At 37.4% G+C, this 72089-nt stretch overlaps 4 protein-coding genes across 4 annotated transcripts; 2 read left to right on the forward strand and 2 right to left on the reverse strand.

Moving 5' to 3' along the window:
• Window positions 1-733: 733 nt before the first annotated feature.
• Window positions 734-5860, reverse strand: LOC147759182 (uncharacterized). The gene is made up of 6 exons (XM_086998539.1): window positions 5294-5860; window positions 4357-4483; window positions 3067-3591; window positions 2560-2613; window positions 2089-2310; window positions 734-1462 (listed from the first exon to the last, which is right to left on the reverse strand). Exons 1-6 carry the CDS (start codon window positions 5349-5351, stop codon window positions 1201-1203), a joined length of 1248 nt encoding a protein of 415 aa, XP_086854665.1. The 5' UTR covers window positions 5352-5860; the 3' UTR covers window positions 734-1200.
• Window positions 5861-8376: 2516 nt separating this feature from the next.
• On the forward strand, window positions 8377-11880 carry LOC147759183 (uncharacterized). The gene is made up of 4 exons (XM_086998662.1): window positions 8377-8819; window positions 9186-9248; window positions 10183-10404; window positions 11299-11880. The coding sequence occupies exons 1-4, from the start codon at window positions 8377-8379 to the stop codon at window positions 11570-11572; spliced, it is 1002 nt and encodes a 333-aa protein (XP_086854788.1). The 3' UTR covers window positions 11573-11880.
• An 18055-nt stretch (window positions 11881-29935) lies between these two features.
• LOC147759184 (uncharacterized) lies at window positions 29936-36459 on the forward strand. The gene is made up of 5 exons (XM_086998656.1): window positions 29936-30181; window positions 33559-34036; window positions 34400-34462; window positions 35119-35340; window positions 36043-36459. Exons 1-5 carry the CDS (start codon window positions 30148-30150, stop codon window positions 36308-36310), a joined length of 1065 nt encoding a protein of 354 aa, XP_086854782.1. The 5' UTR covers window positions 29936-30147; the 3' UTR covers window positions 36311-36459.
• A 373-nt stretch (window positions 36460-36832) lies between these two features.
• On the reverse strand, window positions 36833-39905 carry LOC147759185 (uncharacterized). The gene is made up of 5 exons (XM_086998655.1): window positions 39698-39905; window positions 39141-39408; window positions 38758-38981; window positions 38386-38512; window positions 36833-38001 (listed from the first exon to the last, which is right to left on the reverse strand). The coding sequence occupies exons 1-5, from the start codon at window positions 39818-39820 to the stop codon at window positions 37655-37657; spliced, it is 1089 nt and encodes a 362-aa protein (XP_086854781.1). The 5' UTR covers window positions 39821-39905; the 3' UTR covers window positions 36833-37654.
• Window positions 39906-72089: the final 32184 nt, after the last annotated feature.

The following is a 72089-nucleotide window of genomic DNA, read 5'->3' on the forward strand; positions in this document are numbered from 1 at the left end:
TGTCCCGTGCCTTTCATACGATTATGGATACACGATTTCCCACTCAAAAATGTCAAATGCTTTCTCACAAGTTTTATCCGCAACTTATCCGACATATACCAAGGAGTATTTTTTGGAAAACTATCTCATGTTATCTCTGTATTACACGGAGTTGAATTATCAGCTAATAGAACAGCAGGTCGGATACGAGGGACTGGCTCTTTTCGATAGCAATGGGGATGGACATTTTGTATCAGAAATAAAGATTTTCTGTAAGAAATGAAGAGCTTTGTGATAACACTAGGGGTGAAGATTCTGTGTCAGAACTAATGGGCTCTGTGATGGCACTGAAGATGAAGACTTTGTGTCGTAAATAATGGATTTTGTGATAACCTTGGGAATGAAGATCTTGAGCCAGAAATAAGTGACAGTGTGTTTGCCACAGTACAGTACAGTACAGTACAGTATTTTATCCACTGGAGAAAAATTATATAAGCTTCACGTACATGTAGATCCAAAGCATTAGGCCCTATACAGTAGGTCTACCAGTAGGCTACATGGAGAGGTCTCTTATTATATACGTCAGCTACCCAGAAAACACATACAATATCATAACGTTAATGTTACAAAACGTTCTGTTCTTCTGCTGGGAAGTAAACACACTTACATGTAACTGTATGACTCGAATTTATGAAATGGGAACAATAACTGTTTTATAAAGCTGCTTACTTAGAATAGTTAAGAGAATTAAAAATCCTTTTACTATAAGATGTATTTCGGCACACTAGTATAGGTCTGTACAATACGTGAATGCATTAGCAAATGGCATAGGCCAACGTAGTTCTTAATCCATCTGTATGTATATCGGATACGGTAAAATTAAATCAAATCCCTCTCTCTTTTCAAGACCCGGATGTACATGCATGTGTGCTAGTTTCCAGTAGTTCATTTCCCAACAGCTAATTTCCACTGAGCTTACACACTATCAGTATAAAATAAATTTGTGCACTGTAGTTATGTGTCTTTAAATATTGTAAAATTTACGAGTTATATTCCTCTTGTAAAATGATAATGTTAATTTTATGAGTGCAGCCGCTAAACGTGCTTTCACAAAATATAATTAGCCCTTCTTGTGATGGGGCCTCCAGCTGGATAGCGTAATGCAAAGTTAATATTTAATTGTGAATTATTACACTTAAATTACGAAGATATACAGTTGGGCTAGCAGAAGTGAACGTAGTCCCCGTTCGGTAAAACAGATGGCAGTTTATACCTGGGGTTGGTCAAGAGAAAGTAAAGTTCAGGGAGTTTGGTCCTCACCAGCTTCTTTGTACACAATTCCCACTCGTCGGAAATGGTCTTGCATCTTTTCCTCTGTGCTCCAAGGATGGACGTGAGGCCCCAGTAAAAGAATTCCGTAAGAAGACATTCAAAATCACAGGTTGGATCTCCAAAGTGATACAGGCCAGTGCAGTTTGGATATCTGAAAATTGTGTTGAGAACAAAATCATCGAAATTATCAAAACGATGTTTTGTGAGAATTTATTTAAATCAGGAATTGTGAATATCGTAGTGTTCTGTTTGATTGTGTCGCCATGGGTAAATTGTACTTTTTTAATTAAAATGTGTCACGGTTGATTAGCTTTTCGTTTTTCTCTTATTTTTCTAACCTAAGCTTTTGAGAGTGTCATGAATAAACGCATGAGTTTTCATGTCAATGGGACCTACAGCACCTGTTTCGTCACGGGATTATGCTTTAAGTACCTCATGAAGGTTAAAAATAATAAAAAAAATAATAAACTTATTCTTCCAAAATATGTTTTTGATGTAGTTTGTGCATAGAAGTAATTTGCTTGTCGGTATTCAAATGTTGTGATCAAGTATATGGCCGCTTTCCCAACAGCGGACTAACAAGTCCGCGGATCAAAGTTTGCCGACCCAGTTGAATGCTTGTTGCGTAATCTCCGCTGGGAATATACATGTATTCAGTGTTTGCGGTATTAGGGGACTTGTATTCATTTTACAGCGCACAGCGGACGACTCGTGTTGTAGGGCCTACCTAGTACAAGTACCAAAATATGAAACCTGATTTGAGGGAAAATCATTTACCTGAATGTATGATTGAATGCAAAGCCACAGTCCTTTATAGCCTTGAGCATAGCCTTGCCCAGAAGAGATGTGTCATTCTGTGCAAACTGTTCAGGGAAAGCATATGTTATGCCAATATCTTGGATGAGGTGGAGAATCTCTTCAAGAGATTCGTCGAACTCAGAACTATGTTCCTCTGGTGGATGGATTTCATTGGCCTCCAGGTCTTGGAACATGTATTTCCTGAGAGAAAATAAAAAGTTAAATCAAAGCGAAAAGTACCACTGACTTGTTGACATTTGATAAATAACTTTAAGGAATTCATTAGACTTGCTATAAATCCGCTATGATTATTCTCCTATTTCATAGCGGGACTTCTATTGTATTTTAATGTGTATTTTAAGAGATATCTTGGGACATAAGATTAATCCATAGGTCAAAGCACATCAGTGCTTGAAAAATTATTTGTAGTGTGTTTTCGCATCCACATACCCTTCCGTTGCTTTCTCGACTTGTTCAATCTTGGCGTTCATTTCCGCTTGGTCTCTGAAACAGCGACAGTATTTAATTAATTGCTTGCGTCGCTACCTCGTATACATGTAGCACAATACACAATGTGTATGGGCCTGTAGAGCCGTATGCTAATCAACTGAATACCAATCCACAACGAAGAGCAATATCCCCTTGAACACTGGCAACTTACATGAATGCGGTATATTTGTTGTCTCTTAATCCGAATATAAGGCAATATTCATACTCTAAATAACACGTACAAGAGAGCTCCGGGGGGCAGGTTGTATATATACAGTGTCATTAAACGATGCTTGTTGGAATAATAATAATAATACTTTTATTAGGTCAATCTTATTTTTCAACCATGTTTTTAACCTACAGAGACAGGAATACCCTTTTTATCAACATTAACGACCTAGTACAGGTACTTTAGTATTATCATAACGCTGAAATTTATTCTTCATTTACAATGACAAAAATATCAACCTGAACATGATCAACGTAGCCCTTCGTTTCACCATGTTCTTGATCACAGCTGGACTATCCACAAGACCGTCACCATTGTTATCCAGGTACTGGGCCATCACTCCAGCAGCATGGATCATCTTAACATCCGGGAATCCAGCAGTTGCGACAATATACACGCCAAATACGTTGAGATATTTCGCAAAGAACGGTTTCAGTTCGGGAACAGTGCTTGGCAAACGAGAGATTGTTTTGTTGACGCAAGGGATGCTGGGATACTTTATAGTGTTTTGGTTCTGCTTTTGGGCCTTGTGCTGGAACAAAAAGAGAGAAGAGGGAGGGATGGGGGAGGGGGAGGAGGAAAGGGAGGAGGGAGAGGAGTGTAGGGCCACTGAAGAAGAGGACCTCGAGTCAAATAAGGGCCTGAATACACTGAAAGAGAAGTAAGAGAAGGGATGGTTGATTTTGTCGCCTGCAGGTGTGCTGCACTCATAATCGATCTTTCCTGTCGCTGCGCCTGCGCACACTGCCTTTATGTACTGACACCTGTGTCAAAGTAGACAAATAAATATATAAATAAACAATAAACAAAATAAAATAAATCAACGATAAGTTAAAAGAATTACATGTACCATAGATACTGTAAACGTTCGTGTCTATGATTGGAAATGAAAACAAACTGCTTGTAATTAAAAATGAATAAATAAATGAATAAATAAAAATAAATAAATAAATAAAACTTGTTTTTATTAAAGCTCTTGCAGACAGGCTGAGCTACGCTTTAACCATTTTTTCTAATAATTCTAACACGTGTCCTCCATTGACCAGTGGCCACGTTCAGTAAAGGGATGTGGATTTTTAAGTAGGCATGACGTCATAACTCTGCTGACCTCCTGTAGAAGGCATCGGTCGACCAAGTTACAGGCAGTTCCCATGTTGTTTTCATCACAGCTCAATAAAACACATTCACGATAATATCAGTCAACTTGAACTTACTGACTCTGACGCTGTGTAAATAATACTAGGCAGGTGCAGTTGCAACCCGGCCGTTTCTCATTTCCGTATCAGATACAAAATTTGAAAATTCTTTGGAGTGCCGTTTGTTTTTCTCGATCTGGAGGTTTGGTATGGGTATTGGGGGGGGGGGGAGGGCTTGGATTGTTGTTTAGTTATCCCTCTTTTCAAATCTTGAGATTCTTGCAAATGTAAAAAAAAATAATAATAAAAAATTAAAAAAAGAACAATCCTAACGAGTGAATATTATGTTTAAATTAGTTTAATATATTGATTAAAAATATGGCAAACTCTTACATGTTGTCGTACTTCTTCCCATTGTTGTCACACAGTGGCGTGTCACCTTTGAAATATGAATTCACGCTGCATATGGTGTTCTCATTGTATCTTGTACAAAAAGGCAGCACTGGGATGGCAAGAGTAGCTGTAAGAAACGTTGAAAACAAACGTTTACGATCTAATCTTGTTTAGGTCCCCTTTACACTGGACGGCGTTCTTTCTGCGTCCAGCAGTAAGGACCCATTTGAGAGTTAAAAAATTATAATACTTTACGTGTCGACAACTGGCCGATCATTGAGCATTCATTCTGATACAAAATCAATGCTCCTGTCTCCTTATTAAGACCACAGCGATGCTAAATTTCATGGTCGCAGAAAGGACGCAGAAAGGACGCCGTCCAGTGTAAAGGGGGTATTATGAACAGATACGATGACACACATCTGGATTGGAGGCGATTTTTAGCCCTATGGCACTGAATGAGGTGACCGGTGTATCCTGGCTCTGTCCATAGAAATGTCTTAGGCTTCGTTCACATGCAATGTCTATTTTCTAATTTCTATTTTCTATTTTCGCTATCTTATGATCACGGTCTGTGCCCTGAATATCCCGCCGCGTAATTACTGGCAGCGCGAGCCAGTTACTTATAGTAACTTATAGTAACTGGCTCGCGCTGCCAGTAATTACGCCGCGGGATATTCAGGCCACAGACCGTGATCATAAGACATACCGCAAATAGAAAATAGAATTTAGAAAATAGACATTGCATGTGAACGAAGCCTAAGTGTGAGACCTGAACGTCGGCTTGACTTTAATATTACAAGAAAAATGATTTGCCTATAATCTTTAAAGAGTTAATTGAGATGCTTTTGAAAAGTATACTGCACTATTTTGAGGCGAATCAAGGAATATCGATAGGAATAGAGTAAACCAACTTTTTAAACCTCGTGATACTCACCATCAAACAACAGCAGTGATAGTACTGAACACTTCCAAATTTTCAAATTCCCCGACATCTTGTGAGAACCCTGTCTGCCAGTGTTAAGCACAGAGCGTGTGTACTTGCTTATTATAACTGTTGGCTTTCAAAATTGTTTTCCTCTTGATGATTGTTATAATGACAACTTGCGTACACTACTCTGTCTGCACTAAATGGCAGCTGGGAACAAAACATCTTAAATCCACCAACGTGCTTCTTGATTAAAAACCTTCCGCGCGAGGTCAACGAGACCCTGTTAAAGTGCACGTTATTGGTAGAGATTATGTTATGTTTCCCTTCTGTATCAGCAGGCTCGCAGGAAGGATTGCAGTAATCTTGTATGGAAAGGAAGTCACGTCAGAAATTCCTTTTTATGCAGGGTATTATACTCATACGGTTTATTTAAACATTTGGCATCATACCCTTAATATCCGTTTTCTGGTTTGAACTTTACTGAAGCTGTGTTGGCCGCGTTTCTCAAGTATGAAGAACGTGGATAAATGCAATCGTTGATAAAGTCCGTCTCTCTGGGTTTGACCTTGACTCATTTATTTATAAAAGCACGGTTTAGATAATATTTATGGCATATGGTGACTAGCACACATAAAACCCTATTGAATGGTTCGCTGAATGGTAATACCAATAAATCATAACACGCCACATGATGTGGGTTTAAAAAAGGAGTGGGTAAGCAACAATATTTAGGAGGAAAGGAAGAAGCCCGTTAAATCTATTATAGTACATTTAAGGGGGGTATTAGGTGAGTAGCTATAGCTGACATCCGATGTATTTTAAATGCACAGTAAAATGGGGGTGGGTATTATATGGCCCAGTAAATGGATTATATGTAATAAACCTTATTTTCAAATTTGAGATGAGGAGAGCTGAGATATGCAGTTCCACATTGCAAATATTATTTTGTGTGAAACAATTGTGTTTGCATGCTAAGAGGAACAAAATGGCAATTAAGCTTCACCTTCATGTACCTTCTCACTCAACATACTTCCGGTTTTGAAGTTCATCGCCAACGGGAGGGGGGGGACTCTGGAAAAAGAGTATGTACTACATTAGAATTACAAAAGTGTTGTTGCCTGCAAATTCGCTGCATCCACTTACGCTCAAACTCCTGTATATTATTTTAAAATAAGTTAACACTACATCATGTCCACGAGCATTTGACTTGGTTAACTACAATAACATCTATCCAGATATTTACGGTTCTTACCTTTTTAAATATTAATAAATATTGGTGTTCCTCTGCATATTTCTATTTCCAATAAATTCCAATAAACAAATATCATGCTTTCCTATTCTCACAAGTCTAAAAATCTTCCCAGCCGTACACAGGAATAAGGGCAATCGTCTTATCAGTATGGTCTATCTAATCAATGGGACACACGACTGGCACAGATGTGTCACGAAAAAGAAATGGAAATTTCGTCTAACGCACTCGGTTAGAAAAAATATAATTGCCAAAGTTCTCACCTCATATAGGGCATTCGACGCAAAAGGCCTAGTTCATCTCAGAAAAAGTAAGTAAATTACAAGTACTGGAAAGTCCCGTTCTTATTTTAGTCTTAGTGTAAAAGCTAATAGAAATGATTTATTTTAATAATCATATCTGTTGATATTGATTTGTAAATATGTCCAATGTCTACGAAAAATGTTTAGGAACAAATATATGTATCATCCTGGTTTAAGTCAGATAAAGCACTCGACGCGAAGCTTTATGCGAAATGGAGCAGATAATTGTTCCGAACTCATTTCGCTCGTACTTTGAGATAATCTCCGCGATTCATCTATAATCCGTGCATGTTGTGACCTTGTGCGCGAAATGATAAAACCGAACAGATAGTTCCACCAAAATTCACTGGGGATTTTTGATGCCAACGGCTGTATATATATAACCTAAAATGAACAATGAAAATTATCAGCGCCGAGGAAGGGAATAAAGTGGTTTCGAAAAGGCTTAGCTTTGAGACAATAACGCCAGCGACCATCAATTATATTGCGTTATTTTTTGCTGTAGAGATGATGTTAACACATTTATTTCATTGGAAGGGTGTAGTGATGGTACTCTGTTTGGTCCATGGTGAGTACTGACTATTTGCAGAAGGTATTCTCGCTTAAAAGACAGATTATTTAGATTGCCTGTATTGCATCTGCATTTTTGGGGTAAATCCTTTTTTATAGGTGTTTCAAAAATTGGTTTTGTAAACGTCGACATAATATTTTCTTTTTTACAATATTCCGCATTTTTACTGAACCACTTCTTGGCTACAAAGTCAAGTCATCACCTGGGGTATCATACCATTCTACAAAAAGACATGACTAAAATGGCATAACGATTATATTTTTCTTCAGCTTGAAATTTATTACTGTCTGGTAGAAAACATATCAATCCAAGTGTATATCAAAAATATTATAAATACAGCATTTAGTTGACATACCACTAGTGTATTTCTAAATTATGCATTTTTCTTTTAAATTTCAAACTTTAACTAAAATTTTCATGGAATTCCAATGGTATTCCCATGCAGGCATAATGCGAGCAATGAAAAAACCTATGGCAACTTTCTAGCGACTGGGATTGCTTAAAGGTTGCTAAAAGGTTGTAAGCGCAGTGTGACCAAAGCTTCTGATAAATAAATATGCGTTCCTGCTCGTGCCCCTGCAGCCGTATCCATGTACGGTCGAGTTCCAGTGTAATGCTAGCTTTCAGTACCTCATACGACAACAGGGCTCCGTATCTCGAAAGGTTCGCTATGTTGCGCACGTGCGCAAGCGTCTCGATTCCATAACAGATTCTATTTCGAGATACGGGGATATGGAATCGAGACACGTGCGCAACATAGCGACCCTTTCGAGATACGGAGCCCAGGGCTGTATCCTCTTCAGGGGGTTTAGTTAGGAACGTCTTCAACCAGTTTGAATCAGAGCCAAAATATGCCAGGAATATTATAAACGAAGTGTTGCTCAGTATTAAAAAAGAAGACTTAACATTGCTGTTCTTCCATTTCCAACAATCAGCAAGGGCAGCTGAGAAGACGGCGGCGACATCCATGGTAAAAGCAGAGGAACACAATTTCCCTACTTTGTCCCCCGATCCCGTTCGTTTCCTGTGGCCACTCAGAACCCTTTTCTTCCCAACCAAACACAAATCAAAGAAGAAGAATAAATATTGTCTTAACACTAGAGACCCCATCTCACCAAAAACCTTGTTGTCTTTAATCAAAAGAAAACCAAAAAAGAAGAACAAAAAGTGCCTGGACAAGACAATATCGCCTGTACCAGATACCTTACCAGAGCTGAAGACGTTCTTCGTGAAATACCTCAACGTATTTGGCGTGAATATAGTCGCCACTGCCGGTGTCCCGGATGTTAAGATGATCCATGCTGCCGGAGTGATGGCCCAGTACCTGGATAACGATGGTGACGGTTGTGTGGATAGTCCAGCTGTGATCAAGAACATGGTGGAGCGTAGATCTACTATGATCATGTTTAGGTTTGTGTTTTCTGTTATTTCTTTTATATTGGGGGCGTTCATATCCAACTTTTAAAACAGGGTGAATCGAATCGATTAATGGTCATGTGCATACGATTATTTTCGTCTTTTTCGTATTATTTCCTATTTTACTATAATTTATATGAATAATAGTTCAAATAACACGTGATGTCTCTTTTTTTCTTCTTTCCTTTTTTTTTGGTTTACTGCATTCAAGCTCAAAACTTTGGTGTGTTTTTTTGTTTGAAATGGAAAACAAAAACCGTGTTGTTTAGCTATTTTAGATGTAAATAATTTTATAGAAATTTCAATTAAGTGAATCCTTTTTGAAGAATTTTCAAAATTTTCATGTTTGTTTTTATGTAGAGACGAGGCTGAGTTGGAAGAGCGTGCCGACGAGATTGATGAACTTCTTGACGAGATAATTGGGTAAATATTTAAACATTTAATCCATATAAAATTGTCTTGTTTCTGATTATCCTCATGTACCCTTGAGCATTAGGGTTTTAATGTTTTTAATTCGACTCTTTGTTAGGACTAGAAAAGCACTCCGAGAGCGCAGACCTCCGCCAAGGCAGCAACTTGTAATTATTATTGATAATTGATTGATTATTGATCCGGATCACCACCGAAAACCTATCATCTCTTCCTTGGCCCACTTCTGACAGTTCCTAAAAATTTCATCAAAATCGGTCCATAGCGTATTGAGTTGCGTTGGTGACGGCAAACAGACAAACAAACAGACAAACAGGGGTGAAAACATAACCGCCTTGGCGGAGGTAGTAATTGCCATGCCATCTCGTACAAGGACGGGCGGGGAGGGGGATGGCGAAGGAGTTGGGGAGGGGAGAAGAATGGGTTCAGGCGGGAAGGAGGGCGACGAGTGGGAATTCAGTCATAAGTAGATCCCAGGTTAATAAACTGAGGCTCTGTGCTACATCGAACCCACCCTCATTAGGTTCTAGCGACGATTTCGCTGCAAAATAATTGTCCTCATTCTAGATTTTGATCCACTTACGTCGCTTGTCTGTTTCATAGGGAGATTTCCCTGGTAATAGATCTCTATCACGGGGAGATTTCCCTGGTAACGACTTTGTATCACAGGGAGCTCCCCTGGTAACAACTTTGTATCACAGGAAGCTCCCCCTGGTAACAACTTTAATTTGCATCACAGGGAGCTCTCCTGGTAACAACTTTGCATCACAGGTGCCCTGGCTTCACCTGTTCACGATTCCAACTCAGTTACGTCACGCTAACCCTTATTTATTTGAATTGAGGGCGGATTCGATGTTACACCTTGTTATAATGCATATAGAAACTACCTTTCACGACAACAGTGATTATCACCCAATTTGTTCCGCAGAAAAATCAAATTCCAAGCTCTTTTTGGAGATGAAACTCACCCTCCAGAGGAGAGTAGCCCTGACTTTGACGCCACTCTGGAAGAGACACTGCACCTTGTCCAAGAAGCTGGATTAGTGAATGCTTTCCCGAGACAGTTTGCTGTTGACGAAGACTCACTACTGGGTCGGGCTTTGGAAAAAGCTATCGATGACTGTGGTAATGCTTTTGACGGCACCTTTAGGTAAATATTCTGCATTGGGTAAATGAATGGTCTGGGTTTGCTTTTATTTAAATGATATCAATGATGGTTTAATACGGCAAAATATATAATTTTTTTTGTCTTTTGTGTAATGATGATAAAAGGCAAATTGTCTCTAAACAAAATAAGCTAGTTTACAATCTATACAGTAGGCCTATATATATGTTTGTTTGTTTGTTTGTTTTCTCTTATGTTATGCAAAATTATTCTTTCCACCCCAGACGTATTCACCATATTTTTGCTTGTTAAATTCACATTCCTTTCGAAAACGACAATCTTGGCGAAGAATGTTGTTTCGACCTTCATATCTAAGTCACGCGGATTAGATTCATGTACGTTTTCTAATCTAGTTAAGTATGACGAAATGTGCGGTAATGCCGTCATCTGGCATGTTCAGATCTCCATTAAAAAACATTTCACTCGATTGTTTCTACATCAAACCTTCAATTAAACTGATCTTTAGTCGCTGAATCAAGTCTCTAGATTTAACACAGACTGCTTTTATTGTGTTACGTAATATTTATCCTATATTAATGTTACAGATGTTCCAACAGACACATAATCCAAAAACAAAGCAATTTCCCTCTAATCATGCGCTTGACTGCAAGTTTTCTAGAAAATATTAAACTGGCAAAGGGATAATTAATCTCATGAAAAAAAGCAAATATCATACATGATAAAGCCAATGTTTTTTCCGATATATATTTTTTCAAGTCAGCCAAAAAGTGACTATTTTTATGAAAATCAAACGTGTTATTTCGCAAGAACATGTATAAAAGTCTTAAGGTTGCAAGATCAATATTACCGTGATAAATTAATGTATTTGGCAATCAAACACTTTAAGCGATTATTTAAAGGTACTTTTCTTGCATTTAGGTATCCTGACTGTGAAGGCGTCTTCCACTATGATGATGACACGTGTGAATACAAATGTCTTCTCACGGAATTCCTATACTGGGGACTCACGTCAATTCTCGGCGCACAGGATTACCCCGGGCGATGTGACGAAATCTCGGATGAGTGGGAGCTGTGCACGAAAGATTTAGTAAAGGAAAAACTACCAGAACTTTACTCTCTCTTGACAAGAAGAATTGGAAAGTACAGGTTGCCTACAATTTTGCCGAACGGAAAGTATGGAAAGTTCTGTTGACTTTAGGCGCGTTTTGATTTTATCATGATCGACTATATAAAGCACATCAGTTTGACGCATTACTAGTCTGAAGCGTATCACATACGCAATTGAAGTATTTTGTGGATATGATGGGCACAGAAAAAGAAATTAAAATAGTTATAAAAAGACAAACATATAAAAATTGCAATACATTTAACAGTGAGATATATACCATCTCCGTCTCAATTACGTCACGCTTACCCTTATCTATTTGAATCTATTTACCTCTTAATTGGAAGGTTAAGTGCTCTTCAACTCTCATGTTTGTCTTAAGTGTATCGAATGCACACTCACTGGCGATATTTATCTCAGATAAAAATCTGCATGTGTGTTATTTTCAAAGAGCAGCTCCAGCAGACCTGGGGGCACTAGATGAAATCTGAACATAGGGCTTTATAAGGAGCCAGGGAAATAAAGAAAATTTTTTGTTGCAAAGCTTCAAATATATATATATATGTTTTTTGACACGGGCTTGATCCAGCTTAGCCCTCCAAACTAACAGGGTTGCATTGGCAATTTTCACAAACAAATAATAAAAATAGATATACCGGATCTTTATCCTGTAATATAATTGGTTGGTTTTGAATTATACCATATATAGGTTCAACTTTTAGAAGATCACCATTAAGGTGACCATGGCTAGGACGAGGAGAACATCAAGAAGGCGTTATAATCCTACAACAATCAACTGTTCTTCGGATTTATTAGTTATTTTCTGACAATTCAGGATAACTGCCGCAAACCACATCGAACAACAGTACCGCTCCGTTATATTAGAATTAGAATTTAGCTCGATACAAACAGGCACAATCTGCACTAGTGCCCAAAGTTTGTGTCAGTAAGCCCTTAGTCAAATAAATATACCGTTCTGGGCAAGGCTTTTCCCAGCGAACCGTTCAGCTGTCATTTGGACGGTGACAAGAATGATCTACATACGGTTCAAAACACATGTGGGCCTTAAATGAATGCTGAGCCTTGGACATAATATTCGTTATAATGTCCAAGTCTGAGCTAACTTGCCGCTAAATTGTATTAGGGTACACCCTCCGGATCTTTATACGTACGGCACCTGACAAAACTGATAGACAAGAGAGGCAATTTTAATATCTTCAGCGAGAGATCGTTCTTAATCCGAAAGAGACGAGAAGGCAATTTTCATATTTGTTCAAGAGATTTCGTAAGCCGAAGATCGGGAGCAAAATCAGCGATTCGAGCGAAACGAGAAAAACAATTCTCATATTCGTTCAAAAGACTTCGTTTGCAGAATATCGCCAGCCGCAGATCGTTCGCAATCCAAGCGAGACGACATGGCAATTTTCATATTCATTGAAGGGTATTCTTTTGCGAAAGAGCGTCAGCGGAAGATCGTTGCCGAGTATTTTTAACCCTCCCTCCCCGATGAAATTTATTGTTTTTTATAATATTTTTCGTTTAATTTCTACCCCATTTAATTATGGCAGTTTCCCTTCTTAATCGTGTTACCATATTAAAAAAATGTTTGCACCTCTCACACTCAGTAAATTATCCGCCGCTGATATGGTTTCTCCAATTTTACTTAGAACTACACATTTACAGGACTTTGTCGTTTTACTAACAGATCTAACTATAGTTGTTCTCCCATAATAAAAAGCAATAATTTTAAACTTCATTTATGAATTAAATAATTGTAGTTGGCATATACAAGTACATGTACATTATGTTACCTTTTCTGCTTGACCATAAGTAGATGCTAAGATGGATTGCGTGTGACGTCATACTCAAAGTTTCAACCCGACTGTACCGCAGGCGTTCAGAAATAAAACGTATGAATTTGACCAACATTTCTTAATGGACAGTTTACATGGCCATTCAGAATACATAATGCGAGTACTTCCTGATCCGCCGACTAAATATGGCCGATCCCTCTTCAAAAGCAATGCCGCTAAATCCATGGTGGTCTCCCCGCCTCCACATCTTTTTTTTAAATTAACTTTCAAAATACGAAATTAGTATTTGAAATTATATGTGTGAGATAATACACTGTCACCCGAGCGATATATGCCATAACACGTCGAGCGTCAGCGAGAGGTGTTCATGGCATATATCGCGAGAGGGTGACAGTGTATTATTTGACATACATACCGAGAACAAATACAGTCATTTCATGCTAAAACACCCCTAAAACCGAATAAAGTGACCCTATATCACGCTCTAGAGATGTTATACGAAATAAACTCGTCCACGTGCGCTGGCCACCTCCAGCCAAATTCTTACGTTATGTCTGACCAATTTGGTCAATTTTTGTTAAATACTTGTCGTGGACGTTCATTTGCTTGAAAAGTATTTAATCAACCGTCGACACTGACCATGCGCGTCTCAGTTGAGCCACACCTAGCTGGGACTGCTGCGGAAAAAAGGTTCCATTGCAAAACCTCTACTTTTTAGTGACATTTCTGATAAAAAAGGAGCGTCGGACCGGAATATAGTCAAACTATTTTTTCACAAGTTTACTAAGAAAGAAATTTACTATTTGGTGATATTTCTGACGAGGCAGTTTCGGAATATAGTCAAAATCGACGGATGTTTATTACAAGTTCACGGGAGTAATAATTCTAATTTTTTTATTGTTTTTTTCTGACGACGAGGTGGTTACGGAATATAGTCAAAATCAAACGGATGTTTATTTCAAGTCCACAGGAGTAATAATTCTACGTTTTGGTGACATTTTTTACTACGAGGCGGTTTCGGAATATACATGTGCTGGTTTTCAGAGCATTCATATGCTATATGTAATTACAAGTTCAAAGGGAAGATACATTTGATTTTTACCGATATATCTGATAAAGAGGAAGAATGAACAGCTTAAAAACAAAAGGTAAATAATAACACAACCCTCGTTAAAAAGTTATAGATTTACAAATAATTTGTATACACGTGTGGCTTAAATGTTAACTAATTCCCGTTTTCAAACCATACCCATATGACATGCCTTAGTGTAATAAAATGATAAATAATAATTGTTAAACGTGAAAAGTCTATGCTAATTTTTTTAAGAGCGTGAGAGATTGTAAATTTGTCTACTGGTAGGTATATAACGTAAGCAACGTCACTATTCTCTTGGTGCCAAGAAGGTCACATGATCACTGTCTTTGGCTTTCAGCATTCAAGAGACCACGACTGATTTAACCAAGATGTAGTCGTGAAATTCTAGACTACGTCGAGGTTAAATCCGAGTTCTCCGAGAGACGCTACGCAGGAATGTCGAGTGAAGCGAGACATTTTTGGGTAGCGGCTCGAGGTTGCCCTCGATCTTCACTGAAGCTTGGCTAAATGGACAGGCTTCAGTGATCATCATATCGCCACGGTCATATAACATCCCTAGGTATGTATGAAACAATAATGCTGTTTATATAGAATTTAGATACCAAAATGTTGTTCATAGGTGTCGTTGTGTTTCATTTATTTATTATTATTATTATTATTATTATTATTATTATTATTATTATTATTATTATTATTATTACTGGGTTTTGTCACAAACGATCTTGTTTATAGTTTTTTTTGATCGGGAAACGGATACCACAAAATGTCCAAACGTGTTCCATTTTCATCGACTGTTTGTCCACTTCTATAAACTCAATAAACAGCAACAGAAAATCAATATATAAACTACCCAAACTATAGCCTGTTACTTTTAATAATGCAACCGTGGCACGACAACAAATGATTGTCCTTTTAGAAAAAAATTTATTCGTACTTTCTACACGTCCGATCACTGGTGTATCTCCCTTGAATTACGCGCCAACTGCTTTTATAGTACAGGGTCACATGACCCACGTGACACAAAAAGGGCGCTAATACCAGCTATACATATTCATTACATCTATTTATATACATTAGCTATTTATAATAAGGTACTTATATGAAGGTAGGCTACAATATACTATTACATATTTATACATACATGTGAATACATGTACCCTACTACAAAAATATATTCCAAATATCACAGAAAGGGTCCTTTATGTATATGACTGTAAAAAATGTTATGGTATTTCGATTGGTCAAAAGAAAAAATAAATAAATAAATAAAAGTTTAAAAAAATTAAAAATAGATAAATGAATAAACGTTTGATTCCCTGTAATTCTCCAAAACACAGCTTGTGTTATGCTAAAATAAGTACCAATTTTCAAACAGCGGATTGTTCTACAAAGTCAGACAATCCATACGTGATTAAACTAAAAATTTGTAGAGTAGAACTTTTTTGTTAACAAGGAAACCAAACAAGTGAAGCATATTAATGATCTAGCTTTATGATTGTTTATATGTCAAAAGGTCATCGACCGTGAGGCTCGCTCAAGGTGATGTAGGAAAAATCTACCACTTAAATGTTGTGATGAATTTCAATATCAACCTGTTCCATCTAGAGCTTAGGGATACATACAGCTGTTAGTCCCCTGTTCTAAATGAGGCCACATCATGTTAAAAGCCCACTATCTAGGATCTGAAACGCAATCTAAAATCATTAATTACTTCTCGATAAATTTTTTTGAGCAAAGTTAAAACTTTTAAAACAAAAATGACAGATGAATGGCCTTAATCAATATCGCATAAATAGTTACATTTACCGTCCACTGCCCTTCCTCGGTAGTCAGCCATCTTGGCAATGTTTGTAAAGAGCGGGAGTCACGGTGGGACAGTCTCGCGATATCTGTTAGTTCAGTCATTGCGCGGGTTTGGAACTTTAGCTTTTTTCCAAAATTATTACAGAGTTCTGGCGATTGTCAGGAAAAGATTAGGAAAGGTTGGTAAATCGGAGATAAGATAAGATGAAATGCTTATTTAGCTTTCCTTTAACCCATATTAGCCAGTACAAACGAACTAAATTAAGGGTCCCACTGGGAATTTTCTTTACCCGTGAAATCCACTTTTTATTTTCCAAAATACTTTAAATGTTCACATCGTTATCCGTGAATCCCCCCCATTCCCCTGCCCGGATTCGTAAATGCGGCCTTTAATTCCTCGTTCCTCCTGAAACGAAGTCATTGATTTTATACTCGGTGATTCGTTACTTTCAACTAGCCAGACTCGCATTTTGAATAAGATACCAATAAAGTTTTATTTACTAGGATTTGTGATTTGATGATTTTATTTTCATTGAACAGTTAATATCCCCCTCCCCCGAAATGGGACCTCCTAAACTGGTACCAGGTCCGGTCAATTTAAGCCACAAGTGACACATGAGCTTGAGCCTTAAAAGAATAACCTTTTAAAGAAAGTGGTATATCATTAATTCTATATCATAATATAATAAGTAATATTATGCAGTGACAGAATAAGGGGGTGTCAGTGCGGTCCTAACCCTCCCCCTTTAATTTCTGAAAAAAATCACAACAGTGGTCCCTCTGAATATTAGAATTTTAGCTAGCTATATCATAGTTCTAAACCGTACCGTACCGTTTGATAACCTTCGCATTGACATATACCAGCATCTATGAGAAAAAAAAGTGTTTCCAAGAGACACCAAAACGCCTAGACATATCGCGGTCGCGGTTTGAATGGTCTGTTTAAACAGTAGTTGGTCTATTTTAACAACGCCTTGAACGCTGTAAATAAAGTTCATTTGTAAATACTTTTTTATCAAGACGAAAGAGAATTGTTCAGTGAATGGAGATTTGAGATTAACGATAGCTTTAATCAAAATAGAAAGACGAAATGGATCTAATTTTAGTAATAGGGTTTCAAATGAAAAGGTGTAAGTGTATAAACATTTCAAGAGACCATATGTCGTGAATATCATTTATTAATCATGCTTCTCCATTCATATTCATTCCCGTATACAGCAGATCAAAGTAGTTTCTGAATCATAAGTTGTTAGTACCAGTATTGTAATGTGCGTTTTCAATAACAGATGATTGAGGCGCCTTCGTAGTAAAAACCCTCATATGTCTAGGCATTTCTACCCATCAGTTTAATTGATTTTAGCTGGGTGGAGATACACGGTATAAATGTGAAGGTTGTCAAACTTTGTAAAATTCTGCTTAAAAGTTATCAAAATTTTGTGGGATTATTACTTAAGAACGAGAATTGTTCACATTTCACACAAAACGTCAACATCATCTGCAATTTGATTTTAAGACCACGCGTTTACTAGTTTCCTAGCGCAACCACAAGACCATGACAGTAAATATAAACCTTTCCTCTACTTATATGGTGTTTCTTCTTGAGTAGCACCCTCTGTAGCTCAATTATGCCCATGCCACCCTGTTAGTTAGGAGGACTAAGCTGGATCAAGTCCGTGTCAAAAATCCTTTGAAGCTGTCCAAGAAAAAAATTTTGTTTCTCTGCATATTCTCTGCAATATCTCTCTCAAACAGTGTTAAGTAATTACTGTTTTGAAAGGTAGTTTCTTATAACTGATCATAACTTGGCCATTTCGTACAGAAAAAACGATGTTTTTGCACACCTCGTCCACGCACACACATTGTGAGTATAATTAAATTGTCACCAGTGAATTGCAGTAGGTGAGCTTGCACAGCAGTCACAATACATGGGTGCGCGTTTTCTCAGCCTGCAAAAAATGTTTTCTTTCGTTTTAACATTGTTTGTGTGTGTGTGCGTATGAGCAACTGTGCCCCATGTCCTACACAGTTGAAACCTTAGAGTGCATTCCCAGAGATTTAGATTTAGATCGACCTAACTCCCTGGGGGATCACGCTAAATTGCAGTCAGCGCGCACCATAGTTAATTACCCCCTTACAGCTTTTAGTAGGCGGGACAGACATTTAAATCCGTTAAGCTAACACCAATCTAGTGAGGCTCCCCAGGGGGATAGATCTATCTAAATATTTATGGGAATGGGGTCTTTATCCCTCACTTATTTGTAAAGGCTCGGCTGCTATGCCCTGTCATATACATATTGTTGAACATATTTTTCTTTATCTTGATGTATGCAGAATGAAGTCTTCTGTGCCAACGCAATTCTGCTGTTTAATATTTTTCAAAGTGTGTAATACATAAATAGCGACAGTAAATGTAGATGTAGAAACACACGGGTCAGCTATGAAACCCAAACAGTTATAAATAAGAGAGCGATCTTATCCAAAAAAGTTAAGGAAATTTTTATGTACACTGATCAACTTCATTATTTTTTTAAATTGAAGCTACGTGTCTTATTTAATAAGCGATGTAAACCCGTATCTACCAACACACCCATCTTTGGAAGAGACGAGCTTACGGTTCGTTGGAAACGGAGTAGATGGTCTGGGATGGAAGAAAAGGTCAGCCGTCAAGCTCCTTTTTTTTTCTTTAGAATAAGCATTGGTATTCAATTTAAATTATAATAAATCTGCTTAATTCTTCTTTTTATCATTATATCAATAGCATAAGCCCAGCAAATCCACAGATATTGGTATAACATTTATACTTAAGACTTTCCGCCCCTCCCCCCCCCCCCCCCCCCCCCCCCCAGAGACGAGAAATACCGGCACATGTTTATAACTGATGAAATTGCAAATTATAAGCTATGCACTTAATAGCATGGTAATATGTGATTTCATCATACGTTCTATTTCATTCGTACAGGTGGTATATTGCTTTTATAATGATGATGTTTACTGAGAACGAAATTACACAATTGGTACATTTGCTGGCTCTTTAAGCTTCGTTAGACGTGTCATTTTCTCAGCCTGCAGGAATGTTTTCTTTCGTTTAACATTGTTGGTGTGTGTGCTTGTGAGCAACTGTGTCCCATGTCCTGGACAGTTGGAACCTTAAGCTTCTGTTTGTAAAGTCTTGACCCCTGCCCTCTCTTATAAGTATTATCGAACATATATTTGTTTATTGTGTTAAAGATATGTAGAATGAATTATTCTATGATATCGCACTTCTGGCGCACAGTTTTTTTCAAATCGCGTAAAACATAAATAGCAACAGAGATATGACTTGATAGAGAAACAAACGCGTTGGCTATGAAATCCTTAAAGAGAGTTGTTTTATCACGATGCCCTACCAAGAAACGTTCGATTCACAAAGTGCCGAAGAAAACATTCTCCTGCCTTCACACAACGAACCATTTACCATGTAAAATAATTATTTTGAAAATGTAAACAGCAAAAGCTGGGAAAGAGACATTGTCCAAACAGTCAAGGGAAAATTTGCATGTAGACTGATCAATTTCATCATTTATCAAAATCAATCTACGTGTGTAATTTAATAGAATATTGGCAATGTAAACTCATATTTACCAACATGCTTTCACTTGGAAGACACAGGATCAAAGAAAGAAGATAGCATAAGGTCCTTGGTCAACGGAGTACTAGCAGTTGGAGGAAAAACCAACCATTTTGCCAGAAAAGGTCAGCTGTCTGTCTGAATCTTGTTTCAGTTGATAGTCCAGTAAACGAACGGCTTAGGTTGGAAAAAACTGTTAACCAAGGTTTCTCAATAGAATCCGGTCCAGTTTTGGACTAACAGCATCCAGATAATATCCCACCGGAATCCACCCATGGCAAAATGCCAAAAATCTAAAATGGCCGCCAATGCATAGGGGAGGGTGTTTAAGTGGGGATATCATGGTAACTAGGTAACTAGAAAGTTGTGATAAGTATCATATCTAATATTCAAAGGCATGGCCATTCATTTGAAAAAAGTTTAGAAGTCAACAGAGGTAAAGGTCAATCTCAAAAAAAGGACCAAAATAGCTTAAAATACAGCATCAACTTTCTGTATTCTTTCAAAATGAACTTTTTATGAGTTTTAGAGCTCCTATTGAGAACTGCATACAAGAGACCACCTTTGTGAATATTGTATTTAACTGACCAAGGGGTAAAATAATGTATGTCAAGGTCAAATCTGCATCTTAAAAGATACAAAAGTAAGCTTTGTGATCCCCAGAACACATGCCAAGCTAGTTAATTTAATCATTTGATGGCCAAATTTCTTCAGATGAAAATTTTGAAATAAAAGGGCAATACTTTTTTAACGAAGGGAAGCCAAGGTAATGTATGTCTGTCAAGGTCAATCTCAACAGTGGCTTGAAATGTAACTACATTTTGGGGGACTTTGGTTTTCTAGAAATGTATACTTTAAAACATGTTTATGTCATCTTTTAGTGACAAATTGTCACAAACACATGACGAGATAAAATATTCTTGGATATTCATATTATGATCCTTTGAATGTTTATACACTGTACATGCACAATGTAGTTGCCCAAGGTTGCCGACGTGGCAACCAATCGACATTTGTTTGGACCCCAGGAAACTCTAATCAGGAAATGGAACAAAATAGGAACAAACATTTCTAGGTTCCGAAAATTTCGCTTTGACTATAATGTTACTTTTTTAGCTCGACGAAAATGCCCCGATGGAGCCATCGACATTTTTCACATAACTCAAAACCTATCTACCCGGTATACCTATGAGATCTCTCGTCCAACAGTTTAGGCATGAATTAACACCTACACAGTGCGTGTTGATCGTGACCAAAATGAATGCATGATCAGTACTAGAGTGCGTGTTCTAAGAAAGAGAAGAATTACATCATCTGTGTTATGTCATAATAATTCACCTGGATATCCTCATATCCAGGAACTGCGGAAATTTGCCCAATTTTCCAACATGATTATCTCGTGTTTGGTCCTGTTTGTGCTTCCTTATCGCAGGGCTTAAGTGCAGGTCCTGATTTGCAGCAACAACAACATTACAAAAGAGAGCAGCTGCAGTCGCAGCTGGTAGAACTCGCTGGCTCAAGCAGAAGCGTGTTGCTGAACAGAGTCATGCACTCTTGCGTGTACGTGTACCTGCTCGTAGTCACTTTAGCTGCCTTGAAACCCACGATTCGCAGACCACAACCGTAACAACTCAGACAACTGAAGACCCGCATCGAAATTTGGAAGATGTGTTATAATGGTTTTATTTATGAATGATGATTCAGAAAGAATTAGTCAAAAGAAAAGTAATATAGACGCTAAGTATGAGCAAGATATCTTCAATCATATTAATTTAGGTAATGTAAAAATAGTCCAAATTAGACACAGAGTAGTGTACCTGTAGACTGTAATTAGTGACCATTGCAGAATACCAAAGAAATTCCATTCGAATAGCATGTAGCGATTGTTTCTTAATTGACGCTGAATTAAGAATATGGGAAGAGGAAATTATGCTTAAAGTATGTATCAAAACAAAATGGAGATCTGAGAATAGATAGAAATGATTTGCTCAGAATATATAGTTTGCCCCTTTAAAGGAAATCTTTGACCATGGTATACCGGTACGTAAAAAAATATGACGTGTACAATGAAAACTGGATCATCATATGAGGCAGATAAAAGAGAAGCCCACTCTTAGAGTTGCCCATTATTCATTCGTTACGGTTCCAATGCCGCTCCATCTGAAGCGCCTTTATCTTCTGAGTCAGCGTTAATCTACTTAGACTATAACTTTATTCAGAAGGTGTACTTTGTTAGTACCTCTCTGCCAAGAATTCAATAAACCCTATTTGACTGGATTGAAGGAACACCAGGAGTTTGTTGTTCTTTGCCTGCTTTATTACCCCCGTCTCATGAATCCGATAAAAAAGAAAAAGAAAGAGAGAAAAAACCCGTGAAAGATGCACTCGCAATAAAGTGCATCGCAGAGTCGTCTCCCAGTATATTGCGAAAATTAAGGGGAACATGCAAAGTACTGCCCGGGCAGCGTCAACTACCACTGGTGGGACGTCATGACAATGTGGCGCAGAATGTTCAAACGAGAAACTCCCTGTAGCGACAAATTGATGCTTGAGACAGGAGTCTCTGCACTGAGACGATAAGTTTCCCTTAATGAAAATTGTGCTGTTTAAAGTGAGTTGATTCTGACGTTTTATTTGTTTTTGTTTTGTTTTTTTTTTTTTTGAAAAAAAAAAGAAACGGTTGTTGTCTCTTTAGGCTGGTTGAAAAATTAGAAAACATAATCTGTACAAAGGGGTGATATAATGAGGTAATTTTGGCTTTCATAATTATAATTACAAGAAATTACAATGTGATAAATACGTAAGTATATAAAATATATATATATATATATAAAATATATAAAATAAAGAGAAAAAATCCAAATATCGTTAATCTCTTTGAAACTTATTCCCCGTTTTCACATCGCGTGTTTACGTAGGTCGCTCGTGGTGCATGTTGTAGAAGAGCGCTCAATTTTTTCCATGGGGATCCACTCACATGAAAACTTGATAACAGATTTGCTAATGTTTATGACTCCGAGTTACTTTAAATGTTTGACAAGACTGATGTTATAATGATAATAATAATAATAATAATATTTATTTCTTAAAACCGCACTACACTACCGTCTCAGTGCTGTTTACAGATAAAATTATCAGGATTACAACTAATTATATAGATAATAAAAGCTAAGGTAAAAAACAATTAAGATAATTAATGCTTGTGAAAATAGTAATGATCTGAACAATAAAACTTTTTTCTGATAAAATGAGAAAATAATAATTAAAATACTGTTCAAATAAGAATGTATTTAAGTCTTTTTTAAAAACCTCAACACTATCAATAGTCCGAATGTGTGAGGGTAGTTGATTCCATAAAATGGGTGCTGCAATTGAAAATGCCCTGTGGCCGAAGGTTTTGGTTGTTTTTTTTTATTATCATTTCTGGAAAAACAAAGAGTGGAGGTGGATCTGGTAGATCTGGTGAGCCTGGGTGTACTTGGATGTAGCATCGAGTTAAAATATGAGTGGCATTCACCTCTGGTGATTTTAAAAACAAACAACAGTAATTTAAAAACAATTCTCTGTCGTACAGGAAGCCAATGTAGTTCGAATAAAATGGGTGAAATGTTTGATCTCTGAGGGTTTTGGTTAGTAGTCATGCTGCAGCATTTTGGACAGATTGCAGTTTTTCAATTTGGTAGGTAGGAAGACCATACAGTAGGCTGTTTCCGTAGTCAAGATGTGCAGTTACAAAGGCATGGACAAGTCTCTCAATTTGACTTTTATCAAGAATATGGGACAGGTTGGAATTTTTTTAAGACCATAGAAAGCGACTTTGCATTTTTTACTGATGTCGGCAGCCATATCGCACCTATTATCAAAAATTACTCCAAGGGTTTTAACCCCATCTTTTACCGTGACTGTACTGTTTCCGATTTCTAATAGTTCTAGTTTTTCTGCGTCCTTAGAAAACGCGAGGTAAAGTGATCTACTTCTGTTTGGCATCATTGAAAACAAGTGAATTGGCATTAAGCCATTGACTCAACTGAATAATTAATACATTTCTGGATAGATGGTATTACATCTGATGGCCTGTCGCAAACAATATAAATTTGTGAGTCATCTGCATAGAGCATTAGGTTAATGTTGTCGGTCACCCATATGATTTTGGGCTGTTGTTGATCTTTATTTATTTATTTATTTATTTATTTATTTTTTACACTGCCAAGTATTGATTTACAACGATAATTTGGATTGACTCTTGAAACTCGTCAATCTGTTTCGTTTTCAAAATTCGTTATCATGCAACAAAACGGCGTCACCTCACTCAAGGTCAATAATGGTATAGTAAAATCAAACATTGCACTAATTTGCAAAGAAACAGCTTTTTGTAGGCTAGGGTTCGGGAGTGTGACATTTACAAATCCCGGTGCGACGGGACGTCTTGGGCCGACTTCAGTTGGTAAACATCACGACGGTCAAGACCATCAGGGCAAGGTGACCTTGGTGAACGGGACACAGTTCTTTACCATCCCTGTCCCCGGTCTCTACTGGATACGTGCTGCTGGTAGACTAGTAATTTGGGTAAGATTAAATTTTAAATTAAAGAGGTTTTATGTACTCATACGTATATTTATAATAATAATAATAATAATAATCATCATCAGTCTACCTGCAGGGGCCAATAATGTAACTACTGCAGCCGCGGCGCCGTTGCGGCTGGGGCGTTCAATTTAGATGCAGGTTAATTAAAACGGATCGTGAACACAGGCTAAGATAATAGACAAAACAAACGCAAACACCGACTACTCGGTCGATTGGATGAGCTCGTTGTTGGACAGCCGTTGATTTGTCGCAACGGCATTATAATGCTGTTAATATATGATGTCCTTTGTCTTCCTGTACTTTTCCGAGCTTATACTCATTATCTACGAACAGGTGAATGTAAAAACAATTTTTACACTGGTTACCCTAAGTTTAACATACAATTACTTGCTCTACTGATCTGATAATAATTTACTTATTTCTTCACATTTTTGGAGGCTTAATTTATACTCAATTAACTTTTCAACATTAGTTTACATACGCAGAATTAAAGCAAGTGGATTATACTTACTAAGGTCAGACTTCTAACTTACCTTAGTTGAACATTTTTTATTAGATATCGTGCGGGTAGTCACTACATGTAAGAGAGCATTCAAAACAGCTGATCCTTGGACTTAATATGGCTGACCATGTTAAAAGCGATACTGCTAATCCCCTAATGGACCCCCCGCCTCCCCACGCGCCATTGCTGCAGGGGCGTAGCAATTAAGGCGGGGAGACCATCAGCGAATCAAGCAGCTTGCTTTAAAGCGGGGTCGGCCATGTTTAGTCGGCGGATCAGTTAGTCCGCAGAACATCTGTTCTAAGTGCGTTTTAAGTTGGTTGTGCTACAACTGAATAACCCTTTGAACTGTGATCTGAATTGTGAACCACTAATCAAAAATATCAGTAAATTGAAAGCATGGTATGACAGCTCAGCAATTCTACTTACATAATGGAGATAGAGCAAAGACCAATCAGTGGAACCCGCCGATACATATGCCGTTTCAACCATGTTAACGAACGCTGTCGTACACATAATTAGAAAACAAAGAGACGAAGCCAACAAAGAAAAAGTGCTAATTATTTCTTTTGCCTTTTTCTCACCCCCTCTTCCAGATGTGAGTTCTTTTCGAATTTTCCTTTGAGCCCAGATGAAATGAATTATCTTTGTGTTCATTCCGATAATGGTGAGTAACATCATGGCTCTTCCGGTGATGCGTATTGTTGTTACAATCCCTAAGCGCCTTTGCCAGTCCTTGTATTCATATGCGGCTAACGCACACGGGGCGTCGGTGTAGATTAAGCTTGCAAAGGCCACCGCTCCACAAGCTACTGTTGCGGCAAAAATCATCTGCAAAAATGAAAGAATTTTCAGCTTCAGAAATTGGTTCATAATATAATAAAAGTTATAGTAGCATTATGTGAGCTGGTAGATATATCTAAATCAGTAAAATCATAGTCTGAGGGTTGAGGCCGTGCATTGTGAAAAGAAAATAATTAATTAACTTACACTGTTGGTCAAAAAGTTTTCCCAACTTCAATTACATGTGCTTTTGCTTACAAATGAGCACCTCAGAGCTGTCAATCGTTTCAGACATAGCTTTTTATTCCAGATATCATATTTAACATGACTGATGGTAGGCCTACATACTGGTACTCCAAAAAGAGACTTTATTATAAAACACACTAATTTAACTAAACGCTATAATAATAATAATAATAATAATAATAATAATAATAATAATAATAATAATAAATCTGGCACCCAAAAAGGGTTAGACGGATTCATAGACAAACTGGCGCCTTCAGATAAAATTACTAAATGAAAAAGCTAAGATATCATTCCTGGTATATACTTACCGCTTTGAAAAAAGTCTTTCTGGCGCATATGAAACTGGTCTTGAACGGAAAACAGACAAAAAGAAACCTGTCAAGTGTTATGACGAAGATGACAACTGCGGCCCAGTCTGATGTGAAAATTTCAGAAATGGCTACCAAGTTGCAGAAGACAACTCTTACCCGGGAAAAACTATCTCCCTGGTTCGAATTGCTCACTATCGCCAGCACTAACTCACTCAACGCCCGAAGACAGTGTGCTATACCAAGAGTGCAAGTCAAGAAGGTCTTGGTTTCTGATCTACCTCTGAGTCTCCTGTCACCGATCAGAACAACAACAACGAGAAGAATGTTGCTGGAAAGGGACAGGGGGAAAAGAGCATAAACAGTGTATATGTATATATTAAGCATCCTGTCTAATTTTTCTTGGTCCCAATGGAATCTCTTGATCAACCAGCTGATGCATTCTAGTGGGTTGTTTTTTACTACCATTTCCAGGGCACGTGGTTTGATTTTATCCACGTCCATTGGACATAGGCGCTTTGCTAATTCCTGCGTATTATTTAAAATTTCCACCGGAACTTCATCCAGTCGGAAAGGACAAAAAAGAACTTCGTTGCGATTTATACCAAAATCATTTGATAAATCCTGAATATCTTGTCGGATGCAAATATACAGTTCATTAGTTGTCTTTTCATCTCCTAGTTTATTTCTGGCCAAACATTGTTCTTTGTTCACCTCGTGTAGCACAGTAGCCGCAAAAAGCTCCTCTGACAGCTCGACTATCCCGCAGTATTCAGAATATGTGCTGTCAGAGAACCAAAAGTCAGCCAATCGAAAACTGTCTGTCATTCCGCTTGAAACCCTCGGTGAGCAATAGAAATACCTGTCTTTGATAGCGGTTTTCAAATCTGATGAAGAAAAATCTTGATTAACATGAACTTCTTGGATTTGTGGCGATGCTTTGATGCACACATGCGTGCTTTCGGTGGATGTGCCCGTAGCTGTAAAGTTTTCACTTTGAGTAAGGTTATGGTGATTATATGAAGTATTTTTCTTCTCATTGTCGGTTTCGTAGACGATTTGAGACATGCGCTCCAGGCCATCTTGTATCAAACCGTCGACCGTTTTCCTAAAGTCAACAAATGTACTTCTTTTTGCGCTGTTCGTCAGCTGAGTGCAATTTTCTTGTTCAACGCCCATTAAGACGACAGTCCTGCGCCTCGTGTCCAACATATTGGTGAAATCAAAGAGACACGATGAGTCCATCGTTTTCAGGGCGACTTCTATAACGTCGATTGGCATTCCTAGTGTTGCAGTCAGCTGGTCGTACAATTGCCTCGTAAGGTTGAGGTGACAAGCGGAGAGGACTTGAATTTTTCCCACTCGTCGCGAAATAGGATTTTCACCAAACAGATTGTGAATTTGAAACAATGACAGTTGCATAATGCAAATGGGAATAATGTAAAACACCATGACTTTGACTTGGCGTTCGATGTAACAGTAGTTTCCAATGCAATAAATAAAATAATATGCGAATCGTGCCTTATTTATATGGCATGACATGAATTAATGTAAGGATGCCTGTCATTGGGAAATACTATCAGCCACTCATAAGCCTCAAGACAAAAAGATTCATATGCATGATGATAAACATGAACATTCCTTTTGTCTTTCCCATGATTAAATGTTTGGGTACAAGTTAATCTATTTAATAATAATAATAATAATAATAATAATGATAATAATAATAATAATAATGAAGATGATGATGTACATGTAAGTCTTGAAAACGAGCTACACATACACAAATCTAATGGCACTGAGGTGACTAAATGGCTCAAAGTCTTTAGTATCTGTTTGCTTTGATATAATCAACAATGGGTTAAATGCATGTTTGTGACTTACTGCCTTATCTGAGCTTCTTATTCCCATTCACTGCAACTGTTATCGAAATATCTTTCTAATTCAATTTATCCAGTTAAAAAATCACGGAAAAGAAATTATAGCAATCCCTAAAACATTTTTTTAACCTTCAAGTGACCGTGTGGGGTCATTAACGACCCCAGCCATATGATTTAATGTGCCATCTCTTTTTATTTTTTATCTGAACTTTTTATTCCTAGTATGAGTTTGTCAGTCTACTAATCTTACACACTTTCACAGTTTTTTTTGCAATCAACCAATTAGTGTGGCGTATACATCACAAACTCTTGTGGGGTCAATTATGACCCCGAAGAGAAGCATTTCAGTCAGTAAAATAGCTTGGTCGAGGGTTAAGAGCAGTATATCAAAATATTCTGAACAAAATTTGGTTCTTAAATGGTTATTTCGTCAGAGTAAAAAGGTCAGTGTGGTGTCTTACCAAATATCACAGGTCGTTATTGCCACCATAACGATCAGAGTCCATTTGAACGGTTGATCGAACAGCACATGCTGCACTTTGCTCAAGCACATTTGGCTACTGCCTCTGTTACAGCCGTCGCTGGACATTATCCCAGCTGTACCTGTGAAATGAAAACACACATGCATGTGTACGATTCTCTACTGTTTTCGAGTTTTTAATTTTCATTGTCTATACATACCCAGGGATGTTGTGTGGCCATGGCGGTATGCCGATCACTGAAGCCAGATAGGGTCACTTTATTCGGTTTTAAGGGTATTTTAGGATGAAAAGATAGCATTATTTCTCGGTATGTACATGTATGTTGAATAGCTAACACGATTTTAGAAAAGACAACAAGGGACAAGAGTACAGAAAAAAAAAGTTCCCAAACACACCGTTTTTATAGAAATCTCAATTAAGTGAATTCTTTTTGAAGCACCTTTTTCACGTTTGGTTTGATGTAGAGACGAGGCGGAGTTGGAAAAGCGTGCCGACGAGATTGATGAACTCCTTGGCACCATAATCGGGTAAATGTTAAAAGGCCTACCCATTGAAACATTTAATCCAAATAAAAAATGTCTTGTTTCTGATTATCGTCATGTAGTCTTAAAAATTAAGATTTTAATGATTTTATTTGAACTCTGTGTTAAAACAATTACCATGTCATATCGTACAAGTTTATGCTGTGAGGGCGGGTAGGGGGATGGCGAGGGGGTTAGCTGTGAGGGCGGGTAGGGGGATGGCGAGGGGGTTAGCTGTGAGGGGAGAAGAAGGGGGTTATGGAGGGGAGAAAAAGGGGAGGGGCGGGAAGAAGGGCGGTAAGTATAGTAGGAGGGATGAGGGCGATGGAAGGGAGATGAGTGGTATTTCACTCATAAGTAGATCCTGGTTTAAGAAACTGAGGATCTGTGTTACCTGGAATCCGCCCTCATTAGGTTCATATACAAATTTCGATTCTATCGACGATTCCGGTGCACAATAACTACTGTAGCCTCATTCTAGATTTTGATTCACTTACGTCGCTAGTCTCTTTCACAGGGAGATTTTCCTGGTAACAGATCTGAATACAGGGAGCTCCTCCTGGTAGCGACTCTGTATCACAGCTGCTCCCCCTAATAACGACTTTGTATTACAGGTGCCCTGGTTACACCTGTCCTAGATTTCGACTCAATAACGTTACTCTAACTCTTATCTATTTGAAACTTATGGAGGGAGGATTCAGTGTTACAGGGTCCTACATTATTTTAATTTCTATTAGACGTAATGCATAGAAAACACCATTCACGATAATATTGATTATCACCCAATTTGCTCCGCTGAAAAATCAAATTCCAAAAGCTTTTTGGAGATGAATTTATTTATTAATTTCCTGTGCTGCACCAAGTCACAAATGTTGCTACAAAATTGAAGTTTTTTTTTAGCCCCGACTTTGACGCTACTCTGGAAGGGACACTGCACCTTGTCCAAGAGGCTGGATTAGTGAATGCTTTCCCTAGACAATTTGCTGTGGACGAGGACTCGCTTCTGGACGGGCTTTGGAAAAGGCTATCGATGACAGTGGTTATGCTTTTGACGGAACCTTTAGGTAAATCTTTTGTATTTGGTAAATGAATGGTCTGGTTTTGCTTTTATTTAAAGGATATCAATGATATTTTAATACAGCGAAATATATATATATTTTTTTGTCTTATGTGTAATGATGATAAAAGGCACATCGCTTAATCAGTTTATAGCTTCAACACAGGCTGCTTTTATTGTGTTGCATAGTAGTTGTCCTAAAATTATTTTACAGACATATTCCAACAAACACATGATCCAAAATCAAGCAATTTCCCTTTTATCATGCGATTGGCTACGTTTCCAGAAATATGAAATTCGCAAAGGGAAAATTTACCTCATGAAAAAAGTATCATACATGATAAAGCCATTGTCTTTCCAAGAATTTTCTTCACGTCAGCCAAAAAATGACTATTTTTTATGAAAGTATACAGGTCTTAAAGTTCTATTAACTTTGAGCGCGTTTGTTTTATCATGATCGACTATACATTTGTATTAAACGCACCAGTTTGACACATTACTACTTAGGAGCGTATCACATACGCAGTTGAACCATTTTGTGAATATGATGGGCACAGAAAGAGAAATAAAAAATAGTTTTAAAAACGCCTAGGTGCCTGCGTGATCATGACCTACTCAAGTCTTGAATCAGGTAGAATTGATCATTTATCTGGGCCAATATGTTAGTTATTGTTCACTGTTCGCCTGGGTACTCGCTAGGGTGCTAGCTAGGGGTGAATTTATTTATTAATTTCCTGTGCTGCACCAAGTCACAAATGTTGCTACAAAATTGAAGTTTTTTTTTTTTTTTTTTCTTTTTATCTCATTATTGTATTGCAGATCTCTATAGTCGCCAAACATATGTTATAAACTCGTTTACATCCTGTACTTGAGTGGCTGCTTTCAAACATCGGTTTCACTTCTTGGTACACATGCGGACATATGCTACTTGTATACCTTTATGGATTGAAAGTATTTCTTGCAGGTTGTTTCAATAATTCGACAGCACCTGCGCATAAAAATTATGGAATTTTGCATACAAAGAGCAGATGTTATGGTGCGTAAACTGAGCTGTGCGCTACATCATTGTTGCTCTGCGCCAGAATGGTGTACAGAATGAGTGTCAGAGCAACGTAAAAGCTACATGTAGCTTGTTAAATATACCTTGTGATGGAGTCGCTTGTACTAGCTCTGACGAACAGCGACAATCTGAGGGCGTTCTTCTTCAAAATTTTGCCTGGGGCGCTTCCATATTTGGAAGTCACACGTCACAGCTGTGTCCGCCTGGATCCATATTTGGAAGTCATAAGTCTCGTACGTCACAGGTTCAGCCGCCTGGAGCTGCCTTTCCCGCCTTGCGCTGAAGTTATCTCGTGCAGACGAGACAAGATGCCTGAAGTTTGAATTGAAAATATATTGCAGTCGAAGGTCAGTGCCACAATACAAGCAACATTCTGCTTTACAAACTGATTTTGGTGTAGCCATTGCGCAGCCCTTATAGTGGTATCATACAGTGTAGCTGTCAAATTTGGCACACGGCAAGCACGTGTATTGTGCACGGGTATATCTCAGGACTTAATGTTCTTTGATTAGCGAAAAATACAAAAACATTGGATATATCTTTTCTTTTCGAAGAATGTTATTTTATTTATTCACTTTACATCTTAAATACAGCAAATAAAATTAAATAAAGCAGAATTAAATCTGTTTTACGTTTCATTTTGGTCTGATGACATTCAACTGCAGATTCACTGCGGAGCAGTTCTATTTGATTGACGGAAGTGTAACATGGCTGCTGTTCGCTAGAGCCGGTATTGCTGATATGGGTTATATATGAAATCAAGATCGAGCTGGCAATACCGGAATCTAGAACCTAGGGTTGAATGGTGCAAAACAGATACACATTGCCAGGTAGATTATTCTGTCGCAACGAACGCCCCGCGCAGTGCTAAGGATGTATGCCCAGCCTGAATTAATGAGGGGCAAATTGTCACAAAGACGCGCTTTTCAAGATCCAATGTTGTCAATGTTTAAGCAGGTTACAGTATTTTAGAATAATTGCGATAACCACCACTTTGGTAGTAAAATCATATTTATTATTTGTAATTCCTTAAAATTGGGGTTGGGGTGGGGTCCTTTTGGTGCTCAAGTAAAGGAGAAATGGTAAAATGGCATCGGTAAATGCAAAGGCATTTAATAAGTGTACTCTGACAATTCATTTATTTTCAAAACCATACATAAAGACAATAATTTTGGAGTTTTAATATAACACTGTCCTCCGTGTCTTATTCATTGATATAATGGACACATAGCATTGATCTGTGTCATGATAAATGGACGAATGCACGAAAAAGAGCACAGTGCAAAAGCTTTTTTTAGATAAACCACTCCTCGCGAAACTTTATTTGCTAATACAGCAGATAATTTTATTTGACTTATTTCGCTTGTACTTTGCGATAATCTCCGCGATTCATCTATACCCTCGTGCGTGTTGTGATTCTGCACGCGAAATGATTGAGCCGAACAGATTGTTTGGTCAAAATTCCCTTTCATTAAGATGTTTATGAACAATGGGTGCATTATTGATGCCAACGATCATACACATGACACCTAAAATGCTCAGCAGATATTATTTTGATACTAAGGAAGTGAACAAAACGGTCCCAAAGAAGCTAATCTTTGCAACATTGTAAAGAGCGATCGGCGGTTAACATACGTTATTTTGCAAAGGAGATGATGTTAACACATTTATTACTTTGGAAGAGTGCTCTAATTGCAGTTTCTCTGAGCCATGGTGAGTATTCAGTATTTACAGTATTGCATGTATTCACTGGTAAAAAATAGTTTTTTTTTTGCGCATTCAGAACAGCGGATCAAATATCCACTAGAAAGCTTGCTGCTTATTCCCCATTAGACCCTGAACAGATTTTCCGCAGGATTTTGCAACAATTAAGTTTCAATTGGGTCGGCCATATTTGATATGCGGATCTCTGAGTCCGCTGTTCTGCACGTGCTCTGTATTGTAAGTCTTGCGTATGTGACGATGGCATTGAATTGTACTTTAATTGCTACGGGGGAAACCATAAAACCTTAATTTTCTTTCATTTTATTTATTTACTACTTCCCATGTGGTTCCCGCGCCGCTTTCTTTCCCTTTCTCTGTACTTCTTTCAATCTGTTTACGTTACATGCCTCTCTTTAAGTACTGCATGTTGTGAGAACATATGCCAATCAACTCTACCGAAAATTTACTCATCATGCCAATTGCCAATATAATGTTGGGAATGTCATCGTCATGTTTGATTTAGGACTAAAACTATAGTAGAAATACTGTAAAAACTGCTTACTGTAGAGCGGCATTTACAAATAAAGAGACCTAACATGACTCTTCTTTTTTTCCATCAGGTGAAAGGACAGCTGAGAAGACGGCGGCAGCAACCATGGTAAAAGCAGGGGAGCGCAATTTCCTTACTTTGTTCCCCGATCCAACCCGTTATTCGTGGCCACTAAGAGCATTTTTCCTCTCAACGAAGTGCAAATCAGGGAAGGAGAATAAATATTGTGTTAACACGAAAAAAACCCTATCAGTAAAAAAGTCGTTGTCTTCAATCAAGCAAAAATCAAGGAAAAGAAACAAAAAGTGCCTGGACAAGACAATATCGCCTGTACCAGATACCTTACCAGAGCTGAAGACGTTCTTCGTGAAATATCTCAACGTATTTGGCGTGAATATAGTCGCCACTGCCGGTGTCCCTGATGTTAAGATGATCCATGCTGCCGGAGTGATGGCCCAGTACCTGGATAACGATGGTGACGGTTGTGTGGATAGTCCAGCTGTGATCAAGAACATGGTGGAGCGTAGATCCACTTTGGTCATGTTCAGGTTTGTGTTTTCTGTTATTTCAGAGGTGGTTACCTCCACCATTAAAACATGTTGGTGCTAAAAGCTACTTCGGTCACGTATTTTTCTTTTCTTTTCTTGTTTAAATATAGTTTTTAATGATTCGTATTTCACACAAGACCCAATGTTTGCTGCAGGTAGTGTATGTAGGTTGTTCGTGGGAATTTCTGTGGTTTGGTATTAAAAACGTGCGTTGTACAGTAAAATAATTAAAAATCGAGCGAGAGAGAGAGAGAGAGAGAGAGAGAGAGAAAGTTATTTGCCGCATAAGCTGTTTGTTTAGAAATATCAATCACGTGTAGCTTTTTGCAGCTTCTTTTTTTTATTTTTATTTTTTTAATCTAGAAATGAGGCGGAGTTGGAAGAGCGTGCCAACGAGATTGGAGAACTTTTAAACACAATAATCGGGTAAATAGTTTCAGATATACACGTATAGGCATAATCATGAAAACATTCACCAAATAACTTGTACTGCTTCTAATCCCCTATTTGGCAAGTCTTATGCTGTAACATTTTATCCATGCAGAAAAAAATGCTTCTGATTACTGTAAAGTAGCCTTGATATGTCAGATTAAAATTACTTTCATTTAATTCTTTTTTTTTTTAATTATTGCCATGCCATTTAATACATGTTTATGCTGTGAGGGTCGGGAGGGGAGGAGTAGGAGGGGTGGGGGCGGAGGGGGGGTAATTCAGCCATAAGTAGACGTTGGGTTACTTGGAAACTTAGGGTCCGAGTTACATCGAATCCGCCATTCATTTGATGCATACAGATTTCGATTCTAAAACGTCAGTGCATTAAAATCTTGGATGCGAAGACTGTATTACAGGTACACCCCAGGTGACACTCGTACTAGATACCGATTCCCTTATTTCATGCTAACCCTTAGCTCATTGAATCTATTGGACAGCGGGCTCCTTGCAACGGGGTCCCTCATGTTATTTTAAGAACATTGAAATTATGATAAGACAGTTATATTAAAAAAACATTTCGATAAGACATATTAAACACAGAAACTGCCTTTCACGATTATACCTTCATTATCAACTAATTTATTCCGAAGCAAAATCAAATTCCAAGATCTTCTTGGAGATGAAACTCACTCCCCGGAAGAGGGTAGTCCCGACCCCGACGCGGCACTGGAAGAGACACTGCACCTTGTCCAAGAGGCTGGGTTGGTGAATGCTTTCCCGGGGCAGTTTGCTGTTGACGAGGACTCACTACTAGACCGGGCTTTGGAAAAAGCTATCAATGACTGTGGCTTTGCCTTTAACGGCACTCTTAGGTAAATATTTTGTATTGTATGGATGGATGGTATGTTTTTGCTTGTATTTTTATGACTTCAGTTTTATTTGAATGCTGCAAAATAGATTATTATTGTCTTTGGTGTTACGATGATAACAAGCAAATTGTTTCTACGAAAAAATGGCGTTTTTTATTACTGATACGTAAGAAGATTTGGCCTTTCATCAAGAGGTCACGATACCGTGACCAACTATTGTCCTTGAATAAATTATTAACATTGAACACACTGTGTACAGTGTGTAAATCGTGTCGAATTATAGGCGTCATAAATGTGTTGCATGTTGTCATTTATTTACAGATATTCCAACACATACATGATACAAAATCAAATCAAACTCCCGCATTGTTTAATCAATCGCTTAACAGCAAACTTTCCCGAAATTATGTAATTTGCAAAGGGATATTTTTATCTATGAAAATGAAATATCAAATATAATACTCTAAATAATCTGCACGATTAACTAACTTTCATTCAGTAAATGTTCTTCGGGACAGCCAAAAAATGATTATTTCATATGAAAAACAAAAGTGCAAAGTATAAATGGCTAAAGTATTAGCACATGCACTATCCACTTTACAAACAGTCATACTATATGGTATTCAAATGCCTCCGTTAAATCATATCGATATGTTGAGCTCTTTTGTATGTTTAAGTAGGACTAGACGTTTTCCATACATATAGGTATCCCAACTGTAATGGCGTCTTCCACTATGGTGATGACACGTGTGACTATAAGTGTCTTCTTTCGGAATTGCTATACTGGGGACTCTCGTCCATTCTCGGCGCACATGGTGGAAAATGTGACGAAATCTCGGATGAGTGGGAGCTGTGCACGAAAGATTTAGTGAAGGAAAAACTGCCAGAACTTTACTCTCTCTTGACAAGAAGAATTGGAAAGTACAGGTTGCCTAACGTTTTGCCGAACGGAAAGTATCGGAAGTTCTGTTGATTTTTAGCGCGTGTCGGCCTTATCGTGATCGACATTAAGCATATCGATTTGATACGTGGACTGATTAGAAATTTTACACATGTGTCATTGCATATATATCTTTGTGTACGAGATGGGATCATGAAAAGAAATAAAAGGGACACTTCCTAAAGAACAAACTTGTTATATTTTACAATGTATATGACAATGCGTTATACACCATGTGGTAGTGTGTGCTCATGATCTTTCCGAGTCTTATATAAGATATCTGAAGGTTATCTAAATCATTTTGAATTATGATTTCTTTTTGCCTTGGGATGGTAGATGGTTTATTTATGCACAGTATGTATGTATGTATGTATGTATGTACGTATGTATGTATGTATGTATGCATGTATGTATCTGTATATTTATGTGTGTGTGCACGTGAGCTATATTTAACAGTTTGGTAGATAGTTTAGTTCGCTTCAGGTGGGTTGTGTTTGTGTGTGGAACGTAGAGCGTGAATGGAAAGAGAAAAAAAAAAAAGCAAGAACCCTAACATCAAGCAAATACAAAACAAAATCCATGTATATTTATTTCCATTCATATGACAGCTTAGCAAATATTTCTTGGTTAAATACTTATTGCATAGTTCTTTGAAGCAAACTGAGTATAAAATACCCTCTATTCTGCTATGTTTTAAAATTATATCAATTAGCGAATATCATTTTATTCGTCTTTTTGTCTGTTCTTCCTATATAACATATGGGTATTTCATACAATATCCTTTACAGCGACTAAATGAAAATGGCATATTGTTCAATAAGCCAAAAATGTGAAAATAAAAATAAATAATACATATACAGGGTAATAAGAAGAGCCAAGGTTTCAATGCACCTCAAAGATCACTGTTTGAAAGAATACAATTTTTTAACTTTTGGTCCCATAATTCCCACATTTACAACTGTTATATCTTTTCTTGCTCACCTGCTAATGGTTTTACATTACAATAAATACTGTCACCCCTTAATAAAATTTAATTAAACAGAAAGTGACAGCATTCTAGATGTATCAATCATCCTCTCCCTGTAGATAACGAAGTGATTAGTAGCCTCTAGTCTACATATTTGACTTATAACGTACCAATTCAGTAAAATGTGTTCACTAAGAAAGTCAGTATCCTTGGTCCATAAATCATGCCATAGATTTCAATATTTTTCAGAAAACACTGTAAGCTTGTGATCAAAGTCACCATTTCCATTCTGATGACTGTGAGACTGTAACATTTTAATGCTGATATACACAGGAATATAATTTATAATAATTCAAAGATCATGATATTAACATTCGGACAGAAATCACGATCCTTAACCAGAACCAGATCTAACCAGAACCAAATCCTGAACCAGATCCTGACCCAGACCCAGATCCTGACCCAGATTCTGAACCAGACCCAGATCCTGACCCAGATCCAGATCCTGAACCAGACCCAGATCCTGAACCAGAACCAGATCCTGAACCAGATCCTGACCCAGACCCAGATCCTGAACCAGACCCAGATCCTGAACCAGAACCAGAACCAGAATCTTCTGCAGCTTCCCAGTCACAGCTACCAGAAACTTCATTGTAAACGTAGTTAGGGGTGGTGCAATTTTTCAAACCGGGGTAGTATTGTGATCTACCAGAAAGCTGAAGATCTGCACACTGTCCAGCTGTTGCATTATTCATACCTAAAACATTAATATATTATGCAAATATAATAATAATAATAATAATAATAATAATAATATATATATATATATTTAAAATCTTCAGTTTCCATTTTTAATGTATCTAAGCAAAAATAATATATATGTATACTGTACTGATAATATAAAGTAAGGGTTTATTCAGACATGGGTATACAAATTAAAAATCAACACAAAAATCTGGATTTGATTTAGGAAAATGTATAATGTTTCAGTGCTACAATATTGCTGCTAAACAATGATTTTCTGACTTTTAAAGCGAAAAGTGGCAGAGGAATACTTGGACTATAGTTCTTGATAAATAAAAGCAACGTCATAGAAGTTATACACGCGTGATAATTCAAAAAAAAAGGAAAAAAAAATCACCTGCAATAAGATTTTCCTCCGAGATATTCATTTGAAATGCATTGGCAAACTTTTCCAAGCAACCATTGTAATCATCATCAGAAACAGTTCCATTTTGAAGCACAATGCCAGAAACAATAATCTTTGCCTAAAAATTAAATGATGGCTTAAATGTAAGACAAAATCACTGCTATTTTCCGAATATACATATTTAAATCAGCTGTCATATACAGATTCATCTAAACATATAAAATGATATGACGATGAGAAGAGCCCCCCCCCCCATCTCAAAATAAAATGTTCAATCTGAAATCAATGAACATTTTTGCAAAAAAAAAAGTAAGATATGACAAAAATAGTACTAATAATTAAAAAAAAAAAAAGAATGCTCACCATGTTCCCAGAAGTCTCGAGGTGAACAAGCGGCCATCCTGGTACCCCCGTAATTACCATTTCATCAGAGTAGCAGGTCACCATCAGCAAGTGATTGATAGCCTTGGCATGCTCTTCAATGCGCATGCTCATAATTGAACCATACGACATACTGCACTCTTCAGATATAGAAGTGTTCCTGGCACTGCTTGCATTAAACCACAGCACCACTATATTGGAGGGCGCTAAAATAGAATTGATACCAGTGAGTTATACTCTTTAGTAGCAAAAGATGACCAATGTCTTTGCATGACAAACCATTCGATTAATTTTATATCAGTTTGAATTGTGTTTTTGGTTTTCAATCAAGTTTATAATGAACATTCCAAGAAAATAACACTCACCGGGCATACATAAGCCTGTCATTTCGGATACAGCTTCCCCATAACTACATGCCAACTTGCCAGGTTCATATGTTGCATTTACTAAGTTCATAGCAGGGCAATCTTTTGTAGCCTCCATCTCCCATGCAGCTATAGACATATTGGACATTGCTTCCCTTCTGAAATACTCTAACATGTTTTGGCCACAGCGTTCAACATGGTGTGCCAGAAGTGTCGTGTCATCATCCTCGGCATACAACCTCATTTTCATCTTCAATACCAAGTTGACCTAAAAAGGTTAGGACATTATGCTTAAAACACTGCTTTCCATAGGTAAGACCTTCAAAATTAACCAACTTAAGTCAGCGTTGGTAATATATATATATATATATATATATATATATATATATATATATATATATATATATATATATATATATATATATATATATTTTTTTTTTTTTTTTTTTTTTCTGAACACGGAGATCGGAAGTAGTTTGAGCCCTTGACATTAAATTGCTTGACAGTGGGTGTATTTCTTTTCAGCACTCGCCTTACACATAATGCCAATAACTTACATAATTGCCTTCTGCCATTGCATACACTCCAGTGACCATGCTGTGAGTAGACAGTTCTCCCTCACACACGTACTGTGACAACTGTGTCAGGTTTTGGCTCATGTCATTGGTGGCAAACCACATTTTTACACCTTCCTCCAATGATCCAAGGCAGCTTTGAGATACATTTGTTCCTGCATCAAGCTTGATGTGCTGGGTTACCAAAATGCCTGAAACATAATTTGATGATCAGGAAAATTGCCCACTTTTCCATATTTTACATGTCAAAGGTAATGCTTTTGTTACAAATTGTTCAAATGTACAGAAAGCATTTAAAATGTTGAAAGGAACTGATTAAACTGCCGTTTTCTTAAATGCATACCTGGTGTTTCTCCCTTTGGTTCAACATTTGACCCTGGAAATACAAAGATCATTTCAATACCATTGCCGATTCAAGGTCAATAAAATGCACCAACATGTTCAAATGTTTACGTGGGTACCAATGGAGCGCTCACTACAATTTACTTCAATTAAGCCTCATCTCAAAGACTGCGTGTATTTTGTCAATAAGTCAAAGTGTGGATACTCACAATACTCTTTACTCTTGGCAATCATCGACTTAAACCTATATCTGAATGGTGTTATGTTTGTCAAAAAAATACTTACGGCTTTCATTGCAGAATCGGCCAAAGTAGCCATCATAGCATTTACAGGAATAATCAACTTCACCCCTTGGCATACATTCACCCATGACACATCGGTTGGCATGACAAGCTCTTGGCCCGAAAACATCCATTTTGAATGTTTACAGTAACTATAGATCAAAAGTTTATTCACTGACTCGTTACTTCTTTCATGACTTTTTGCATTGACAAGAGTGCAGAGATCAATTTTGAATGTAGATAACAAACGGATTCGAACTTACTAAAATGACATTTGTCAGTCTTTTCCTCATAAATGTATCCTCTGGCAGTGCAGTTCTTTAAACCAGTGTAGTATTGGGATGGGCCAGAACTTCGTAGATCTGGGCATTTACCAGAAGTTGCATTGCCCATTCCTGAAACATTCATTAAACTCAATTAAAAATGCTCCGAAGTGTATCATTTGTGTCCCTTTAATATGACTTGCTGTCATCTATACATGACAGACATTTGCTAACGGCCTTTCAATGACTCGTCTACACTCGATAAAATGAAATGTTCTATTTATATGTCATTATCTAATATCTCATCTTCACCTGCTATTTGCAGTTGCACTTGTCCCATACTATTTTAAAATTATAAACTTACTGGTGTCCTCAAAGGACCCATCACTATTATTTTACATTTTGAGTTGAAACTCAAAACGATCTTTATTACCTCCAATGAGGTCTTCTTTTGGCAGGTTCGCCTGGAAGGCCTTTGCAAATTTATTCAGGCAATCATTGTAGTCATCCTCAGAAACGGTTCCATTTTGAAGCACAATTCCAGATATAATCACCTTTGACTGAAAAAGTTCAAAAGTCGGTTACAAAGAAATAACAGCATCTACGTGCAATCAAGTAAGCCATTTTAATTTGATATCAATGTTCTTTTTTGCTTAAACACAGAAGGATATGACAAAAAGACATAGCTCAAAAAAAATTGCTTACCATGTGCCCAGAGGTCTCGAGGTGAACAAGCGGCCATCCTGGTACCCCCGTAATTACCATTTCATCAGAGTAGCAGGTCACCATCAGCAAGTGATTGATAGCCTTGGCATGCTCTTCAATGCGCATGCTCATAATTGAACCATACGACATACTGCACTCGTCAGATATAGAAGTGTTCCTGGCACTGCTTGTATTAAACCACAGCACCACTATATTGGAGGGCGCTAAAATAGAATTGATACCAATGAGTTATACTCTTTAGTAGCAGGAGATGACCAATGTATTTGCATGACAAACCATTCGACAATTTTATATTGGTTTGAATTGCGTCTTTGGTTTTCAATCAAGTTCGTATTGAACAATACAGGAAAATAACACTCACCGGGCATACATAAGCCTGTCATTTCGGTTACAGCTTCCCCATAACCACAAGCCAACTTGCCAGGTTCGTATGTTGCATCTACTAAATTCATAGCAGGGCAATCTTTGGTAGCCTCCATCTCCCACGCAGCTATAGACATATTGGACATTGCTTCCCTCCTGAAATACTCTAACATGTTTTGGCCACAGCGTTCAACATGGTGAGCCAGAAGTGTCATGTCATCATCCTCGGCATACAACTTCATTTTCATCTTCAATACCAAGTTGACCTAAAAAGGTTAGGACATTATGCTTAAAACACTGCTTTCCATAGGTAAGACCTTCAAAATTAACCAACTTAAGTCAGCGTTGGTAATATATATATATATATATATATATATATATATATATATATATATATATATATATATATATATATATATATATATATTTTTTTTTTTTTTTTTTTTTTTTTTTTTCTGAACACGGAGATCGGAAGTAGTTTGAGCCCTTGACATTAAATTGCTTGACAGTGGGTGTATTTCTTTTCAGCACTCGCCTTACACATAATGCCAATAACTTACATAATTGCCTTCTGCCATTGCATACACTCCAGTGACCATGCTGTGAGTAGACAGTTCTCCCTCACACACGTACTGTGACAACTGTGTCATGTTTTGGCTCATGTCATTGGTGGCAAACCACATTTTTACACCTTCCTCCAATGATCCAAGGCAGCTTTGAGATACATTTGTTCCAGCATCAAGCTTGATGTGCTGGGTTACCAAAATGCCTGAAACATAATTTGATGATCAGGAAAATTGCCCACTTTTCCATATTTTACATGTCAAAGGTAATGCTTTTGTTACAAATTGTTCAAATGTACAGAAAGCATTTAAAATGTTGAAAGGAACTGATTAAACTGCCGTTTTCTTAAATGCATACCTGGTGTTTCTCCCTTTGGTTCAACATTTGACCCTGGAAATACAAAGATCATTTCAATACCATTGCCGATTCAAGGTCAATAAAATGCACCAACATGTTCAAATGTTTACGTGGGTACCAATGGAGCGCTCACTACAATTTACTTCAATTAAGCCTCATCTCAAAGACTGCGTGTATTTTGTCAATAAGTCAAAGTGTGGATACTATCACAATACTCTTTACTCTTGGCAAACATCGACTTAAACCTATATCTGAATGGTGTTATGTTTGTCAAAAAAATACTTACGGCTTTCATTGCAGAATCGGCCAAAGTAGCCATCATAGCATTTACAGGAATAATCAACTTCACCCCTTGGCATACATTCACCCATGACACATCGGTTGGCATGACAAGCTCTTGGCCCTAAAACATCCATTTTGAATGTTTACAGTAACTATAGATCAAAAGTTTATTCACTGACTCGTTACTTCTTTCATGGCTTTTTGCATTGACAAGAGTGCAGAGATCAATTTTGAATGTAGATAACAAACGGATTCGAACTTACTAAAATGACATTTGTCAGTCTTTTCCTCATAAATGTATCCTCTGGCAGTGCAGTTCTTTAAACCAGTGTAGTATTGGGATGGGCCAGAACTTCGTAGATCTGGGCATTTACCAGAAGTTGCATTGTCCATTCCTGAAACATTCATTAAACTCAATTAAAAATGCTCCGAAGTGTATCATTTGTGTCCCTTTAATATGACTTGCTGTCATCTATACATGACAGACATTTGCTAACGGCCTTTCAATGTCTCGTCTACACTCGATAAAATGAAATGTTCTATTTATATGTCATTATCTAATATTTCATCTTCACCTGCTATTTGCAGTTGCACTTGTCCTATACTATTTTAAAATTCTAAACTTAGTGGTGTCCTCAAAGGACCCATCACTATTATTTTACATTTTGAGTTGAAACTCAAAACGATCTTTATTACCTCCAATGAGGTCTTCTTTTGGCAGGTTCGCCTGGAAGGCCTTTGCAAATTTATTCAGGCAATCATTGTAGTCATCCTCAGAAACGGTTCCATTTTGAAGCACAATTCCAGATATAATCACCTTTGACTGAAAAAGTTCAAAAGTCGGTTACAAAGAAATAACAGCATCTACGTGCAATCAAGTAAGCCATTTTAATTTGATATCAATGTTCTTTTTTGCTTAAACACAGAAGGATATGACAAAAAGACATAGCTCAAAATAAATTGCTTACCATGTGCCCAGAGGTCTCGAGGTGAACAAGCGGCCATCCTGGTACCCCCGTAATTACCATTTCATCAGAGTAGCAGGTCACCATCAGCAAGTGATTGATAGCCTTGGCATGCTCTTCAATGCGCATGCTCATAATTGAACCATACGACATACTGCACTCTTCAGATATAGAAGTGTTCCTGGCACTGCTTGCATTAAACCACAGCACCACTATATTGGAGGGCGCTAAAATAGAATTGATACCAATGAGTTATACTCTTAAGTAGCAGGAGATGACCAATGTATTTGCATGACAAACCATTCGACAATTTTATAATGGTTTGAATTGTGTCTTTGGTTTTCAATCAAGTTCGTATTGAACAATCCAGGAAAATATCACTCACCGGGCATACATAAGCCTGTCATTTCGGATACAGCTTCCCCATAACCACAAGCCAACTTGCCAGGTTCGTATGTTGCATCTACTAAGTTCATAGCAGGGCAATCTTTGGTAGCCTCCATCTCCCACGCAGCTATAGACATATTGGACATTGCGTCCCTCCTGAAATACTCTAACATGTTTTGGCCACAGCTTTCAACATGGTGAGCCAGAAGTGTCATGTCATCATCCTCGGCATACAACTTCATTTTCATCTTCAATACCAAGTTGACCTAAAAAGGTTAGGACATTATGCTTAAAACACTGCTTTCCATAGGTAAGACCTTCAAAATTAACCAACTTAAGTCAGCGTTGGTAATATATATATATATATATATATATATATATATATATATATATATATATATATATATATATATCTGTCATTCTTTGCTAGTGGTTACAAAATGTTGAATTTGACCGAAAATTTCAAACTTTCTCTGGGAAGCTGTAATTTTGCGATGTGATAGCTACACCATCACAGTTTATCATTTCATAAAAAGGGAAACAGCAGCTGCCTTTTTAGGGCACACAGGAGAGTTGAACAGCTATACCCACCAAATCCAAGATGCGTTACCCTGGGTAATATATTTTGCACAAACTAATGAAAGTCTAATGGAATGTTTTCAGTTTTAGTTTAAATCATAAGGGGGTGTTGTCTCAATGCTTCAAAACTGGTTTTGAAGAATTTAATCCACATTTCATATTTAATAAAAATGGTGAATATGTGGGTCACGGTAACGTTATTGACGCGGGTACAAAAACTTTTTATAATCATGTAAATAATAACAATATTTTTGCTATTATCCATACACACTTCATTCATGAGGGGCACACCACTTTCACATGCTTTTAAAATGGAATTGACAAACACAGAGGAATAATGCACATATTTTATTTACTGTAACTCTGTCATATGGGACACACACTGAACAAAGTTGATCTAAAGAATGTTCCAGATTGTAGTTTTTTATCAGAACTATTATTTTTTTATTATTATTTTAACACAATAAAGTTCAGTTAAATACAAAATTTAACAAAATGAAGTTCAGTGTAACACAAAGTTCATAATTATAACATTCTTCCTGACATATGTGGACCAATGGTGATATCTGTTCTGTGCTCACTAAGGCATCCACTCTTGGGATTCTGAAAAAAAATCACACAAAGAATCTGTTAACTCTGATAACGAACAATGGATAACCTAAGATCACAAATAGTTTATTGCTTATTCAAACAAAGTACAGTGCATTATGAGTGGCAAACACGCATATTACTGAGACACATTTTCGTCACCCATTTTCGGTGCTTCATTGCGTAACGTAAGTGTTGCTAGTAATCCATTATTGCTGTTTTTACAGACGGTTAAATTTTAAACGCACGGAATACAGTGTAGCAGCTTAATTTAAGACAAAACTAAAAAAAAGAAATTCAATTTCGATGATTGAGTTTTCGAGAACAAGAGAACATGAATACGGTATCACCGCGTCACCATGTTCAATGTGACCTTTAGTCCCCCATGTGATACAGACGCAAAACAAAAGTTCAGACGAAGTCACCCTACTTATAGAATGGTAAAAATCAATCGGTACACAAATATGTTGAAACAATTGAAGAAAAATGAAACGAAACTCATTATTTCTCACCTTCATACAAAGAAGATCCCAATAAACAATCCTTTGACGGTTAAATCGAGGGAATTACACCTGTGCCCTGCATCCTATCTCGACAGCGTCATTGCGTGATATGTTATCAGAATGGGCCACCCGCCAGTTTGAGCTGGTTTTTTTAGTGTGCAAAAGAAGCCATTCGTGTGTAAGACGTCATCAGTTAGTGAGTATGGAAGAAGATCGCTATCGATGTATAATTTTCACGCGGCATTTTAAAGTCGTCTGATAAGAATCGATCTCTGAAGTTGCAGCGTTGCGAACGTTATATTGGGACGCGGTGAAGAAAAATCGACCTTGCTGAGCAATAAATGTGAAATTCTTAAGAAAACTGATATTATCATGGATTTCGTGACACAAACTAACCGACATACTACTTTGGACGATTGAACAGTTTTAATACGGAAAGATAGGATTAGATGAAATTTTCATCGGGGTGGGACACCGCATGTATCGTAAGTTAAGCTAATTTTGTGATCATTTTTCAGTCACTTCAAATAATTTTTTATTTAAATAACCATTTGCACATTCTGTTTATTATATCTTCTTGCAGTAGGTGTATTCCCTGCTTCAATAATTCATTCAAACCCTAAACAAACTGTTCCTAAATAGAGGTAGGGTCGAAATTCCACAAAAAAGGACGCCATTTTGAGGGTAATTTCGATATATTTTCTGCTTTTTCTCTTATTTTGCTTTTATAACAGCATCCTCCTTGCTCATGCAGCTTCTTTGATTTGTTATTGAAACATACACAACGATGTCATGAGAATTTGGTTGGCTATCTAAATTTAAATAACATTCTTGTTATGGCCCCCCTGCAGTGCACCACTAGCAAAGAATGACATATATATATATATATATATATATATATATATATATATATATATATATATTTTTTTTTTTTTTTTTTTTTTTCTGAACACGGAGATCGGAAGTACTTTGAGCTCTTGACATTAAATTGCTTGACAGTGGGTGTATTTCTTTTCAGCACTCGCCTTACACATAATGCCAATAACTTACATAATTGCCTTCTGCCATTGCATACACTCCAGTGACCATGCTGTGAGTAGACAGTTCTCCCTCACACACGTACTGTGACAACTGTGTCATGTTTTGGCTCATGTCATTGGTGGCAAACCACATTTTTACACCTTCCTCCAATGATCCAAGGCAGCTTTGAGATACATTTGTTCCAGCATCAAGCTTGATGTGCTGGGTTACCAAAATGCCTGAAACATAATTTGATGATCAGGAAAATTGCCCACTTTTCCATATTTTACATGTCAAAGGTAATGCTTTTGTTATAAATTGTTCAAATGTACAGAAAGCATTTAAAATGTTGAAAGGAACTGATTAAACTGCCGTTTTCTTAAATGCATACCTGGTGTTTCTCCCTTTGGTTCAACATTTGACCCTGGAAATACAAAGATCATTTCAATACCATTGCCGATTCAAGGTCAATAAAATGCACCAACATGTTCAAATGTTTACGTGGGTACCAATGGAGCGCTCACTACAATTTACTTCAATTAAGCCTCATCTCAAAGACTGCGTGTATTTTGTCAATAAGTCAAAGTGTGGATACTGTCACAATACTCTTTACTCTTGGCAAACATCGACTTAAACCTATATCTGAATGGTGTTATGTTTGTCAAAAAAATACTTACGGCTTTCATTGCAGAATCGGCCAAAGTAGCCATCATAGCATTTACAGGAATAATCAACTTCACCCCTTGGCATACATTCACCCATGACACATCGGTTGGCATGACAAGCTCTTGGCCCTAAAACATCCATTTTGAATGTTTACAGTAACTATAGATCAAAAGTTTATTCACTGACTCGTTACTTCTTTCATGGCTTTTTGCATTGACAAGAGTGCAGAGATCAATTTTGAATGTAGATAACAAACGGATTCGAACTTACTAAAATGACATTTGTCAGTCTTTTCCTCATAAATGTATCCTCTGGCAGTGCAGTTCTTTAAACCAGTGTAGTATTGGGATGGGCCAGAACTTCGTAGATCTGGGCATTTACCAGAAGTTGCATTGTCCATTCCTGAAACATTCATTAAACTCAATTAAAAATGCTCCCAAGTGTATCATTTGTATCCCTTTAATATGACTTGCTGTCATCTATACATGACAGACATTTGCTAACGGCCTTTCAATGTCTCGTCTACACTCGATAAAATGAAATGTTCTATTTATATGTCATTATCTAATATTTCATCTTCACCTGCTATTTGCAGTTGCACTTGTCCTATACTATTTTAAAATTCTAAACTTAGTGGTGTCCTCAAAGGACCCATCACTATTATTTTACATTTTGAGTTGAAACTCAAAACGATCTTTATTACCTCCAATGAGGTCTTCTTTTGGCAGGTTCGCCTGGAAGGCCTTTGCAAATTTATTCAGGCAATCATTGTAGTCATCCTCAGAAACGGTTCCATTTTGAAGCACAATTCCAGATATAATCACCTTTGACTGAAAAAGTTCAAAAGTCGGTTACAAAGAAATAACAGCATCTACGTGCAATCAAGTAAGCCATTTTAATTTGATATCAATGTTCTTTTTTGCTTAAACACAGAAGGATATGACAAAAAGACATAGCTCAAAATAAATTGCTTACCATGTGCCCAGAGGTCTCGAGGTGAACAAGCGGCCATCCTGGTACCCCCGTTATTACCATTTCATCAGAGTAGCAGGTCACCATCAGCAAGTGATTGATAGCCTTGGCATGCTCTTCAATGCGCATGCTCATAATTGAACCATACGACATACTGCACTCTTCAGATATAGAAGTGTTCCTGGCACTGCTTGCATTAAACCACAGCACCACTATATTGGAGGGCGCTAAAATAGAATTGATACCAATGAGTTATACTCTTAAGTAGCAGGAGATGACCAATGTATTTGCATGACAAACCATTCGACAATTTTATAATGGTTTGAATTGTGTCTTTGGTTTTCAATCAAGTTCGTATTGAACAATCCAGGAAAATATCACTCACCGGGCATACATAAGCCTGTCATTTCGGATACAGCTTCCCCATAACCACAAGCCAACTTGCCAGGTTCGTATGTTGCATCTACTAAGTTCATAGCAGGGCAATCTTTGGTAGCCTCCATCTCCCACGCAGTTATAGACATATTGGACATTGCTTCCCTCCTGAAATACTCTAACATGTTTTGGCCACAGCGTTCAACATGGTGAGCCAGAAGTGTCGTGTCATCATCCTCGGCATACAACTTCATTTTCATCTTCAATACCAAGTTGACCTAAAAAGGTTAGGACATTATGCTTAAAACACTGCTTTCCAAAGGTAAGACCTTCAAAATTAACCAACTTAAGTCAGCGTTGGTAATATATATATATATATATATATATATATATATATATATATATATATATATATATATATATATATATATATATATATTATTTTTTTTTTCTGAACACGGAGATTGGAAGTAGTTTGAGCCCTTGACATTAAATTGCTTGACAGTGGGTGTATTTCTTTTCAGCACTCGCCTTACACATAATGCCAATAACTTACATAATTGCCTTCTGCCATTGCATACACTCCAGTGACCATGCTGTGAGTAGACAGTTCTCCCTCACACACGTACTGTGACAACTGTGTCATGTTTTGGCTCATGTCATTGGTGGCAAACCACATTTTTACACCTTCCTCCAATGATCCAAGGCAGCTTTGAGATACATTTGTTCCAGCATCAAGCTTGATGTGCTGAGTTACCAAAATGCCTGAAACATAATTTGATGATCAGGAAATTTGCCCACTTTTCCATATTTTACATGTCAAAGGTAATGCTTTTGTTACAAATTGTTCAAATGTACAGAAAGCATTTAAAATGTTGAAAGGAACTGATTAAACTGCCGTTTTCTTAAATGCATACCTGGTGTTTCTCCCTTTGGTTCAACATTTGACCCTGGAAATACAAAGATCATTTCAATACCATTGCCGATTCAAGGTCAATAAAATGCACCAACATGTTCAAATGTTTACGTGGGTACCAATGGAGCGCTCACTACAATTTACTTCAATTAAGCCTCATCTCAAAGACTGCGTGTATTTTGTCAATAAGTCAAAGTGTGGATACTATCACAATACTCTTTACTCTTGGCAAACATCGACTTAAACCTATATCTGAATGGTGTTATGTTTGTCAAAAAAATACTTACGGCTTTCATTGCAGAATCGGCCAAAGTAGCCATCATAGCATTTACAGGAATAATCAACTTCACCCCTTGGCATACATTCACCCATGACACATCGGTTGGCATGACAAGCTCTTGGCCCTAAAACATCCATTTTGAATGTTTACAGTAACTATAGATCAAAAGTTTATTCACTGACTCGTTACTTCTTTCATGGCTTTTTGCACTGACAAGAGTGCAGAGATCAATTTTGAATGTAGATAACAAACGGATTCGAACTTACTAAAATGACATTTGTCAGTCTTTTCCTCATAAATGTATCCTCTGGCAGTGCAGTTCTTTAAACCAGTGTAGTATTGGGATGGGCCAGAACTTCGTAGATCTGGGCATTTACCAGAAGTTGCATTGTCCATTCCTGAAACATTCATTAAACTCAATTAAAAATGCTCCGAAGTGTATCATTTGTGTCCCTTTAATATGACTTGCTGTCATCTATACATGACAGACATTTGCTAACGGCCTTTCAATGTCTCGTCTACACTCGATAAAATGAAATGTTCTATTTATATGTCATTATCTAATATTTCATCTTCACCTGCTATTTGCAGTTGCACTTGTCCTATACTATTTTAAAATTATAAACTTAGTGGTGTCCTCAAAGGACCCATCACTATTATTTTACATTTTGAGTTGAAACTCAAAACGATCTTTATTACCTCCAATGAGGTCTTCTTTTGGCAGGTTCGCCTGGAAGGCCTTTGCAAATTTATTCAGGCAATCATTGTAGTCATCCTCAGAAACGGTTCCATTTTGAAGCACAATTCCAGATATAATCACCTTTGACTGAAAAAGTTCAAAAGTCGGTTACAAAGAAATAACAGCATCTACGTGCAATCAAGTAAGCCATTTTAATTTGATATCAATGTTCTTTTTTGCTTAAACACAGAAGGATATGACAAAAAGACATAGCTCAAAATAAATTGCTTACCATGTGCCCAGAGGTCTCGAGGTGAACAAGCGGCCATCCTGGTACCCCCGTTATTACCATTTCATCAGAGTAGCAGGTCACCATCAGCAAGTGATTGATAGCCTTGGCATGCTCTTCAATGCGCATGCTCATAATTGAACCATACGACATACTGCACTCTTCAGATATAGAAGTGTTCCTGGCACTGCTTGCATTAAACCACAGCACCACTATATTGGAGGGCGCTAAAATAGAATTGATACCAATGAGTTATACTCTTAAGTAGCAGGAGATGACCAATGTATTTGCATGACAAACCATTCGACAATTTTATAATGGTTTGAATTGTGTCTTTGGTTTTCAATCAAGTTCGTATTGAACAATCCAGGAAAATATCACTCACCGGGCATACATAAGCCTGTCATTTCGGATACAGCTTCCCCATAACCACAAGCCAACTTGCCAGGTTCGTATGTTGCATCTACTAAGTTCATAGCAGGGCAATCTTTGGTAGCCTCCATCTCCCACGCAGCTATAGACATATTGGACATTGCTTCCCTTCTGAAATACTCTAACATGTTTTGGCCACAGCGTTCAACATGGTGAGCCAGAAGTGTCGTGTCATCATCCTCGGCATACAACTTCATTTTCATCTTCAATACCAAGTTGACCTAAAAAGGTTAGGACATTATGCTTAAAACACTGCTTTCCATAGGTAAGACCTTCAAAATTAACCAACTTAAGTCAGCGTTGGTTATATATATATATATATATATATATATATATATATATATATATATATATATATATATATATATATATATATATATATTTTTTTTTTTTTTTTTTTTTTTCTGAACACGGAGATCGGAAGTAGTTTGAGCCCTTGACATTAAATTGCTTGACAGTGGGTGTATTTCTTTTCAGCACTCGCCTTACACATAATGCCAATAACTTACATAATTGCCTTCTGCCATTGCATACACTCCAGTGACCATGCTGTGAGTAGACAGTTCTCCCTCACACACGTACTGTGACAACTGTGTCATGTTTTGGCTCATGTCATTGGTGGCAAACCACATTTTTACACCTTCCTCCAATGATCCAAGGCAGCTTTGAGATACATTTGTTCCAGCATCAAGCTTGATGTGCTGGGTTACCAAAATGCCTGAAACATAATTTGATGATCAGGAAAATTGCCCACTTTTCCATATTTTACATGTCAAAGGTAATGCTTTTGTTACAAATTGTTCAAATGTACAGAAAGCATTTAAAATGTTGAAAGGAACTGATTAAACTGCCGTTTTCTTAAATGCATACCTGGTGTTTCTCCCTTTGGTTCAACATTTGACCCTGGAAATACAAAGATCATTCCAATACCATTGCCGATTCAAGGTCAATAAAATGCACCAACATGTTCAAATGTTTACGTGGGTACCAATGGAGCGCTCACTACAATTTACTTCAATTAAGCCTCATCTCAAAGACTGCGTGTATTTTGTCAATAAGTCAAAGTGTGGATACTATCACAATACTCTTTACTCTTGGCAAACATCGACTTAAACCTATATCTGAATGGTGTTATGTTTGTCAAAAAAATACTTACGGCTTTCATTGCAGAATCGGCCAAAGTAGCCATCATAGCATTTACAGGAATAATCAACTTCACTCCTTGGCATACATTCACCCATGACACATCGGTTGGCATGACAAGCTCTTGGCCCTAAAACATCCATTTTGAATGTTTACAGTAACTATAGATCAAAAGTTTATTCACTGACTCGTTACTTCTTTCATGGCTTTTTGCATTGACAAGAGTGCAGAGATCAATTTTGAATGTAGATAACAAACGGATTCGAACTTACTAAAATGACATTTGTCAGTCTTTTCCTCATAAATGTATCCTCTGGCAGTGCAGTTCTTTAAACCAGTGTAGTATTGGGATGGGCCAGAACTTCGTAGATCTGGGCATTTACCAGAAGTTGCATTGCCCATTCCTGAAACATTCATTAAACTCAATTAAAAATGCTTCGAAGTGTATCATTTGTGTCCCTTTAATATGACTTGCTGTCATCTATACATGACAGACGTGCTAACGGCCTTTCAATGACTCGTCTACACTCGATAAAATGAAATGTTCTATTTCTATGTCATTATCTAATATTTCAATCTTCACCTGCTATTTGCAGTTGCACTTGTCCTATACTATTTTAAAATTCTAAACTTAGTGGTGTCCTCAAAGGACCCATCACTATTATTTTACATTTTGAGTTGAAACTCAAAACGATCTTTATTACCTCCAATGAGGTCTTCTTTTGGCAGGTTCGCCTGGAAGGCCTTTGCAAATTTATTCAGGCAATCATTGTAGTCATCCTCAGAAACGGTTCCATTTTGAAGCACAATTCCAGATATAATCACCTTTGACTGAAAAAGTTCAAAAGTCGGTTACAAAGAAATAACAGCATCTACGTGCAATCAAGTAAGCCATTTTAATTTGATATCAATGTTCTTTTTTGCTTAAACACAGAAGGATATGACAAAAAGACATAGCTCAAAATAAATTGCTTACCATGTGCCCAGAGGTCTCGAGGTGAACAAGCGGCCATCCTGGTACCCCCGTAATTACCATTTCATCAGAGTAGCAGGTCACCATCAGCAAGTGATTGATAGCCTTGGCATGCTCTTCAATGCGCATGCTCATAATTGAACCATACGACATACTGCACTCTTCAGATATAGAAGTGTTCCTGGCACTGCTTGCGTTAAACCACAGCACCACTATATTGGAGGGCGCTAAAATAGAATTGATACCAATGAGTTATACTCTTTAGTAGCAGGAGATGACCAATGTATTTGCATGACAAACCATTCGACAATTTTATAATGGTTTGAATTGTGTCTTTGGTTTTCAATCAAGTTCGTATTGAACAATCCAGGAAAATATCACTCACCGGGCATACATAAGCCTGTCATTTCGGATACAGCTTCCCCATAACCACAAGCCAACTTGCCAGGTTCGTATGTTGCATCTACTAAGTTCATAGCAGGGCAATCTTTGGTAGCCTCCATCTCCCACGCAGCTATAGACATATTGGACATTGCTTCCCTTCTGAAATACTCTAACATGTTTTGGCCACAGCGTTCAACATGGTGAGCCAGAAGTGTCGTGTCATCATCCTCGGCATACAACTTCATTTTCATCTTCAATACCAAGTTGACCTAAAAAGGTTAGGACATTATGCTTAAAACACTGCTTTCCATAGGTAAGACCTTCAAAATTAACCAACTTAAGTCAGCGTTGGTAATATATATATATATATATATAATATATATATATATATATATATATATATATATATATATATATATATATATATATATATATATATTTTTTTTTTTTTTTTTTTCTGAACACGGAGATTGGAAGTAGTTTGAGCCCTTGACATTAAATTGCTTGACAGTGGGTGTATTTCTTTTCAGCACTCGCCTTACACATAATGCCAATAACTTACATAATTGCCTTCTGCCATTGCATACACTCCAGTGACCATGCTGTGAGTAGACAGTTCTCCCTCACACACGTACTGTGACAACTGTGTCATGTTTTGGCTCATGTCATTGGTGGCAAACCACATTTTTACACCTTCCTCCAATGATCCAAGGCAGCTTTGAGATACATTTGTTCCAGCATCAAGCTTGATGTGCTGAGTTACCAAAATGCCTGAAACATAATTTGATGATCAGGAAATTTGCCCACTTTTCCATATTTTACATGTCAAAGGTAATGCTTTTGTTACAAATTGTTCAAATGTACAGAAAGCATTTAAAATGTTGAAAGGAACTGATTAAACTGCCGTTTTCTTAAATGCATACCTGGTGTTTCTCCCTTTGGTTCAACATTTGACCCTGGAAATACAAAGATCATTTCAATACCATTGCCGATTCAAGGTCAATAAAATGCACCAACATGTTCAAATGTTTACGTGGGTACCAATGGAGCGCTCACTACAATTTACTTCAATTAAGCCTCATCTCAAAGACTGCGTGTATTTTGTCAATAAGTCAAAGTGTGGATACTATCACAATACTCTTTACTCTTGGCAAACATCGACTTAAACCTATATCTGAATGGTGTTATGTTTGTCAAAAAAATACTTACGGCTTTCATTGCAGAATCGGCCAAAGTAGCCATCATAGCATTTACAGGAATAATCAACTTCACCCCTTGGCATACATTCACCCATGACACATCGGTTGGCATGACAAGCTCTTGGCCCTAAAACATCCATTTTGAATGTTTACAGTAACTATAGATCAAAAGTTTATTCAATGACTCGTTACTTCTTTCATGGCTTTTTGCACTGACAAGAGTGCAGAGATCAATTTTGAATGTAGATAACAAACGGATTCGAACTTACTAAAATGACATTTGTCAGTCTTTTCCTCATAAATGTATCCTCTGGCAGTGCAGTTCTTTAAACCAGTGTAGTATTGGGATGGGCCAGAACTTCGTAGATCTGGGCATTTACCAGAAGTTGCATTGTCCATTCCTGAAACATTCATTAAACTCAATTAAAAATGCTCCGAAGTGTATCATTTGTGTCCCTTTAATATGACTTGCTGTCATCTATACATGACAGACATTTGCTAACGGCCTTTCAATGTCTCGTCTACACTCGATAAAATGAAATGTTCTATTTATATGTCATTATCTAATATTTCATCTTCACCTGCTATTTGCAGTTGCACTTGTCCTATACTATTTTATAATTCTAAACTTAGTGGTGTCCTCAAAGGACCCATCACTATTATTTTACATTTTGAGTTGAAACTCAAAACGATCTTTATTACCTCCAATGAGGTCTTCTTTTGGCAGGTTCGCCTGGAAGGCCTTTGCAAATTTATTCAGGCAATCATTGTAGTCATCCTCAGAAACGGTTCCATTTTGAAGCACAATTCCAGATATAATCACCTTTGACTGAAAAAGTTCAAAAGTCGGTTACAAAGAAATAACAGCATCTACGTGCAATCAAGTAAGCCATTTTAATTTGATATCAATGTTCTTTTTTGCTTAAACACAGAAGGATATGACAAAAAGACATAGCTCAAAATAAATTGCTTACCATGTGCCCAGAGGTCTCGAGGTGAACAAGCGGCCATCCTGGTACCCCCGTTATTACCATTTCATCAGAGTAGCAGGTCACCATCAGCAAGTGATTGATAGCCTTGGCATGCTCTTCAATGCGCATGCTCATAATTGAACCATACGACATACTGCACTCTTCAGATATAGAAGTGTTCCTGGCACTGCTTGCATTAAACCACAGCACCACTATATTGGAGGGCGCTAAAATAGAATTGATACCAATGAGTTATACTCTTAAGTAGCAGGAGATGACCAATGTATTTGCATGACAAACCATTCGACAATTTTATAATGGTTTGAATTGTGTCTTTGGTTTTCAATCAAGTTCGTATTGAACAATCCAGGAAAATATCACTCACCGGGCATACATAAGCCTGTCATTTCGGATACAGCTTCCCCATAACCACAAGCCAACTTGCCAGGTTCGTATGTTGCATATACTAAGTTCATAGCAGGGCAATCTTTGGTAGCCTCCATCTCCCACGCAGTTATAGACATATTGGACATTGCTTCCCTCCTGAAATACTCTAACATGTTTTGGCCACAGCGTTCAACATGGTGAGCCAGAAGTGTCGTGTCATCATCCTCGGCATACAACTTCATTTTCATCTTCAATACCAAGTTGACCTAAAAAGGTTAGGACATTATGCTTAAAACACTGCTTTCCAAAGGTAAGACCTTCAAAATTAACCAACTTAAGTCAGCGTTGGTAATATATATATATATATATATATATATATATATATATATATATATATATATATATATATATATATTTATATATATATTATTTTTTTTTTTTTCTGAACACGGAGATTGGAAGTAGTTTGAGCCCTTGACATTAAATTGCTTGACAGTGGGTGTATTTCTTTTCAGCACTCGCCTTACACATAATGCCAATAACTTACATAATTGCCTTCTGCCATTGCATACACTCCAGTGACCATGCTGTGAGTAGACAGTTCTCCCTCACACACGTACTGTGACAACTGTGTCATGTTTTGGCTCATGTCATTGGTGGCAAACCACATTTTTACACCTTCCTCCAATGATCCAAGGCAGCTTTGAGATACATTTGTTCCAGCATCAAGCTTGATGTGCTGAGTTACCAAAATGCCTGAAACATAATTTGATGATCAGGAAATTTGCCCACTTTTCCATATTTTACATGTCAAAGGTAATGCTTTTGTTACAAATTGTTCAAATGTACAGAAAGCATTTAAAATGTTGAAAGGAACTGATTAAACTGCCGTTTTCTTAAATGCATACCTGGTGTTTCTCCCTTTGGTTCAACATTTGACCCTGGAAATACAAAGATCATTTCAATACCATTGCCGATTCAAGGTCAATAAAATGCACCAACATGTTCAAATGTTTACGTGGGTACCAATGGAGCGCTCACTACAATTTACTTCAATTAAGCCTCATCTCAAAGACTGCGTGTATTTTGTCAATAAGTCAAAGTGTGGATACTATCACAATACTCTTTACTCTTGGCAAACATCGACTTAAACCTATATCTGAATGGTGTTATGTTTGTCAAAAAAATACTTACGGCTTTCATTGCAGAATCGGCCAAAGTAGCCATCATAGCATTTACAGGAATAATCAACTTCACCCCTTGGCATACATTCACCCATGACACATCGGTTGGCATGACAAGCTCTTGGCCCTAAAACATCCATTTTGAATGTTTACAGTAACTATAGATCAAAAGTTTATTCACTGACTCGTTACTTCTTTCATGGCTTTTTGCACTGACAAGAGTGCAGAGATCAATTTTGAATGTAGATAACAAACGGATTCGAACTTACTAAAATGACATTTGTCAGTCTTTTCCTCATAAATGTATCCTCTGGCAGTGCAGTTCTTTAAACCAGTGTAGTATTGGGATGGGCCAGAACTTCGTAGATCTGGGCATTTACCAGAAGTTGCATTGTCCATTCCTGAAACATTCATTAAACTCAATTAAAAATGCTCCGAAGTGTATCATTTGTGTCCCTTTAATATGACTTGCTGTCATCTATACATGACAGACATTTGCTAACGGCCTTTCAATGTCTCGTCTACACTCGATAAAATGAAATGTTCTATTTATATGTCATTATCTAATATTTCATCTTCACCTGCTATTTGCAGTTGCACTTGTCCTATACTATTTTAAAATTATAAACTTAGTGGTGTCCTCAAAGGACCCATCACTATTATTTTACATTTTGAGTTGAAACTCAAAACGATCTTTATTACCTCCAATGAGGTCTTCTTTTGGCAGGTTCGCCTGGAAGGCCTTTGCAAATTTATTCAGGCAATCATTGTAGTCATCCTCAGAAACGGTTCCATTTTGAAGCACAATTCCAGATATAATCACCTTTGACTGAAAAAGTTCAAAAGTCGGTTACAAAGAAATAACAGCATCTACGTGCAATCAAGTAAGCCATTTTAATTTGATATCAATGTTCTTTTTTGCTTAAACACAGAAGGATATGACAAAAAGACATAGCTCAAAATAAATTGCTTACCATGTGCCCAGAGGTCTCGAGGTGAACAAGCGGCCATCCTGGTACCCCCGTTATTACCATTTCATCAGAGTAGCAGGTCACCATCAGCAAGTGATTGATAGCCTTGGCATGCTCTTCAATGCGCATGCTCATAATTGAACCATACGACATACTGCACTCTTCAGATATAGAAGTGTTCCTGGCACTGCTTGCATTAAACCACAGCACCACTATATTGGAGGGCGCTAAAATAGAATTGATACCAATGAGTTATACTCTTAAGTAGCAGGAGATGACCAATGTATTTGCATGACAAACCATTCGACAATTTTATAATGGTTTGAATTGTGTCTTTGGTTTTCAATCAAGTTCGTATTGAACAATCCAGGAAAATATCACTCACCGGGCATACATAAGCCTGTCATTTCGGATACAGCTTCCCCATAACCACAAGCCAACTTGCCAGGTTCGTATGTTGCATCTACTAAGTTCATAGCAGGGCAATCTTTGGTAGCCTCCATCTCCCACGCAGCTATAGACATATTGGACATTGCTTCCCTTCTGAAATACTCTAACATGTTTTGGCCACAGCGTTCAACATGGTGAGCCAGAAGTGTCGTGTCATCATCCTCGGCATACAACTTCATTTTCATCTTCAATACCAAGTTGACCTAAAAAGGTTAGGACATTATGCTTAAAACACTGCTTTCCATAGGTAAGACCTTCAAAATTAACCAAATTAAGTCAGCGTTGGTTATATATATATATATATATATATATATATATATATATATATATATATATATATATATATATATATATATATATATATATATATATATTTTTTTTTTTTTTTCTGAACACGGAGATCGGAAGTAGTTTGAGCCCTTGACATTAAATTGCTTGACAGTGGGTGTATTTCTTTTCAGCACTCGCCTTACACATAATGCCAATAACTTACATAATTGCCTTCTGCCATTGCATACACTCCAGTGACCATGCTGTGAGTAGACAGTTCTCCCTCACACACGTACTGTGACAACTGTGTCATGTTTTGGCTCATGTCATTGGTGGCAAACCACATTTTTACACCTTCCTCCAATGATCCAAGGCAGCTTTGAGATACATTTGTTCCAGCATCAAGCTTGATGTGCTGGGTTACCAAAATGCCTGAAACATAATTTGATGATCAGGAAAATTGCCCACTTTTCCATATTTTACATGTCAAAGGTAATGCTTTTGTTACAAATTGTTCAAATGTACAGAAAGCATTTAAAATGTTGAAAGGAACTGATTAAACTGCCGTTTTCTTAAATGCATACCTGGTGTTTCTCCCTTTGGTTCAACATTTGACCCTGGAAATACAAAGATCATTTCAATACCATTGCCGATTCAAGGTCAATAAAATGCACCAACATGTTCAAATGTTTACGTGGGTACCAATGGAGCGCTCACTACAATTTACTTCAATTAAGCCTCATCTCAAAGACTGCGTGTATTTTGTCAATAAGTCAAAGTGTGGATACTATCACAATACTCTTTACTCTTGGCAAACATCGACTTAAACCTATATCTGAATGGTGTTATGTTTGTCAAAAAAATACTTACGGCTTTCATTGCAGAATCGGCCAAAGTAGCCATCATAGCATTTACAGGAATAATCAACTTCACTCCTTGGCATACATTCACCCATGACACATCGGTTGGCATGACAAGCTCTTGGCCCTAAAACATCCATTTTGAATGTTTACAGTAACTATAGATCAAAAGTTTATTCACTGACTCGTTACTTCTTTCATGGCTTTTTGCATTGACAAGAGTGCAGAGATCAATTTTGAATGTAGATAACAAACGGATTCGAACTTACTAAAATGACATTTGTCAGTCTTTTCCTCATAAATGTATCCTCTGGCAGTGCAGTTCTTTAAACCAGTGTAGTATTGGGATGGGCCAGAACTTCGTAGATCTGGGCATTTACCAGAAGTTGCATTGCCCATTCCTGAAACATTCATTAAACTCAATTAAAAATGCTTCGAAGTGTATCATTTGTGTCCCTTTAATATGACTTGCTGTCATCTATACATGACAGACGTGCTAACGGCCTTTCAATGACTCGTCTACACTCGATAAAATGAAATGTTCTATTTATATGTCATTATCTAATATTTCAATCTTCACCTGCTATTTGCAGTTGCACTTGTCCTATACTATTTTAAAATTATAAACTTAGTGGTGTCCTCAAAGGACCCATCACTATTATTTTACATTTTGAGTTGAAACTCAAAACGATCTTTATTACCTCCAATGAGGTCTTCTTTTGGCAGGTTCGCCTGGAAGGCCTTTGCAAATTTATTCAGGCAATCATTGTAGTCATCCTCAGAAACGGTTCCATTTTGAAGCACAATTCCAGATATAATCACCTTTGACTGAAAAAGTTCAAAAGTCGGTTACAAAGAAATAACAGCATCTACGTGCAATCAAGTAAGCCATTTTAATTTGATATCAATGTTCTTTTTTGCTTAAACACAGAAGGATATGACAAAAAGACATAGCTCAAAATAAATTGCTTACCATGTGCCCAGAGGTCTCGAGGTGAACAAGCGGCCATCCTGGTACCCCCGTAATTACCATTTCATCAGAGTAGCAGGTCACCATCAGCAAGTGATTGATAGCCTTGGCATGCTCTTCAATGCGCATGCTCAAAATTGAACCATACGACATACTGCACTCTTCAGATATAGAAGTGTTCCTGGCACTGCTTGCATTAAACCACAGCACCACTATATTGGAGGGCGCTAAAATAGAATTGATACCAATGAGTTATACTCTTTAGTAGCAGGAGATGACCAATGTATTTGCATGACAAACCATTCGACAATTTTATAATGGTTTGAATTGTGTCTTTGGTTTTCAATCAAGTTCGTATTGAACAATCCAGGAAAATATCACTCACCGGGCATACATAAGCCTGTCATTTCGGATACAGCTTCCCCATAACCACAAGCCAACTTGCCAGGTTCGTATGTTGCATCTACTAAGTTCATAGCAGGGCAATCTTTGGTAGCCTCCATCTCCCACGCAGCTATAGACATATTGGACATTGCTTCCCTTCTGAAATACTCTAACATGTTTTGGCCACAGCGTTCAACATGGTGAGCCAGAAGTGTCGTGTCATCATCCTCGGCATACAACTTCATTTTCATCTTCAATACCAAGTTGACCTAAAAAGGTTAGGACATTATGCTTAAAACACTGCTTTCCATAGGTAAGACCTTCAAAATTAACCTACTTAAGTCAGCGTTGGTAATATATATATATATATATATATATTTTTTTTTTTTCTGAACACGGAGATCGGAAGTAGTTTGAGCCCTTGACATTAAATTGCTTGACAGTGGGTGTATTTCTTTTCAGCACTCGCCTTACACATAATGCCAATAACTTACATAATTGCCTTCTGCCATTGCATACACTCCAGTGACCATGCTGTGAGTAGACAGTTCTCCCTCACACACGTACTGTGACAACTGTGTCATGTTTTGGCTCATGTCATTGGTGGCAAACCACATTTTTACACCTTCCTCCAATGATCCAAGGCAGCTTTGAGATACATTTGTTCCAGCATCAAGCTTGATGTGCTGGGTTACCAAAATGCCTGAAACATAATTTGATGATCAGGAAATTTGCCCACTTTTCCATATTTTACATGTCAAAGGTAATGCTTTTGTTACAAATTGTTCAAATGTACAGAAAGCATTTAAAATGTTGAAAGGAACTGATTAAACTGCCGTTTTCTTAAATGCATACCTGGTGTTTCTCCCTTTGGTTCAACATTTGACCCTGGAAATACAAAGATCATTCCAATACCATTGCCGATTCAAGGTCAATAAAATGCACCAACATGTTCAAATGTTTACGTGGGTACCAATGGAGCGCTCACTACAATTTACTTCAATTAAGCCTCATCTCAAAGACTGCGTGTATTTTGTCAATAAGTCAAAGTGTGGATACTATCACAATACTCTTTACTCTTGGCAAACATCGACTTAAACCTATATCTGAATGGTGTTATGTTTGTCAAAAAAATACTTACGGCTTTCATTGCAGAATCGGCCAAAGTAGCCATCATAGCATTTACAGGAATAATCAACTTCACTCCTTGGCATACATTCACCCATGACACATCGGTTGGCATGACAAGCTCTTGGCCCTAAAACATCCATTTTAAATGTTTACAGTAACTATAGATCAAAAGTTTATTCACTGACTCGTTACTTCTTTCATGGCTTTTTGCATTGACAAGAGTGCAGAGATCAATTTTGAATGTAGATAACAAACGGATTCGAACTTACTAAAATGACATTTGTCAGTCTTTTCCTCATAAATGTATCCTCTGGCAGTGCAGTTCTTTAAACCAGTGTAGTATTGGGATGGGCCAGAACTTCGTAGATCTGGGCATTTACCAGAAGTTGCATTGCCCATTCCTGAAACATTCATTAAACTCAATTAAAAATGCTTCGAAGTGTATCATTTGTGTCCCTTTAATATGACTTGCTGTCATCTATACATGACAGACGTGCTAACGGCCTTTCAATGACTCGTCTACACTCGATAAAATGAAATGTTCTATTTATATGTCATTATCTAATATTTCAATCTTCACCTGCTATTTGCAGTTGCACTTGTCCTATACTATTTTAAAATTATAAACTTAGTGGTGTCCTCAAAGGACCCATCACTATTATTTTACATTTTGAGTTGAAACTCAAAACGATCTTTATTACCTCCAATGAGGTCTTCTTTTGGCAGGTTCGCCTGGAAGGCCTTTGCAAATTTATTCAGGCAATCATTGTAGTCATCCTCAGAAACGGTTCCATTTTGAAGCACAATTCCAGATATAATCACCTTTGACTGAAAAAGTTCAAAAGTCGGTTACAAAGAAATAACAGCATCTACGTGCAATCAAGTAAGCCATTTTAATTTGATATCAATGTTCTTTTTTGCTTAAACACAGAAGGATATGACAAAAAGACATAGCTCAAAATAAATTGCTTACCATGTGCCCAGAGGTCTCGAGGTGAACAAGCGGCCATCCTGGTACCCCCGTAATTACCATTTCATCAGAGTAGCAGGTCACCATCAGCAAGTGATTGATAGCCTTGGCATGCTCTTCAATGCGCATGCTCATAATTGAACCATACGACATACTGCACTCTTCAGATATAGAAGTGTTCCTGGCACTGCTTGCATTAAACCACAGCACCACTATATTGGAGGGCGCTAAAATAGAATTGATACCAATGAGTTATACTCTTTAGTAGCAGGAGATGACCAATGTATTTGCATGACAAACCATTCGACAATTTTATAATGGTTTGAATTGTGTCTTTGGTTTTCAATCAAGTTCGTATTGAACAATCCAGGAAAATATCACTCACCGGGCATACATAAGCCTGTCATTTCGGATACAGCTTCCCCATAACCACAAGCCAACTTGCCAGGTTCGTATGTTGCATCTACTAAGTTCATAGCAGGGCAATCTTTGGTAGCCTCCATCTCCCACGCAGCTATAGACATATTGGACATTGCTTCCCTTCTGAAATACTCTAACATGTTTTGGCCACAGCGTTCAACATGGTGAGCCAGAAGTGTCGTGTCATCATCCTCGGCATACAACTTCATTTTCATCTTCAATACCAAGTTGACCTAAAAAGGTTAGGACATTATGCTTAAAACACTGCTTTCCATAGGTAAGACCTTCAAAATTAACCTACTTAAGTCAGCGTTGGTAATATATATATATATATATATATTTTTTTTTTTTTTCTGAACACGGAGATCGGAAGTAGTTTGAGCCCTTGACATTAAATTGCTTGACAGTGGGTGTATTTCTTTTCAGCACTCGCCTTACACATAATGCCAATAACTTACATAATTGCCTTCTGCCATTGCATACACTCCAGTGACCATGCTGTGAGTAGACAGTTCTCCCTCACACACGTACTGTGACAACTGTGTCATGTTTTGGCTCATGTCATTGGTGGCAAACCACATTTTTACACCTTCCTCCAATGATCCAAGGCAGCTTTGAGATACATTTGTTCCAGCATCAAGCTTGATGTGCTGGGTTACCAAAATGCCTGAAACATAATTTGATGATCAGGAAAATTGCCCACTTTTCCATATTTTACATGTCAAAGGTAATGCTTTTGTTACAAATTGTTCAAATGTACAGAAAGCATTTAAAATGTTGAAAGGAACTGATTAAACTGCCGTTTTCTTAAATGCATACCTGGTGTTTCTCCCTTTGGTTCAACATTTGACCCTGGAAATACAAAGATCATTTCAATACCATTGCCGATTCAAGGTCAATAAAATGCACCAACATGTTCAAATGTTTACGTGGGTACCAATGGAGCGCTCACTACAATTTACTTCAATTAAGCCTCATCTCAAAGACTGCGTGTATTTTGTCAATAAGTCAAAGTGTGGATACTATCACAATACTCTTTACTCTTGGCAAACATCGACTTAAACCTATATCTGAATGGTGTTATGTTTGTCAAAAAAATACTTACGGCTTTCATTGCAGAATCGGCCAAAGTAGCCATCATAGCATTTACAGGAATAATCAACTTCACTCCTTGGCATACATTCACCCATGACACATCGGTTGGCATGACAAGCTCTTGGCCCTAAAACATCCATTTTGAATGTTTACAGTAACTATAGATCAAAAGTTTATTCACTGACTCGTTACTTCTTTCATGGCTTTTTGCATTGACAAGAGTGCAGAGATCAATTTTGAATGTAGATAACAAACGGATTCGAACTTACTAAAATGACATTTGTCAGTCTTTTCCTCATAAATGTATCCTCTGGCAGTGCAGTTCTTTAAACCAGTGTAGTATTGGGATGGGCCAGAACTTCGTAGATCTGGGCATTTACCAGAAGTTGCATTGCCCATTCCTGAAACATTCATTAAACTCAATTAAAAATGCTTCGAAGTGTATCATTTGTGTCCCTTTAATATGACTTGCTGTCATCTATACATGACAGACGTGCTAACGGCCTTTCAATGACTCGTCTACACTCGATAAAATGAAATGTTCTATTTATATGTCATTATCTAATATTTCAATCTTCACCTGCTATTTGCAGTTGCACTTGTCCTATACTATTTTAAAATTATAAACTTAGTGGTGTCCTCAAAGGACCCATCACTATTATTTTACATTTTGAGTTGAAACTCAAAACGATCTTTATTACCTCCAATGAGGTCTTCTTTTGGCAGGTTCGCCTGGAAGGCCTTTGCAAATTTATTCAGGCAATCATTGTAGTCATCCTCAGAGACGGTTCCATTTTGAAGCACAATTCCAGATATAATCACCTTTGACTGAAAAAGTTCAAAAGTCGGTTACAAAGAAATAACAGCATCTACGTGCAATCAAGTAAGCCATTTTAATTTGATATCAATGTTCTTTTTTGCTTAAACACAGAAGGATATGACAAAAAGACATAGCTCAAAATAAATTGCTTACCATGTGCCCAGAGGTCTCGAGGTGAACAAGCGGCCATCCTGGTACCCCCGTAATTACCATTTCATCAGAGTAGCAGGTCACCATCAGCAAGTGATTGATAGCCTTGGCATGCTCTTCAATGCGCATGCTCATAATTGAACCATACGACATACTGCACTCTTCAGATATAGAAGTGTTCCTGGCACTGCTTGCATTAAACCACAGCACCACTATATTGGAGGGCGCTAAAATAGAATTGATACCAATGAGTTATACTCTTTAGTAGCAGGAGATGACCAATGTATTTGCATGACAAACCATTCGACAATTTTATAATGGTTTGAATTGTGTCTTTGGTTTTCAATCAAGTTCGTATTGAACAATCCAGGAAAATATCACTCACCGGGCATACATAAGCCTGTCATTTCGGATACAGCTTCCCCATAACCACAAGCCAACTTGCCAGGTTCGTATGTTGCATCTACTAAGTTCATAGCAGGGCAATCTTTGGTAGCCTCCATCTCCCACGCAGCTATAGACATATTGGACATTGCTTCCCTTCTGAAATACTCTAACATGTTTTGGCCACAGCGTTCAACATGGTGAGCCAGAAGTGTCGTGTCATCATCCTCGGCATACAACTTCATTTTCATCTTCAATACCAAGTTGACCTAAAAAGGTTAGGACATTATGCTTAAAACACTGCTTTCCATAGGTAAGACCTTCAAAATTAACCTACTTAAGTCAGCGTTGGTAATATATATATATATATTTTTTTTTTTTTTTTTTCTGAACACGGAGATCAGAAGTAGTTTGAGCCCTTGACATTAAATTGCTTGACAGTGGGTGTATTTCTTTTCAGCACTCGCCTTACACATAATGCCAATAACTTACATAATTGCCTTCTGCCATTGCATACACTCCAGTGACCATGCTGTGAGTAGACAGTTCTCCCTCACACACGTACTGTGACAACTGTGTCATGTTTTGGCTCATGTCATTGGTGGCAAACCACATTTTTACACCTTCCTCCAATGATCCAAGGCAGCTTTGAGATACATTTGTTCCAGCATCAAGCTTGATGTGCTGGGTTACCAAAATGCCTGAAACATAATTTGATGATCAGGAAATTTGCCCACTTTTCCATATTTTACATGTCAAAGGTAATGCTTTTGTTACAAATTGTTCAAATGTACAGAAAGCATTTAAAATGTTGAAAGGAACTGATTAAACTGCCGTTTTCTTAAATGCATACCTGGTGTTTCTCCCTTTGGTTCAACATTTGACCCTGGAAATACAAAGATCATTTCAATACCATTGCCGATTCAAGGTCAATAAAATGCACCAACATGTTCAAATGTTTACGTGGGTACCAATGGAGCGCTCACTACAATTTACTTCAATTAAGCCTCATCTCAAAGACTGCGTGTATTTTGTCAATAAGTCAAAGTGTGGATACTATCACAATACTCTTTACTCTTGGCAAACATCGACTTAAACCTATATCTGAATGGTGTTATGTTTGTCAAAAAAATACTTACGGCTTTCATTGCAGAATCGGCCAAAGTAGCCATCATAGCATTTACAGGAATAATCAACTTCACTCCTTGGCATACATTCACCCATGACACATCGGTTGGCATGACAAGCTCTTGGCCCTAAAACATCCATTTTAAATGTTTACAGTAACTATAGATCAAAAGTTTATTCACTGACTCGTTACTTCTTTCATGGCTTTTTGCATTGACAAGAGTGCAGAGATCAATTTTGAATGTAGATAACAAACGGATTCGAACTTACTAAAATGACATTTGTCAGTCTTTTCCTCATAAATGTATCCTCTGGCAGTGCAGTTCTTTAAACCAGTGTAGTATTGGGATGGGCCAGAACTTCGTAGATCTGGGCATTTACCAGAAGTTGCATTGCCCATTCCTAAAAACATTCATTAAACTCAATTAAAAATGCTTCGAAGTGTATCATTTGTGTCCCTTTAATATGACTTGCTGTCATCTATACATGACAGACGTGCTAACGGCCTTTCAATGACTCGTCTACACTCGATAAAATGAAATGTTCTATTTATATGTCATTATCTAATATTTCAATCTTCACCTGCTATTTGCAGTTGCACTTGTCCTATACTATTTTAAAATTATAAACTTAGTGGTGTCCTCAAAGGACCCATCACTATTATTTTACATTTTGAGTTGAAACTCAAAACGATCTTTATTACCTCCAATGAGGTCTTCTTTTGGCAGGTTCGCCTGGAAGGCCTTTGCAAATTTATTCAGGCAATCATTGTAGTCATCCTCAGAAACGGTTCCATTTTGAAGCACAATTCCAGATATAATCACCTTTGACTGAAAAAGTTCAAAAGTCGGTTACAAAGAAATAACAGCATCTACGTGCAATCAAGTAAGCCATTTTAATTTGATATCAATGTTCTTTTTTGCTTAAACACAGAAGGATATGACAAAAAGACATAGCTCAAAATAAATTGCTTACCATGTGCCCAGAGGTCTCGAGGTGAACAAGCGGCCATCCTGGTACCCCCGTAATTACCATTTCATCAGAGTAGCAGGTCACCATCAGCAAGTGATTGATAGCCTTGGCATGCTCTTCAATGCGCATGCTCATAATTGAACCATACGACATACTGCACTCTTCAGATATAGAAGTGTTCCTGGCACTGCTTGCATTAAACCACAGCACCACTATATTGGAGGGCGCTAAAATAGAATTGATACCAATGAGTTATACTCTTTAGTAGCAGGAGATGACCAATGTATTTGCATGACAAACCATTCGACAATTTTATAATGGTTTGAATTGTGTCTTTGGTTTTCAATCAAGTTCGTATTGAACAATCCAGGAAAATATCACTCACCGGGCATACATAAGCCTGTCATTTCGGATACAGCTTCCCCATAACCACAAGCCAACTTGCCAGGTTCGTATGTTGCATCTACTAAGTTCATAGCAGGGCAATCTTTGGTAGCCTCCATCTCCCACGCAGCTATAGACATATTGGACATTGCTTCCCTTCTGAAATACTCTAACATGTTTTGGCCACAGCGTTCAACATGGTGAGCCAGAAGTGTCGTGTCATCATCCTCGGCATACAACTTCATTTTCATCTTCAATACCAAGTTGACCTAAAAAGGTTAGGACATTATGCTTAAAACACTGCTTTCCATAGGTAAGACCTTCAAAATTAACCTACTTAAGTCAGCGTTGGTAATATATATATATATATATATATATATATATATATATATATATATATATATATATATATATATATATATATTTTTTTTTTTCTGAACACGGAGATCGGAAGTAGTTTGAGCCCTTGACATTAAATTGCTTGACAGTGGGTGTATTTCTTTTCAGCACTCGCCTTACACATAATGCCAATAACTTACATAATTGCCTTCTGCCATTGCATGCACTCCAGTGACCATGCTGTGAGTAGACAGTTCTCCCTCACACACGTACTGTGACAACTGTGTCATGTTTTGGCTCATGTCATTGGTGGCAAACCACATTTTTACACCTTCCTCCAATGATCCAAGGCAGCTTTGAGATACATTTGTTCCAGCATCAAGCTTGATGTGCTGGGTTACCAAAATGCCTGAAACATAATTTGATGATCAGGAAAATTGCCCACTTTTCCATATTTTACATGTCAAAGGTAATGCTTTTGTTACAAATTGTTCAAATGTACAGAAAGCATTTAAAATGTTGAAAGGAACTGATTAAACTGCCGTTTTCTTAAATGCATACCTGGTGTTTCTCCCTTTGGTTCAACATTTGACCCTGGAAATACAAAGATCATTTCAATACCATTGCCGATTCAAGGTCAATAAAATGCACCAACATGTTCAAATGTTTACGTGGGTACCAATGGAGCGCTCACTACAATTTACTTCAATTAAGCCTCATCTCAAAGACTGCGTGTATTTTGTCAATAAGTCAAAGTGTGGATACTATCACAATACTCTTTACTCTTGGCAAACATCGACTTAAACCTATATCTGAATGGTGTTATGTTTGTCAAAAAAATACTTACGGCTTTCATTGCAGAATCGGCCAAAGTAGCCATCATAGCATTTACAGGAATAATCAACTTCACTCCTTGGCATACATTCACCCATGACACATCGGTTGGCATGACAAGCTCTTGGCCCTAAAACATCCATTTTGAATGTTTACAGTAACTATAGATCAAAAGTTTATTCACTGACTCGTTACTTCTTTCATGGCTTTTTGCATTGACAAGAGTGCAGAGATCAATTTTGAATGTAGATAACAAACCGATTCGAACTTACTAAAATGACATTTGTCAGTCTTTTCCTCATAAATGTATCCTCTGGCAGTGCAGTTCTTTAAACCAGTGTAGTATTGGGATGGGCCAGAACTTCGTAGATCTGGGCATTTACCAGAAGTTGCATTGCCCATTCCTGAAACATTCATTAAACTCAATTAAAAATGCTTCGAAGTGTATCATTTGTGTCCCTTTAATATGACTTGCTGTCATCTATACATGACAGACGTGCTAACGGCCTTTCAATGACTCGTCTACACTCGATAAAATGAAATGTTCTATTTATATGTCATTATCTAATATTTCAATCTTCACCTGCTATTTGCAGTTGCACTTGTCCTATACTATTTTAAAATTATAAACTTAGTGGTGTCCTCAAAGGACCCATCACTATTATTTTACATTTTGAGTTGAAACTCAAAACGATCTTTATTACCTCCAATGAGGTCTTCTTTTGGCAGGTTCGCCTGGAAGGCCTTTGCAAATTTATTCAGGCAATCATTGTAGTCATCCTCAGAAACGGTTCCATTTTGAAGCACAATTCCAGATATAATCACCTTTGACTGAAAAAGTTCAAAAGTCGGTTACAAAGAAATAACAGCATCTACGTGCAATCAAGTAAGCCATTTTAATTTGATATCAATGTTCTTTTTTGCTTAAACACAGAAGGATATGACAAAAAGACATAGCTCAAAATAAATTGCTTACCATGTGCCCAGAGGTCTCGAGGTGAACAAGCGGCCATCCTGGTACCCCCGTAATTACCATTTCATCAGAGTAGCAGGTCACCATCAGCAAGTGATTGATAGCCTTGGCATGCTCTTCAATGCGCATGCTCATAATTGAACCATACGACATACTGCACTCTTCAGATATAGAAGTGTTCCTGGCACTGCTTGCATTAAACCACAGCACCACTATATTGGAGGGCGCTAAAATAGAATTGATACCAATGAGTTATACTCTTTAGTAGCAGGAGATGACCAATGTATTTGCATGACAAACCATTCGACAATTTTATAATGGTTTGAATTGTGTCTTTGGTTTTCAATCAAGTTCGTATTGAACAATCCAGGAAAATATCACTCACCGGGCATACATAAGCCTGTCATTTCGGATACAGCTTCCCCATAACCACAAGCCAACTTGCCAGGTTCGTATGTTGCATCTACTAAGTTCATAGCAGGGCAATCTTTGGTAGCCTCCATCTCCCACGCAGCTATAGACATATTGGACATTGCTTCCCTTCTGAAATACTCTAACATGTTTTGGCCACAGCGTTCAACATGGTGAGCCAGAAGTGTCATGTCATCATCCTCGGCATACAACTTCATTTTCATCTTCAATACCAAGTTGACCTAAAAAGGTTAGGACATTATGCTTAAAACACTGCTTTCCATAGGTAAGACCTTCAAAATTAACCAACTTAAGTCAGCGTTGGTAATATAAATATAAAAAAATAAAAAAAAAAATATATATATATATATATATATATATATTTTTT

Source organism: Lingula anatina, unplaced genomic scaffold (assembly GCF_051362555.1).
Source record: "Lingula anatina isolate TDL-2025a unplaced genomic scaffold, LinAna3.0 unanchor82, whole genome shotgun sequence".
In the NCBI taxonomy this organism is placed as follows: Eukaryota; Metazoa; Brachiopoda; class Lingulata; order Lingulida; family Lingulidae; genus Lingula; species Lingula anatina.

Excerpts from the sequence above, each read along its gene's own strand:
- LOC147759182 (XM_086998539.1), bottom strand. The coding sequence starts at position 5,351 with ATGTCGGGGAATTTGAAAATTTGGAAGTGTTCAGTACTATCACTGCTG. Across the intron at positions 4,484-5,293 it reads ATCACTGCTGTTGTTTGATG|CTACTCTTGCCATCCCAGTG; the intron begins GTGAGTATCACG and ends CGTTTCTTACAG. Across the intron at positions 3,592-4,356 it reads GGGAAGAAGTACGACAACAT|GTGTCAGTACATAAAGGCAG; the intron begins GTAAGAGTTTGC and ends ACTTTGACACAG.
- LOC147759183 (XM_086998662.1), top strand. The coding sequence starts at position 8,377 with ATGGTAAAAGCAGAGGAACACAATTTCCCTACTTTGTCCCCCGATCCC. Across the intron at positions 9,249-10,182 it reads CTTCTTGACGAGATAATTGG|AAAAATCAAATTCCAAGCTC; the intron begins GTAAATATTTAA and ends TTTGTTCCGCAG. Across the intron at positions 10,405-11,298 it reads GCTTTTGACGGCACCTTTAG|GTATCCTGACTGTGAAGGCG; the intron begins GTAAATATTCTG and ends TCTTGCATTTAG.
- LOC147759184 (XM_086998656.1), top strand. The coding sequence starts at position 30,148 with ATGACAGTGGTTATGCTTTTGACGGAACCTTTAG. Across the intron at positions 34,037-34,399 it reads TCCACTTTGGTCATGTTCAG|AAATGAGGCGGAGTTGGAAG; the intron begins GTTTGTGTTTTC and ends TTTTTAATCTAG. Across the intron at positions 35,341-36,042 it reads GCCTTTAACGGCACTCTTAG|GTATCCCAACTGTAATGGCG; the intron begins GTAAATATTTTG and ends CCATACATATAG.
- LOC147759185 (XM_086998655.1), bottom strand. The coding sequence starts at position 39,820 with ATGTGGTTTGCCACCAATGACATGAGCCAAAACCTGACACAGTTGTCA. Across the intron at positions 39,409-39,697 it reads CAATGGCAGAAGGCAATTAT|GTCAACTTGGTATTGAAGAT; the intron begins GTAAGTTATTGG and ends TAACCTTTTTAG. Across the intron at positions 38,002-38,385 it reads GGAGGAAAATCTTATTGCAG|GTATGAATAATGCAACAGCT; the intron begins GTGATTTTTTTT and ends TTAATGTTTTAG.